Raw genomic sequence first — 72,089 nt, 5'->3', positions numbered from 1 at the left:
CATGACAAGACCTCGTAACACACCCTATCTTCAACTCTAAACCCTGAGGTACTATTCTGAAAGTGGCTAACTCTGAAGTGTAGCGTCAGAGAGCCTAACTACATTCATTCAACCTTTAACACATATTCACCATAATTTGGTCTTTTTACAGTCACACGAATAAAAAAAATTTTTTTGGCATTACTTTCACTTTTACCATATCACAGTATTTCTTAACATTTATAATAACAGTTCACATTGTATATAAGAACATATCAACATGCCGTTAATTTTACACATTTGAAAACATACATTAGTATTACATTGTTAACTTCTATTCTTTTCAAAGCAAGTGCCAATTCTTTCTACATTGAAATACTACATTTTAAAAAGTCTTTCATACTAAAACTTCTCTCTTGCTAGAATGTTTTAAATAAAATTTATACAATAACTTTTTTCAATATTTAAGTCTTTACACAACGCTATTATACATCAACTTTAGTTTTACGCGCGAGTAATTGAAAAACATACTACCAAAATCGGTAACAACTCATTTCTCGCCCTTTTGGCGATAAAGGTAGACCTCGCATGAGGTAAAACTTCTTGAAATCTGCCACTTGCAGTAAGAATGAAAGATTAACTTAAGTTTGCAAAGTAACATAAAATTTTACTTATCTTTGTGATATTCGGACATCCTTTTCTGGGCCCAGTCTTTAAAGGTATTGCAGATAGTAGTTTGATTTATCCTCCTTCTTGTACGGGCTCGCCCTTCAGTGCTTTCCTCTGGAAGCTTCCTTTTTTCACCAGTTCGGCCACCCTTGAATACCTTCTTTTTCTCCTCTGCTTGTGGTTCTGGCCGTTTGATGACAGCTGGTCTTGGCGGAACCGGGAAACTTCTGTCGTGTTCCTGCTTGGATCTCGTTGCTGGCCGTTCAAATTTTCCTTGTATTTTTTCCTCCGCCGCTGATGGCCCTTGCGCAGTTCGGCGACTTTTGCTGCGGAGAGTCCTGTCGGATGAGTAGATCTTCCGTTTTAGAGCCGGGTTATAGTTGCCGTCATTTCTCCTGGTTCTCTTCACATACGTCGTCCTTCTCCCTTCTTCATTCTGGGGGTGTCCGTGAACTCTCTTTTCTGGACGGTGGAACGGCTTCTTTTTCTTGCTACCTTCAATTTTTCAGCGGGGCAATTTTCTTTTCTCTTGCTCCTGCCTCTTATTGGCTTCCCTTGTACCTGTCGTTTTTCCACCTCTGGAGCTTGTGCCTGCGGTGTCTGCCTTGCCGGATCCTGCAAAAGATCTGAAAATATTTGCATTTTATTACGATCGAAGTAGGGCTTGATTTGATCAAAGTTTGCGGAACAGGTTTCACCATTTCTGGCTTTTAACACTACTACAGCGTGAGTTATTTTTTCTATAACATATGGTCCTTCAAATCGTGGAAAAAATTTGGCAGTTTTATCTTCTGGTGCTGAAGAAAGTGAATGCTTAATTTTTAAAACTTCATCTCCTACTTAATAAGTTACTCCCCGTCGTTTCAAATCATAATAGAGCTTCTGTTTTCTTTGTGCTACTTCCGTATTCTTTTTTGCTCCTTTTATTAGTTTTTCTATATCACCCATTTTAAATTCTGGGGCTCTTTGTTGCAGATAAAAAAATTTATCTAACGGTGTTATAATCTTTCTGCCTAGAAATAACTCAGCAGGAGTTTTGCCCGTTGTATCATGTTTTGCGGTCCTAAGGGCGAAAGCAAATTCATTGACATAGTTATCCCAGCTTTTATGAAAATTTTTAAGATAACTACGGATAATTTTCACTATATTTATATTGACCCGTTCCGCTATATTTGATTGCGGCCGATACGGGACCATTTTTAAATGACGTATGCCCAGTTTTTGGCACATGTCTTCAAATATATTACTTACAAATTGAGGACCATTATCCGATATAACTTTTAGGGGCGCCCCGTATTTTAAAATATATTTATTTAAAATAGAATCAGTAACTAATTTCGCGGAGGCTCGTTTTAAGGGAACAATTTCGGTCCATTTACTAAAATGATCAACCATAACAAGGAGATAGCGACTTTTATTTAACTGACTTCTTGGGAAAGAGCCCAATAAATCGATGTCAATTATTTCATTTGGAAATTCGGATTTAATACTATTTAGAAACCCGGCCGGGCGGAAATTAATATAATTAACTTCTTGACATGTTGGGCAGGACTGGACATACGCCCTTGTTAACTTTTGCAGTTCAGGAAAGTAGACTGCCTCGCGTACGCGTTGGATAATTTTTCGAATACCAGCATGAGAAGCTAAAGGGCTGTCATGGAGCTCCTGCAGGATATTTAATCTAAGACTAGCTGGGATAACAGGTCGAAATTCGTTGTTGGAATTCGTAGTTTTTGTATAGAATAATAGACCATCTATTAGTTCGTAATGGGCCGCCCTATTTCTTATCGCCCCAATATCTTGGTGGCTAAAATTTTCAGGAACCTTCAGATACTCATAAGTGCTTCCAAACTCAGGATCCTTACCCAGTTCGGTTATTACAGTTTCTCGGGAATTTATTGTACATGCTGTAAGCATTGCCACCTTTACGGTATTTCCTTGTTCGTCTATTTATTTCTTGATAGGGCATCTGCTACGATATTTTCCTTTCCAGGGGTATGCTTGATTACCAGATTATATTCTTGCATCTTGAGTGCCCATCTTATTAACCTGGGGGATAAATTTTTCCCTGAGTACAATCTAGTTACCGCCTCATGATCAGAGTACACTGTTATCGGCGCCTTTCCAAAATAGACTCGGAACTTTTGCACTGCTAACAGAACTGCAAGTGCCTCTCTCTCGGTCGCGGAATAGTTTCTTTGTGTTTGATTTAAAGTTCGGCTAAAAAATGCCACGGGCTGCTGATTTTGCGAAAGTACCGCTCCTACCGCATAATCCGAAGCATCCGCTGAAATTTCTAAATTCTCATCCTTTTCAGGAAATTTCAACACAGGGGCTTGCGTTAATGCTTGTTTTAATTTTTCGAAAGCACTATTGGCTTCGGCCGTCCACGAGAATCTTGCCTTTTTCCTTTTTAATTTTAATAATGGATCAGCGATAGCCGCAAAATCTTTTATAAAGGACCTACAATGTGAACAAAGTCCTAGAAAAGAAGAGAGCTTCTTTGCCGTGTTTGGAGTCGGATACTTTTGTACAGCGATTATTTTTGATTCATCTGTCTCGATCCCTTTTTGAGATATTTTGTAACCTAAATATTTTAATTCAGGGGCTGCAAATTTGCAATTTTCGACATTAACTTTTAGACCGACCTCATTTAATAAAGAAAACACCTGTCTTAAATCCTGTACATGTTGGTCGAGATTATCACTAGTAATAATGATATCGTCTAAATAGATAAATGTGGATTTTCCAAGAACAGGTCTTAACACAATGTCCATGTGTCGATGAAATGTTGCCGGGGCCCCTGAAAGGCCAAACGGCATACGCAAAAATGCATAAGTGCCAGACTTGGTTATAAAAACAGTCTTAGGCACGTCGTCAGGCCTCACCCCTGTTTGAAATTAACCAGTCAAGTCTAAAGTCGTCATAAAATTGGATGATTTTATGTTCCTTTGAATTTCTTCTATAATCGGTAACGGATATACCGGATATTTAGTTATGGAGTTCAATTTACGGTAATCAATAGCGAATCTCTATCTTTTTGGATGCGTCAAAGGATAGTCATTATTTTTCTTACATAAAACCACCGGGCTAGCATATCCTGGAATATCATTAAATAACGAAGCAAATTCACTTACCACTTGTCGATTCTTCTTGTCGTCATTAGAGAGGTGGTCAAGTTTTAACATCGGCGGTTTAGCGTTTTCTGTACGAACTGGTTTCATTGTCAGCTTAAGGGACGCTTCATTAAAATCCAGCGTAGCTTGTGCTTCTGAAAGAAAATCTATTCCTAAAATTAAATGTGATTGCAGATTGTTTACTATAAAAAACATCACCTTTACTTGTTCGTCCTTGATACGGATATACAAAGGTACTTTACCTACGCACTTACATTTTTCTCCTTGCGCCGCTAACACTGTCGTATTATCCGCATTATATATGCGGTATTTGCGAAAATACTTCCTAAAAAACTCTTCTGCCACACAGGAACACTGCGCGCCGGTATCCAGGAGTGCGGTGGGTGGGATATTATTCACCAAGTCTTCAATCTTCGGAAGAGTCAAATTTTTCACCATTACTGTATTTAACTTGAAGAGGGGTTTTCTTGGCCTTCGGATTTCCGCACCCTCTCGTCAGGAGAAATCCGTTTTAGTTTAAATTATTTTTCCTTTCCGTGCTTTCCTTCTTTTTCCACTGGCTTTGAGACTTTTTTCCTGGGTTGCTATTGAACTGTCGACGTTCGCCGGCTGTTTTTGAATGCTCGGGTTTCCTTGCCCACTGATTCGCTTTGCCTCCGTAGCCGTGTGCTTGAGTTTGCTGTAGTCTTGGCGTACCAAATTGGTTTCGCTGTTGATATTGGCGTCTTCTTTCGACGTCCGCCGTTCTTCTACTTTCAAACTGGATTGCTAGCTCAAATAACTTTTCCAGTGTAGTCGGATTTCTTAATTCAATAAAGTCTTGCACTTGGGGCAGTAACCTCGGCAAAATCACTTGAATTATTTCAGGATCCGGACGGTTTCCATACAAGAGCTTGAAGACGTGAATTTTTCTTAAAATAAAGCTTGAGAGGTTTTCGATTCTTTGTTGATATATACTGAAAAGTTCAGTTTCTAATTTCGCACGATCCCTTACAACAGGGAAGGCTTTTAGTAGGGCAGTCTTGAAATTCTCGTAAGTATAGGTGGGACTTCCTGTTTGACCCAAGAGACTTCTGCATATACATTTGAACCAGTTAAGCGCTTGGCCCCTCAAAGCGCTGGTAGCTAAGGTAACGTTTTGAAATTCGTGCACGGGGTAGAGCATGAAGTGGTCATCCAATTTTTCCAAAAAACTGGTTACCGGTGAGTTTCCATTAAATGATGCTTCTGGTTTCATCGAAGCGCGCATGGTCTGGACGATGTAACTAAATCCTTCCAGGGCGGCAGCTGGCATTTCTGGATTCTGAGCCGTTTCTGCAGGCAGCACAGGTTCTTCTTGAAACTCGGCCATGGTTATTCTTCTTCGTTGGGCGCCACTATCAGGTTCAATGTTCCTTCTTACCTTCTTCGGGAACATACAAGGACCTGACTCGGAACAGAAAGCTTACTAAAGCTATGTTCACTAATTGTGGTAAGTAGACAGGATACACAGGAAGGGTATACAAAACCCTTTATTTTTCTCTATATACAATAACTTCCGTACTTCGGAATACACTGACCCGCTACTTGGGGTCTAACGTAAAAGTATAAAAATAAAACTAAACTCTAATTTAACTTAAACTAATAAACGTGGAAGATTGGTCTTATATTAACAGGAAGCGTATGTAGTACAGAGACTGTGAACACTACAATACGTTTAAATTTATCAAGAGGATTAAAACCTCTGGCCTGGAAGGCAAACAGCAACTGCGTAACTTCTAAGGTAAGCGGCCTGCTTTGACTCAACTGCTTCCTGTCTCTCGCTTGGCAAAAAGCCACAACTTAAATACTTGGCGTTCGCCAGACAACTTTGCATAAAAACCTTAACGCTTATAATTCTGGCCGGAAGTAGAAAATAAGAAGTGATAGTAAAGATTTAAAATAAAATAAACGTTAGTAAAACTTAAGATCCTTACAAACTAACCTATGTTTTGTTTTGAAACGTGCGGTGAAAAAATTAAAATTGATTTTCAAGAATTATGAACATTTATTTGAATTTTTTAATAGCATATGGAGAGACTTGGAGACCAGTCAACGCTCCCAGCAGGAAATAGACTCAAATATCGGCAGCAAACGCAGAAATACATTTTTACCTTGGCAGTAGAATGTTTAGATGGAATGCTAAGAGATGACGCCTCAAGGTAACAACAACAATTATTGCACATACTATTAATATATTACAACTAAATGTTTACTCATACATACACATTACATGTAAACTCAGAAAATGAAATTAATCTTTGTCATTTACCATTTTGCAATGCTTTCTATTTTGTTGGTAACTATTCTACAATATCAGAAACGGATCAGCTAAATATATTGCATGTTATAGGTATTATAGCTTATGTAGTGAAAAGAGAGATGGACAGAAGACGATTTTCTTTGCATAGTGGAAATAATAAGTGAAAAGGTTTAGGGAGAAAAATTAAAACAAAAGACGACTCGATATTTTCAAAATATTTAACAATTTTTGTAAAAGGTTATGAATTTTAAGAACTTCTGAGTAAATATAAATTACAATTTAATACTATAGAAAATGGGTACTTATAGGTTAAAATAGTTTTCTACGCAAACCCTTTTTATTACGTTTTTATTTTAATATTTATAAAGTTTACATATATATATATATATATATATGTTATATAGATATTTCAAATACTCGTAAAATATGAATAATGCAGGCAATGTATAAATTTAAATAAATATTTCTAGTTTCTGCTACGTACAAACGCATCATATTTACATTTTATAAGAGACAGATAATTTATTTTTAAATATTTGACAGACAATAGCTTTGTTTACATTTTGTGCTTGACGATGTGCCTTGAACTGTATTTTTGATTTAATTCTCATAATTCAATTTTTTAGATAAGTTTTTAACTTTTTCTTTAAAACTGTCCAACTATACCTCATTTTTCAATAATTTACTTTACGATGTCAATTCAGTTTTAGATGCGTAATTCGCGTGTAGAAGTATCATGTTTTCAAGACCAATAATTGTCCAGCAGAATTTATCTATTTCCCTCGTATGACATATGTATGAAAAAATCAGTCATTTGGTTTAGTTTCTCAAGAAAATAGAACGATGCCAAAAATGAAGTATACATTATATTGAATATCATTGAATAGATACATTCTTGAGTATATTTCGGTGTGAATACAACAGTTTCCAGAAATAAATTATACCTTATTTAGATTTACATTTTCCCATTGTAGAGCAATTAAAACATAATTAACTTATAATATGCAAAATTTAAGTACGTTTTCTGTATAGAGTATAAATATTTTGAGAACAGGTAAAATTGCAGCTGCTCTGCCGGAGAGAAAAGAGCAATGTATTTAACGTATTTAATGCATTGAATATTGAATTGATTCACTTAAATGAGAGATATGATGAATGACAGATTGCTGATAATTGAAAATAGCCAATAAAGTAAATAAACACAGGAAATTGTTGGGTGTTTATTAGAATTTTTATTTGTTAAAACGATTATCCTCAGCTAAAAAAAATCGGCATGTTTGCAAATTTTAACATGGAAAATAAATTAGATATATAACTTAAGATAATTACATACGAAACTTAGAAATATTTTTAAATAATTTTTTGCAGCATAATTAATAGAGATAATAAAAATTCTACATTGTATTTACTTTCAAAGTCTCATGGAGAATATAAGCTTCCTTAAAATGTTAAAATTTGAGAAGTTGAAATTTCAGAATATCCCTCTAGGATCTTAAATTATTCATGAAACAACCGTAAGTTAATTTCGCTTACATGTATCACAAAACATAGTTACTTTTCTAAACATTTTAATCTAACTTTGCTTGAGTCTTAGATTTTCATGAGCATTAGTATAAGCCAAACAGTATGAATTAAGTATGTCAAATTTATACTCTTACAGATGGCAAAACTTAGAGTACGGCAAAACTGTAAACCGAATTTTTTCCAAACAATACGAACTGCAAACGTTTTGAGATAATGTTTGAAATACGCATATATTCAAGTAAGATTAATAGTGTGTATAGTTCCATAAAATGCGATGAAATGTTTTTTTACTAAATCAAATGCAAGAATGTTATTCTGATTTCTTTAATATGTATGCACGATATTCAGATATGTTTGCATAATTCCAATACTACTATAACTATTAACTCCTGAAACCAATCAGAGCAGTTATCATCCTGTCCTAATTTATAAGCAAATAAATAAGCAAAAGAACACCAACTCAGAAGATTTTAAATAACAGGAGGATTAAAATAAAAAGATGGCTTTTTATTTTACTCATCAGCCTGGCAGTTAAACAGCCTATTTAATAATAAATTCTTTGCAGTTGGCGAAAAATCATAACAAATGCCCAAGTGAAATTAAAATAATAAATACAAATTAAAGCGCGCCTAAGAGTTTTGGCTGAGATCCACATTCTTTCACGAAGCGTTTGCGGCTGGCCAAAGCAAAGCTGATTTAAGTAATTCAAATTCAGGGGAAGTAATAGAGTGAGTGTTAAAGATTGCTGCCAAAGGCTCTCTCTCCTGAAATCTGTGCTCAAGTACATTAGCAACGTTTGCGCCTTCGTGGGATTCGACAAAAACAGAAATAAAAGTAAAGGCAAAATAAAAAAGATGGCTCTTTAGCTAACATAAAACTTTTAGTGTTTGTCTAACTAGAGTAATGTAATATAACTAGAGTAGTAACACGTAAAGAGTTCAATTTAGTTTGGAAATAGAAAAGAGATGTATTTTAAAGAAATTCAGCATCAAATGAATAATAAATACATGTAATAAAAGAAGGATATTAACTAACTCTAATTTATCTGCAATAAAAAAGGATAGAAAATAAGGAAAGTGAAAAGAAATCTGATAAATTAATACCTTATAATAGCACTCATATTTTTATGAAATTTGTATTGTTTATTCTAATTAACACGCTATTTTTCATAATGAATTTTTTTCAGCACTTCACTATTTTCCCTTTTCTGCCAGAAAACGAAAATTAAGTAAAATTAGATTACGAACAAGAATCTAAGCTAGAGTTGTAAGATCTATCTCTACTTGTCCACATACACTAACTTAGATCCTACAAATGAACCTGGTAAATTCTCGCACAGACGTGAATTAAATACCAGCACAGAAGAAGGGTGAAAATAACCCTTTATTGATAAAACAAATTTAACAGAAAAAGCACGGACTTCGTGCGTTACAAAAACACCGTTCACTTGCGGCGGTAACTGAACGCAGACTATAATATAAATCAAATCTGAAAAATAAACGAGTGCAAGAACGCACTTCAAAAATTTCTCCTAAGAGATGGACTCACAGAAATCTAACCGGCGTGATACTAAACTGATAAGGCCAAAAGGCTTACTAGCGTGACCGCGAAATAAAAACGAAACACGCGCTAGGCTAACGAAACACGCTCTGAATAAACTGCGATAATCTCAAGTTTAAATAGCGCTTCACTTAACTTTAAATTTACATCTTGGCGAGAGAATGTGAGGGGAAGTTTGAGAAGTTGAGAACAGGAAAACTTAAAATAATTTTGTTATGCAAATTAAGAAAAACCCTACAGAGTGTCTTAGACCCGAAATGCGGTGATTTTCGTTGGAGGGATGCTGGTAGTTTGTGAGTTAGCGTTTTACTTTCAATTACGTGAGAAAGCGCGTTTGTACAAGTGCCCAAGTACTTATTTTTAATACATATTTTATGAAAAATATTACCTACTTATTTATTTGCAACCTGAAAACAGCAGATTTTCAGTTTCTGTACGCGTTCTTATTTGTAAGTATAAGCTGAAGTATCAAGGAATTTTAAGTTAACGTTTTATATGTTTCCATTAGCTATGTCTCGAATCCAATGAAATAATTTGCATAAAGTTGTGAGATAAATTTACATACTTCCCTCCTTTTGTCTGCCGTTAGCTCTGATCATGCTTTACTTATATTTATTTTCCGTAGCGTCTCTGATAATGTAGCTTTTCCCACACTCTGTTTCTCCTCAGCTGTAGCTATCATAGCTAAAGAAGATATAGATACCGCTATACCGCAGCATAGGTACTTACTTATAGAACGAGAAGCTCCCAAAAAACTAAACTATGTATCTTATCATATGAAACTCGTGAATATAAACTACATGAAAACAGACGTGATTTCTTTATAAAAGGAAAAAAACTGACACATTTGTATTAAAAACAGCATTAGCACTATTTTTTTAATTTGTTTTTATATTGATTAATTAAAATTTATCTTGTTTTGATATTTATAAACCGGACTATAATGTAACCGGAATGACAGAAGCAAAGTATTGCCAATTGTACTAAATCTGAATATTTTGCATTTAAAATTAACTCGAAGTCACAACTAGTTTGCATTTATTTTTAAAACTGGCATGCATTTCTTCAATTTGTTAATATATAGACTAGTGAGTAGTCCCAACTCCAGTAATCTGTCATCGTAGATCCTCCTTTTTTAAGCAGTATACCGTACGATCTAATGATGGAGAATCAAAAAGCATCATTAGTGGACTTTCTTCCGTAAAAATGTACTTAAGATATCTGCGTTATAAGACAGAGTAGAAGAGGAAAATAGTTGACTTGTGATCTTAACTAACGAGATATGACTTCTAGGAGACTATAAGAAGAAATCTATAAGAGGTTTTTCTGTCATTACTACCTAACCACATCTCTCCAAAAAAAGGAGCAAATTACAAGAAAGGCTCTAAAGTTCAGAGGTAAATTTAAGTAGTTTGGAAATATATTATTTGAGAAGTACATTTAAAATATATATCTTTACATGTGATTCAAACAGTCTAATACTGTTGAATTTTAAAAATACTATTTCATTATGCAGAACTAAATACCATTCTTTTGAGAATATCACTGCAGAGATATTAAAAAATACTTAGAAGTGAATAAGAATGGTAGTAAATTAATTTATTATTAAAATAAATAATTTGAAAAAGTTCAGAGAGTGAAGAGTTTCCTTTTGAAGAAGATGTTACTTCAAACTCAGGTGACTAATCTCTTTAAAAAAGTGCTCAGTATGACTATTCATCATGCTTTTTTTATGAAGCGAGCGCATTTAACATTTCTGCAGGCTAAGTGTCTGAAATCTAGCTAACAAGCTGGAAGCTAACATCAAAATAGATCATGCTGAATACCAAGGCTAGCAGACAAACAGAATTAATATGTTTCCAACACTGACGTCACTTACTTAAACAAGTGGAAAACATAAAGGAAGTAGATGCTTTTGAGCAGATTAAAAGTCAATGACGTCACACAAGAGCAAACCTTGTAGTATATGAAACTTAGTAAATATTATGACCCATCGTCAGCACGAAACTATTAAATTCAGAAATCATAGTGGATGTGAGAGGATTTGGGAACTTACAACATTTCCTTTTCCCCTTATCTGTTACTCATATTTTAAAGAATCTGCAAACAAATAAAATCTGTTCATCAGTTTGAAGCGTTTTTTATCATAAATTTCATGGAATAATCATTCAAAAAAACGGAATAAAAATGCATATCTGAATATTCAGGTATTAGCTGTAAAATGACATAATAAATGTCTGCGACGTGTCATAATGCTTACCCTTAGCGTAAGAATTTTTAATGCCTTTCAATGAAGAGACACTTCAAGGTTAGTTTAGTCAATAATTCAATAAATGTGTACAAAGGCATAGATGACCAATGAATTTGCATAATGTTAATTGATATTCTCTACAAAAAGAAACATTCTTAAAAAGTTTTATAATATCCTAATAATAATTACTGTATATGATAATTTTTAATTCTTAATAATAATAATGAATTAAAAATACCTATAAAAATATATAAATTTTTGAAGGAAATATTACAAGAAACTCTGTAATGTGATAAGTGGGAATAATTTCTTAAAGCACCGCCAATTAAGGAAAGTAAGGATAAGAATGAAGTAAGGATAACAATTTAAAATAAACAAGTTCACTTTCAAGAAACTAATTCGAAAAGTGTTTATTAAAAAACATGTGTAACATAAATGTTCATACGATGATTGCTTAAGATATCAGTTACAGTTGCAGATAAATAAAACATAATTATGACTACAGATCAATCAAACAAATATATGAGATTGTGACCACGTGCACAAAACCATACTTTTGAGAAAATTAAATTTATGAATTAAGACCATAATTGTTATTCAACGGATGCTTGTAGTTTTAAATATTTTTAAAATTTTTAAATGCATAAGTGATTAAATGGCATAAGGACTGCTGCCTTTCATAATTATACTTCCAAAGCTGTTTCGAATATTTGTATGCAAGTCTATTGAAATTTACATAAAAATTTAATATTTCTAAAATGATGACAGGTTAGGTTATTTTAAACTATTTTGAATACGGGAAAGCCATGATGATATATGCTTAAGAAGAGGAATGCTTTTGTGGAGAACTTTCTGAGGGAGACTGTTTCCTATTCACGATACACATTGGGAAAATTGCGAAAGCCAGACATGCAGCCAGCCTATTCGTTTAGTTCGAACCTAAGCCAGGTCTAACTACCAGTATTTAACGGTCTTAACCGCTCGAACACTTATAATAAAATGTAAAATCATGAAGGAATCTAGTTTCGTAAGACTAAGTCTACAAGAACTTGGCAGGTGGGTTTCTTGTACAGCTTTTCAAAAATGAGACGGATGCGTTGGAATTTTTTCCTCATGTAATACGAACATAATATTATTAAGATTTGCCTTCAAGTGCAAGTTTTTCTTCGAGGAAGTGAACGAATCCGAAATGGAAATTCGTAAAATCGGAATTTCTTAAACAGGAATAGTATAAATAAAACCATATTTTTTTGTGACTTTCATATGTATAATCTTAAATACTTTGCGTATTGCTTTCATAACAAGATTCCTCACAAATGCATTCTTTCTTAACATGATAATTAAGTGATTTTACATAATTAATTAACTTTTTGTTCTGAAAATTTGGATTCTGTACCGTACTACTTAAGCATATTATTAAAAGATGTCTAACGTAATAATTAGAAAATTTTGTAAAAAATGCTATTAAGGAATTCAACAAATGAAATGGTAAATCTATAAGCAATTTTAAAATCTTAAATAATAATAAAGGCAAATAAAGTATTGTGCTTTATGTAATATTTGTGGTGTCTATTTCTTTTAATGTAATGACGACAGTGTACCCGATTCTTATAATAATACAGTTCTATATAATGAAGCAAGAAAACCGGGTCTGGAAGCTTCCTAGCAGAAATCCCGCACTAATTCCCTTGAATAAATTAGATGCGTAATGATTATCTTTAGATGTTTAGTTCTTTTGAAATTTAGCGAGGAAACATGTATGAAGAAAAAGACACACAGTTTAAGCGGTGTTATTAAATGCCGCACAAATAATTATCCTCAAACCGAAGCACAGAATATATTATGTTAAAATACATGTCGCATTAACCTGCCTAGTTACTCAAATTTTATAATATTATCAATAGTACATTATTAATTGTATCAGTTAAACTGTATAATGTTTTTATTGCTAAGATTAAATAAGTTAGATATACTCGTATTGTTATATTACGCTTTGGCAGCGCGCAAGTCATTCTTCAGTATTAAGATAATGATAAATTTATCGTTTGCTGATTACTATAATGGTGCAAATATCTAGAAAATATGCTATTTAAATATATAATAAACCACATGAAGTAGATGTATTTATTATAAGGTTTTGATAGATATTACTTTAATTTGAGATATTATTAAAACCAAAATTGAGACATACATTTTTTAATTTTTATTTTAATAGCTTGGTTTAATAAGTCGTGTACTACTTTAATTTGGAATATAATGATAAGATAATATGGTTAAAAGAGAATCAGCGTGTGTTAATCTTCGGGCTTTGTAAATGCATTAGTGTTGTAAGGTAAAGGACGAAAAATCGAAAGCGGTAAATGTTTCATTTGTCAAAAATAAGAATGATAAAAATATGAAATTGCAAAGAAGTTTGGCTATTGCTTTTAAATTGCTCATTAGTTTAAGCAAGACTGTATTTCAGTTTCAAATATAAATTTAAGTATTTTTTTCTAAGGATTGGTAAGACCTTTAAGAAACAGTACATTGGCAGGATGACTGGTTCATAAAAGAATCGTTTTCCACATATACCCGCAACATAGATAATTGATTTCTAGTTAGTGTTACATACCAAAATGTTTGCGAAAATTCGAAAAATGAAACTACAGGTGTTTCTAAGAAAACGATAAGAGATTGTTTCCCTTAGAAAGTCCTTCACGTAGGTTCCCTTCCCTTAGGAACATAGCTGTCGACGCTTTGTTGTAATCACATAAACTAAACTAAACACATAAACTAACATCAGGATAAAACAAGTAACGCAGCACTTGTTTCTAAAAATAAGATACACATAAAATAACTCTTAAAGCTTTTAGATTGTTAATTATCAAGTTAAATATTAATTATCTAAATATAACCCTACTGTAAGCACACTAAGTGTAATTTGTTTCACATAGATTTAACACACGAGTTAACTTAAATTCATAATTATCAAATATATACTCTTGCACGAATACCTGCATCGACATGCATAGACTGGGAATTATTTTCAATTTTTCTTTTGGGGAAATCTTAAACATAACGTGAAAATAATATTAAAGAAATTTCTCCACTACTTTCTAACATTAAGTACAAAAAAATACCAAACCAATTTATACCGGATCTTTAACGATCTCACATTCCATTAGTATACACGCGTTTCAGAAAGTAATGAAACCGAATAAAAAAAGAAACGCTCGGATGCTTACAATAGGATATCTTGAGGAAAAAGCTTATAATAAGATTTTTGATTATTTTTATTCATGGAAGGAGAACCAAAAGAACGTTTCTTCGTTTTCAATAAAAAGTAAAATTTAGCCTCAATGTACATAATGAATTAGCAATCTCATTTTGCAGATATTAGATGAAATCGAAAAATTTCAATAATAATAACTCGAATGAATGCTGGATTAGATAAGCCTGAATTTATACGCGTGTGTGGCAACAAAAAAGAGAAAATTTTTCCTCTTTACAGAAATTCTAAGAGGTTGTGTGAGGAGGTAGGGAAAGGACAGCATATATTACATAATTCTGACGGCGTTTCATTCTTCTCTTTTATCGTAATATATAGAGAGCACTTTTTAAATGTAAATTTTTATGCTCTTTTTTCGGTTTTTCTTGTAAGGAAGTAAATCATTTTTCGAGCTCGGGATACTTTTCCTAACAAAAAATATAGAAGGTTTGTGAATGTTTCAGTTTCGCATTATAATACATCGGAGTAAAGGTTCAAGAGTTTTATTCCTCCTTGCCTGTAGCAGAAGGAAGCTTGTAGCCATAAAAAATTCCCGGTTTGACAGAAATGGGAATTTTGCCCATCTCTGAAAGCTATTTGACCATTTTTAGCTTCTTTTCTCTGAGTCCATTATGCATCTGCATATAAATATCTGCTTTTTTTTCTTCTCCATTTTCTTTCTTTAGGCATACTTTGCTAAAAAGGCCTATTCTTCATTTGTTTATTTATTCGATTTTTCTGCGGAGATCAGCATACGCATAGCATACAGGAAAAAGTAGTGCATTAATAGAAAAGAATTGCAGTCAAACGCACTTCCACCGAACTCGCTCATATTGAAATATGAGAGAATTCGATGCAAACAAGTATGTATTTCATAGAATTTCATATGTATTTCATATTTTAATGTATTTACAATACAAACAGTAATGTAAGGGTTAGAAGTATAAAATTTAAAAATAGAAATGTTATAATAAATAAAAACTGAGCATATGTAAACAATATTATTTGATGCTGAGTTTCATATTGAAGAAGATTGGTCATCCTCACTTTATTCAGGAATTTTCGTCTACTGATAACTGTCATTTTCCTCAGCTGTAAATTAATAAAAGAAAGTGCGACAAATAGAGAAAGAAATCAAAGAACGTTCAAGAAATTACTTAAAGCTGCGAGAGCGCAGCCTATAACGAAGAGGAACAGAAACTGAAAGAAACAAAGTTATTGGCGCCATTCCACCAAAATTTTCTACAAAGGAGATCGACGTTTTTCGTTACTATTTACTTACTTTTCATCTCTAAAGAGCACCGTGCTATGTTTTTTCTCGTTATTTTACTCTTTCCTATTATTACAAAAGATGTAATTGGTAATTAATAGAAAATATTTGAAAAATTCTTTGATCTTTCTTTCTCTTTGCGGTATTTTTCTTTCATTTACTTATAGCTGAAAAAAAACAATAGTGCTCAAATCCTGAAAGTGTTTCTGCTAAAGTATAATCAAAAGTCTAATAACATCGCTTTATCTGAACTCAAAGAAGATTTCTTATTTGACTCCTGATAGCTTAATCGTAACTTATACCCTGTACACCTCACATTAATGGTAATAAAGACACATGACATAAATAACGCTTTGAGTGAAGTTTGTAAAGTTCCACGTAATGAAATCTCCTAAAATAACAAACGAAAAATACTAAATATATGCACTTAGAAGAATTATAAATAAGCAGTCATATTGGACTCTTATGAATGTATATGTCATCTTTATGCATGTATCGTCTTTGATATTAAAGAAATTTGTAATGGGAAAGAAAGACGAATAAAAGAGAAATAGGAAATTAATACTGACAGGTGAAACAAGAGCGAATATTTTTCATTTCCACTGTTCAGATATGATAGAAAATTAGTATAATTTTTTTCATAAAAGACAGATTAAAAATAAAAATGGTGGTGTGCCTAAAAATAAAGATGGTGAATTGGTTTTGTCAATGTCTTATTCCTGCCTTATTAACCCAGCCATGTCTACAGCCAGAAGTTAAAAATACTGGATTCATGACTGCGCACTTAATATATTACATATATATCAATAAATTTTGAAACAAAGAAATATTTCATTTTCATACCGTTTTATAAGCCGATGTTCGTCCATTATTCATGCAAAAGAGTTTTGCGTCTGCACAAATCAGTACCCAAATCATTGTAGAAATTCACATTCAATTATACATGCAATTCACATGCGAATTACTATCTTTACTTTTAGACACATCAAAAATGATTTCTTCGGCAGACAAATTACTTTTTAACATAGTTGATTACAAATGATTCTTATATACACATATAAAAAGCTAGGACGTCATTTCAGATAAGGAAGCATAAGCGGCGCGGAGTTGTTTGCATGACAGAAGTCAGGAAAAAAAGAAGCTTAGTGCTCGTGACTCAGTATTTATACTTCTTAGGTGCAGAGAGTAATCTAAGTTATGATTACTCAGTATTAGTTTTAGTTACATTTTTCAAGCGGTGTTATGTAATTTGGAATGATCTCGAATTTGGGAGAACAGATTTAATTTAGGAGGAGGGCACCAAATTTAGAATGTTAATTTTGAGGTTGCCAATTAATTTTTTCAAAGCAGCCATCGTATTTTGTTATATCTTACACACACACACACACACTATGATGTATATATATGTAATATTTTGGCAGTCGGGCACATAAGTGAAGCATGGGAATCTGGTCCCATCAGAATTCTGGACGTTTTTGTGGCTAAGTGTAAGGCGGCATCCAATGATGTCACAGAGGGATTTAAGTTTATAGCTCCATATTTTTATTCAATTCAAACGGCAGATCAGTATTCTTTACTAAGATAGGATTACCTTTAAGATAATTACGTCATATTATTCGAACAAAGGGATGCAGATGAGAAGAGCAGCAGCATAGGTCTTAACAGCAGAAGGAGAAAGCAGTCTCTCTCTCTGACGCAAAATGGCGCGAATTCTCTATTTGTAGGAGAGGTTACGTAATATGCTCGAATGTTCTCGAAAGTACTGGTCTAGGGGGAAGATCCTGAAATTGCGGAAAGTTAATTAGAGGTTTCTTGTTTGCGTAGAGCAAAGCCATCGTGTTTTTTATATTTAAAATATATATTCCAGATTTTTTCCATTTAAATATAAGTTATGCCGTCCGTATAAAAATAAGTTTATAACGGAACCAATTTAATTCTAGATTATCGTATATAATAAAAGCCAGTGAACGAAAACGAGGAAATGACTGTTGTGGAAGATCGGCAAGGCAGACTATAACATAGATTAACAGGAAATCAGTCACAACGATAAAGAACTTCTTGAACATGGTTCTTGGTTTAATAGTCTGTTATATTAAAATTTTATTTTCAGTCACACAGTTTGCCTCGTAACCATGGGAACGACAGATGCAGCAGACGCTTTGAGCCACCTAATTTTTTTTTCACTAAATTTCCATTTGGCTAATTTCGCCTTATGAAAAGTGCTTGAAGGATGGCTGACTTGAGCTACATTCTCAGATGAAATGGGCAAAATAAGTGCTGTGCGGTGATGATGGAACGCGTTAAGATCGTACGTGGGAATGTCTAGCAATAGCTTTGAATTGTCTATTTTAAAGCAACAATATGATGATGAACCTATAGATGATGTAGGTATTGTATGACGTAATCGAAAAGTATTTAACATCTCACACCCCTCATTCAAGACGATTTTGACAATGGTATAATGAAAGAGGATCAACGAATTGTACTTCACCATTTTGCGTTTATAGATCTAAATACATAACTACCTCAAACGTTTTCCACCTTTCTGCTCTTTCCATTTCAAGAGGAGAAAAATTTTCTGAACTTAGTAAAGCCCTCAACGGTAAGGGAGTTCTGTCCTCAAATATCACATTACTGCTTGATGTCCGCTCAATTGTTAATTGCTCAATTATTTGCCACCTCCTGCATGTAATGCAGCATATACGATGCACAACTGAAATATCTTCCTTATCTATTTCTATGAATAAATGCTTATGCTCGTCAGTTTACTTACTACTGCATCACATTTTTGGATTTATATTTTATATTTGTATTATGCACTAGTAAGTACGCGTGTATTATGCACGATGGGTTCCTAAAAAACGCTGCGTTTTTTAGGAAGCAGCTTCAGCTTCCTAAAAAACGCAGTGCAATTAATAACTTCAGGGGCCTTAAACTGCTGAGTTGGTAACCAATTGTTTATGAATTATGTAATACTCTGGGACGGAAGCCAACTCAGCGCATTTCAGTTTACTTACTACTGTGAATGCTTTTCGCCCACTGAAGGTTGGTGGTCGCGTATGTTTCATAAATACACATCTGCTTATTTTACTTTTCTCGAGCATTATGAGTAATATTATTTTAAAGAAAGAGCGTCCCCAACTAACGCATAACTTCACAAACCTTTTCTAACTTTCTGTTGCTATTTTCCCTTTCAAGATATGCATTATACAAAAATATTAAAAATTGCGACCGTGATATGTCTTTGAACTTTGGGATTTATAAAGCTTTAACACTTGTTGATTAAGGTTGGTTTATATTATAGATGCACAGAAATGATTTCCAATAAACTCTACTTAATTTTAATTAACTTAGAGCCAAATATCCAGTGCAGTAGAGAGCATAAATAAAACACCTACAACAAAAGAGTACTTAAAATCCTCTCGAACAAAAGGTGGGTAATAAACTCCCTCCGGAGCTAGGAGAGAAATAATGAAAAGCGAAGAAACAGCAGGAGGAGCTCCAGCATGGTCTAAAAAACTAGGGATTATTTAAGGCTGCATAATACCATGATATGCTTAAACTAAATTCTACTCTACCATTAAGACTGGATTTCCTCGTGGTGAAGGTTTTGGCTTTTGTTCTCGCTGCCAATGATAACAGTTTCATAGGCGACTGGAAAAGTCTGATTAAAGAAGATTTAGGTTTAAAGGGTATGTCTAATTTTTTTCTTTTTTTATGCAATTTTTGTGTACAGACGGAAAACTTGCAAGGATGAATTGTTGCACACGCCTTTATTAGTACTTTTAGATATTCAGCATCTGCTGAGATCTAATATTAGCGAGACTCGTAATTACATGAAGAAGAAAATAGAGACATTGGCTGTCTCTAGTTTGTAAAAGAAGGATCTGAAAGCAAATTAAAAATAGAGGCGTAAGTCGTAGCGCAGAATTTTAGCGAAAGAAAAATGCGTTTATCATTCGTTCATTCTAATCACCTTGCGGCATTTTGCAAAACATCAAACAATTTCTACATGATTATATGTAATATGTAGCATCAAAAATATTTTTTGTGAAATGCAGTAATAGACATTCATGAAATTTATATCTTGGAAGCTGTACTATATCAAATAGAAATTTTAAGCAATATTATTTTGATATATTATTTTTATATATATAAAGAAGAAGGTTTGTGTTTGTTTGCATTTAACTAAGTCACTGCTATAGCTATCGTCACCAAACTTTCTACAATTCCTTTCTGGGTCCTCGGAAAGGTCGATATCCACTTTTTTCAAAACAAAAACAGCTAAAAATCAGAGATATTAATTACAATCTCTGAAAACACTAATTTTCGCCCTCATTTTCGCAAGTGGCAACAATCTCGCACGCTGGAGATAAAATATGCTTTATTTCGAGAAGTGTTCACTGCTCGCATTCAAATCGTAGATTTTTAATAAACATTTCTAAGTTTTATAATGAAATAAAAATATTATTGCCAATCATCAAATACATTATTCCCGATTCCAAAATGTCGAGAGATGCCATTTTGACTAGTCTCCTCTTCGTATGAATTTAATCAATGAAACAAAACAGCCCCCAAAATTGAAATACTTTGCAACATACTTCTCTAACTTCAAAACTGGTTGTTAAAACTGATGGAATTTTACTAGTTGCTGATAATTAAAATTTTAGCTATGCTAAATTTAGCCTTTTTAGTCTTATAATACATATTTTATGGAAAATTCTTTAAACTACATACATATTCATGACAAAATTGATAATAAAATTTCACCTTCAAAGAAATTTATATAAAGTCAGAAAAAACTATTATTATTACTGCCATCAACATCATCAGTTTTTTTTTTTTTTTTTTCATTTGAGAAACTGAATGACAAGTGCGTATGTTTTAACTGTAAGTTTATAATTATCGTAATTACATGGCTAAATTCATCAAGTAATCATAAAAACATTGATAATTCAATTCGGATTCGACTTCTAGTGCAGAAAGCTGCACTACATATATTGAGATTTCAAAGTTTTTAAAATGAAACTTGAGTAATATAAAGTTTCTTTCTGAAATTATTTAAAACCTTCAAGACCTATAGTCCTCGAATTCTTTGGCTTAATAGACCCCTAATTTAACTCTTCTGCATAAAATTTCAACCATTTGAACAATTTTACATTAGAGGCCAATTACGCTTAAGAAGTAAGAAGCGTTGAAAACTCGACTCTGTTGTCGGAATTCGAACCACAGATCTTCCAATGCTAACGAAACATGTTAATCACTTATAAAGAAGAGAATATGTACGAGGAATGGATAGTTTCTTAGCAAATGATGAAACTATCAGGTTATAAAAATTAATTTAATGAATTATTTAACAGTTCTCGTATACTGAATTATGTCTTTTTTCCAAACAGTATAGAGAAAAATGGTTATTTTACATACTGAAGTGGATTTACTTATGTAATCATTAGTATGCTTGGTTATAAACATTAAATCTAATCTATCCTAAAATCATAACTCACCATCTCATTAATTATTTAACAAGTCTCAAGCACTTTATTATATCTTTTTTCCAAACCTTACAGAGCTATGTGGTAATTTTACATATTTAACTTCAGTTACTTATGCAATCATTTGCATGTTTAGTTATAAGCATTAAATCTAATCTATTAACTGAACCTAAAATCAAAACTCATCATTTTTCCGACTTACTCAAAAATATAAAAACAAACTCAAAAATCATTTCTGTTCTGAATATATATTGTACTACGCTAAAATGTGGTAGAATAATTTATTATATTCCTATGTATGAGAATAGAAAAATATAAAATTAAGATAAAACTATTCTTGTATAAACTATCTTCCTTTTATTCTGCTAAAGCAGCATTCGGAGACGTTTCACTAGCTCTAAAATCCTCTTATCACAGTCTACAAGTTTCAATATTGTCCAAGATAAGATTCGGACGTGATGCCTTGCAACCGAATGCAAATCTTACGGATTTCGTTATTTTTTAGAGACACAGCATGTAGTGATTTTAGGTAGAAACTTCTTCAGCGGCTTCAATTTGGAGAGTGTTTGCGGCGTACCAAGACGCGCAGTTGCTATGGTTTCAGGTACACTGCAACACGTGCTTTTGCCGATTATCGCTTAAAACTAGTCTTACGATCTATGTTAAGTAGTTAGTTCCAGCAGATAAAAGTAATACTTTAATATTTGAAGAAAATAATGATTTGTTTTTGTATTGCAATTTTAGGAATTTGTTTCTACACAAAACTGCTACCGAGTTTGTGTTTCCGAGTTCCGAGATTAAAAAATTCCTTTTTCTAGAATTCTTAAAGTTCTTGAAGGAAATCGTTTCTTAAGAGATGAAGAATTTTGCAAATGGTTGAGCCCTCAAAATTTTGACGAGATTCTTAAACGGGTCTCAGGTTTGCAATTTTCATGACAGTAATTTTATTAATTATCATACAGCTTATTATCAGCTTATCATGAGTGAAATTATTATCATACAATAATAAACTTACATGTAAATATTATACACGATTATTTTTATTTTCAAAGACGCATACATTCCGTTAAAAAGGAAACTTGAATTCACCTTTCACATGCTAAGTATGTGTGTTTGTTTGGATACATGAATATAGAAAATCGTGCGAAGGATATATAGCTCAAGAGCGTAATGCCTTCGTGGGGGGTTTACAAAAAGATTTGAGCGCAGATTTACGTTAGGTAGAAAACACGAATATGTTCCTGTAGGAAGTTTGTACAAGTGTTTGGAGATCTTATCGACTCGGTCAATGATGGGTCACCCTTTTAGTTGTAATTTGCGTTTTGCTCTCATAAATTTTGGTGGAAATTTATGAATTTTTATTTTGAAGAATTTACTTCTAATTATTTTGTTAAATATAATAATGATAACAATAATAATAATTATAAAAAGAAGAATATTGAAATGCTCATATAAAAATCATAAATCAGAAACTAAATTTCAGGACCTTCTTCCAAAATATATTATTATCTTGATTATTTTTACCGAAACCATACAAAGAAATTTCTAGAAATCATCCCAAGCTCCTTTCTCGGTTTAATATAATTTCAAGTGCTCATTTCCTTTTCCGTGAATAACTCCTCAATTTTGACTTAAATAATACATGGAAAATTTTAAAAATCTGAGTGCAATTATTTTCAGTCCGTATCGTCTTTCTAGGGGAATTCCAACATTACTACCATAATACGTTTGGCCGACATAATATAAAGAAAGTTCTAGAAGACAATAACTACATTTTTATATGGTAGACGATACGCTTATTCTTTTGAAACTGCAGATTGGTGTATTAAAATATTTAAACTCATGAATGGATTTTCTCATAAATGGGACAAATTTTCCTCAAGAAAGAAGCATAAAAATGAGCGTTATTCCTCCCTTTCAGTCTGTTCCCGACGCGCGGAATGTTTGTATCACAGCGGATTGATAAAATCTGACGCTTTACAGAATTTGGAGATTGCAAATATTGGCAGGCTCTCACTTCGACCAAGTCCACCGCTGCTGATACTCGACATCGGTGTCTGAATAGCTAACTGAATAATTGTACGAAGTAAAGAGAAAGACCACCCTCGTTTCAGAAACTCAAGCTACCTTCCGTTGAATGTATAGTGGATTGGATTTGGATTATTTAATTATGGCAAAGCACACGAGGGTTATCTGCCTAAAGCAAGGGATGCCTTCGTGGAGGACTTTCTAAGAGAAACTGGCTCGTATGCACGTTACACGTGGGGAAAACCACGAAAACGCCCATGTAGCTTGCCTGTTCGTGGGATTCGAACTTCGGACCGAACTACCAGTGTTCAGCGTCTTTACCGCTCGACCGCTGGTGGGCCGAATGTACAGTGAGTCAAATGGAAATGGGACAGTTTTGTATCTCTCCATCTGTTCGTCCGGCTTGGCGAAATTCAACTTGCATATTTCATATCTCCGTACCGCAAGTTAGAATACATATTACGTCTGTATACAGTACTGTTTCAACGTATGTGTTTTGACAAGAAATAGGACTCTTTCTGAAAGAACATGTATGTTATTTTCTATGGTTCGATACGAAGTCTCGTATTATGTCAAGGTTTTGCAAAAGTTGCGCCGACGAACGTTTTATTTATTTTTTTTCTTCAATTAGCACTCAAGGATTTAGCTCCGCAGCTTTATTTGTATTTTGAATTTATTTAACAATATTCTGTCATAATTCGGAATTTCGCTTAATCCAAATAAAAGCTTCTTCAGATTTCTTTTAATGTTCGATTTTTAAATATTTTTTATAATTTTTTTGTAAAAAGACTTTTTTACCATATTTTTAAATTAAATCATTCATAAAGTTCAAAGCAATAACGAGAGGCAAATCTGAGCGTTATTTCTATTTGATCTTTTTATGTGTCTTTTTACCTGGATTTATTGTCCGATCTACTTTATTTTTAACGAAATTTAACCAATTGAAATCAATTTGAGTATAGTATTTTAAATTGAAAAAAGTCAGAATTTTGCAAATACAATTTTTGCAATATAGTGACGGTATTAAAAACTTAAAGAAGGTTATTTAAGGGAAAATATTAATTATTAAATAAATAAAAAATTGTAATAAAATAACAAAATTAATAATTAAAAATAATAATGAATTTGAAAACAGAATTTTTTTTATTTCCTTTAACATATATCTGCATTCTGTCTACGATAAGTAAACGATATTTTTACGTTGCCCTATTTTCAGTTAAATACTTTTAACATTTATCTTAATATATAGTTGAATATTATATGCTTACTAAAAAGATAAAATAGAAACTGTTGCGGAATTTACAAAAGAGAAAAAGAAAACTGCTATCGAAATTTACAATGAATTCGTAATGATCGAATTTATGAAATTCATAATGATCTGCAACATGAAAAGATTTTAATTCCCACAGTCGTATTTTTAATAAGTTCAGTTTTTAAATTAGTTAGACTCAACATTGTATTTATTAAATTTCCTTTACAGTGTTTTTTTATAAATTTTAGTTATTATTTCATTTTGCAAATAAATAATGCGACATAAAATGTCCCTAATGATTAACTAAAAACTTTAGGTTTAATCGCTGCTGTAAAAATTCCCATGTAGATGCTATGATCGGGTTCTATAAATACGTAAATAAAATTATAATTTTGGAGAATAATTTTTAAATACATAGTTATTTACAAACAGAAAAGATAACTATTAATATTTTTATTTTTATTAATTTCTTTAATTATTAATTTGATTTCAGAATTAATTACACTAATAATTTATTTTAAAAATACTGAACATACACTGAAGTGACAAAAGTCATGGGATAGCAATATGCAAATATACAAATGGCAGTAGTATCGCGTAGAAAATGTATAAATGCGAAGTGCTTTGGCAGGGCTTTCATTTGTGTTCAAGTTATTCATGAGAAGAGGCTTTGACGTGGCCGCACGACGAGAATTAACATACTTTGAACGCGGAATGGTAGTTGGAGCTAGACGCATGGTCATTCCATTTCGGATATCGTTAGGGAATTCAACATTCCGAGATCCACAGTGTCAAGAGTGTGCCGAGAGTATCTAATTTCAGGCATAACATCCCACCATGGACAGCGCAGTGGCCGACAACCTGCACTTAACGACCGAGACCAGCGACGTCTGCGTAGAGTTTTCAATGTTCACAGACAAGCAACACTGCGTCAAATAACTGCAGAAATCAATGTGGGACGTACGAGGGACCAGTCCGATAGTACAGTGTGGAGAAATTTGTCTTCCTTGGGCTATGCCAGCAGAAGACCGACTCGAGTGCCTTTACTGACAGCACGACATCGCCTGCAGCGACTCTCGTGGGCTCGTGAGCATATCGTTTGGTCCCTAAACGAATGAAAAACCGTGGCTTGGTCAGATGAGTCACGATTTCAGTTGGTAAGAGCTAATGGTAGGGTTCGAGTGTGGCGCAGACCCCACGAAGCCACTGACCCAAGTTGTTAACAAGGCACTGTTCAAGCTGGTGGTAGTTCCATAATGGTCTGGGCTGTTTTTACATGGCATGGACTCGGTCTTCTGGTGCAACTGAACCGATCATTGACTGGAAATGAATACCTTCAGCTACTTGGAGATCACTTACAGCCATTCATGGACTTCACGTACTCAAACAACGATGGGATTTTTATGGATGACAATGCGCCATGTCACCGGGCCACAATTGTTCGCGATTGGTTAGAAGAACATTCTGGACAATTCCAGCGAATTATCTGGCCACCTAGATCGCCCTACATGAATCCCATCGAACATTTATGGGACATCATTGAGAGGTCAATTCGTGCCCAAACTCCGGAACCGTCAACACTTTCACAATTATGGACGTCTTTAGAGGCTGCATGGCTCAATATTCCTGCAGGGGACTTCCAACGACTTGTTGAGTCCATGCCACGTCGAGTTGCTGCACTTCGCCAGGCAAAAGGAGGACCGACAAAATATTAAGAGGTTTCCCATGACTTTTGCCACTTCAGTGTATAATGCGCTTAATAGTTTCATTGAAAATAATTATTACCAAGTATGTAAAAGCTATTTATAAAGGGTTATTACTGTTATTATTTATAAAGGATTATTAGTGTTCTCGGAATATATGTTGTTATAACAGTTAAAGAGAAAATATCCTATACATTTTGAATTACATGAGGGAATTATAAATAGCAACTATAGCATATCTGAAGGAACAATTAGCAATATTCTTTTAGCTTCATTTTAATATAATATCTTTAACCTGAACGCTGAGTTTAACGATTTTCTGTGCTGTTAGTTAGAGAACATGATTATCAGTGATATGTATTGCAATTACAAAGTGTTAATAATAAATAAGAATAAATGAAAGTGTTAGACGAAAATTCCTAACAGTATTGAACATATTATAGGAAAATGAAAATATCATATAAATTAATAAGGAATTAATACATGACAATAAGCAAGAGCTCGAAGTAGAATTCCACTTTTAAGCCAGAAACATGCAAAATTTTTGTAGAAAGAACATTATAAAAATGATGTATTCTTTACATTGTTCTACCAGACAGTCAAAATAAAATTTTGCATATACAATAACATAATGAAGCAATTATTTTTAATTAAAAAATCCACTAAATGATATTCTAGTTCATTCCACTGAGAAATTGGGAGGAAAAGAAAACAAGCAAACAAGTAATATAATTCTGCCACTTACGCAGTTAAAACATTACAGATTGATGTGTTTTGCCTTCAAATCTGTTCGTAATCCTACATAATCTCTATAGCATAGACAAGGAAAACAATTCAATTCGTCTTTACGAAAATTTTAATTTAGTATACAGTGCGATCATTATTCTTATATGATATTTGGTGAAACGCTCTTTATATAGATAAAACTTATCAAATTTATAGAATTCTCATTACACGTTTATATTGTACTGAATTACATATTCTGAATGGATAATTTAATTTCTAACATCGCAAATTAAAATATGCATTTAAGAAGGTAGAACATATAAGGGCATGTTTCGTCATATTTTTATTTTCTTCACTCATGAGAATGTTTTCTCGTTTACTGCAACCTATAAGTATGTATAAATAACGCAACATTATCGGCTAATATTGATAATAATAATTAATTGATAAATAAATAATACATCTTAAAAATATATTTCAGCTATTTATAAAAATAGAAAGAGATCTTGTCACCGGTCTTGAATATGTATCTCAGTGAAACAATCGAAATCAGCGAAAATCTTCTAGAGTTTTGCAGGCTTTACATTTTATGGGCCCCAAAATGACCTTAAAACTCCTAGTGACCCAGTTGAAATCACACGAAAACAAGGAAATTGGACATAAAAGGCACAAGAAGGAAAGCTCCGCATGCTGACTCAGAATGCCTTAATCGAGCTTAACTGTCTCTCATTGCAAGTTGACTGTCTTCAGGTTGTTATTTTATATAAAACGATCATAAACAACTGGAAAAATTTTATATTCTTTTCCTGCATTAAGTGATCAAAGATACAAAATCGGAGCAAAATTTTCACAGAAATACATATTTTGATGCTATTTCATTTTACGGGTTGTTCATATTCTAATGTAAGAAATCATGAAACAAAAGTCAATAGAAATATTATTATTCTTTGCTTCAACAATGCCTTAAGCAATTCTTTTGAATTCTATATCTGATTTAAAACTGCAGAACCACTGCATTTGGAAAAGAAATTGTGAAGCCGTTTTAAACTGTATAACGTCTTATATTCTTAACGAGCATAAACTAACTAGGCGTTAAGAGATTGTACAAGAGTGTGTTAATCTTATCCATTAGTACAAGAAAGTCTAGAGAAAGGGTATAAAGAACCCTTTATTAACTTAATGTTATACGCAAATGGCACAGATTCGTACTTACAATAGCCCACACCTTTTGCTTAATTCAAAAGGTAACAAGTAATTTAAAATAGAATAGATTTAAGTTAGCCTAACGGCTTTTCACAAGTTACGTAAAGCGCAGGCAGGATCTGACTCATAAATGTCGGCCTAAATAAGCTTAATTTTAATTAAATGTGATTCCAGCAATGTAGTTCTAATAAAGTGCTCAACGCCACAGAAATCTAATCACTATTAAATCAAAGATAACAACGTAGCTTTCAGGCAGGCAGAAGTGGCTGTCTAAAATCACTTTCCAAAACTTTCTCTTAATACTGAGTTTTCTCTACCTCATTTGTATACACGCGTGTTTAACTCATCCTCACAACTATTATAATATCAGCTAAGAAAAATAAATATCTCTTTGCATTAAATTATAATGTCGGTTTAATTTACATAAAAAGTATTTGATGACGGAAAAAATGAGTTAATATTAGAAATTTTATATTTGAGTTTCGTTTGATAATTTGGCACTATATTCTTATCAGAATAAATATTGTCAGCGTCATAAAATCACAATGACAGATTACAACGGCATCATAAAATACGAATAAAAACTTCTTTTACAGTCCATTGAAACATTTAAACACTTTAACAGATCACAGAACAGACTGAAAATTATAAAGTGTTATTTAAGTTTCTAACCCGTTATTTTATGCTAATTTCTTTTTCTGTCAGCCTCGTTTCCGCTTCCCTGCCAAAATATAAATTTCCAGCTCGGACGATATTCAAATTATGTTAAAATATGTTTAAAGGAAGGCTTTGTGTGTGAAATCAGAAAGTGGTCTGCCTGCTTGAAAGCCACGTCGCTAACTTTCGTTCTCTAGTGGTCAGTATTCTAGTTATTACACTTGTTTACGCAGATACCAATCGGAGCCAACTTGCGAACTATTTATACTGTGTAACCTTTAGTCTATATTTAAATTCGATTAGTTTTAGGACATCCATTACCTCGATTTAAGTCGAAACTATTGGCTTCTGTAAGCACGAGTTGACGCCGTCTGTTAAATTTTACTTATATTATAAAGGATACTTTAGACTCTTTCCCTGTCTTTGTGATACTTACAAAACATAGTGAAATTTCACCAATATCCTTTTAGAGTTCTGGTCTAAATTTATGTTACCTAAGAAGGCCAAATTCTACAAATTGCTAGAATATTTTTGAAAACGGGAAAAATACATATTATAGTAATGAAGGACATAGTTGAAAACTCAGAATTTATTCTTCTCACTGAAACTGAACAAAGACAAGAGACACGCCAATTACAGTGCAAGCATCATTATATATCATCATGAATAAGCTTAAAATTATAGCTAGTTATTTCTAGGAAATTAACTTCAAGAGTGGTGGTGGTACTTTGTAGTGGTTGTACTAAAGGTTTTCAATTTTTGTTTAGATGGTACGCGTTCGTCAAAAGGTTGAGAACAGTTGGCCTATACGATAATTATGAGGAACAATATTTATAATTGGGAGCTTTTATTAAATGCTTTTATTTTAAATGAAAATTGATCGATCATCAGCCAGCATATAACAGTTCTAAACACTTTTGTAATCCTCCGTATAATAATTTTGGTCAGTACATAATGCATACATGAATGGATAAATGGTTTTCATTGGTAAATAATAATCAACTAGTTCAGCACTTAAAAATTTCTTACGTTTTAGAATGGCACGTTAGAACGGAATAATTTAATTCGCAAACCTCTTAACACGACAGGACTAAAATGCAGTAAATATGATTTTTAGATGATCAAGTTGTTAAATAATTCATTCTTGCATTTTATGGCTCTCTCTCTTTTCATGATTACATTACGAAATCCGAAATTCGGAGGGCCAATATCTGAAATGATATAAATTGATATAAACTCCGGACTTCCTTATTACCAGAACGAGCCCTTTTTTTGTGTGCTTTATATATGCGCGTTTCATATTTTTTCATAATAAAATGTGTAGAGAGCAGCGATTTTCAATTTCAATTTTGGCACTAATAAAATTCCTCCATACTAAAGAAAGCAGTCTTTATTAGTATACATCTGTATGATGCATAATTTGGAACTGTATTCGCCTTTTTACTTGGCATATATCTCAAAACGAAACATTCTACATCGAAACAACCTTGAACTAAATACCTACTGAATAATTTATAATCCTGACGCACCCCAAGGAACTATTATATATTATTCTTTGCTTACATCATTGCCTATCTATTAGCACAGAGTATTTGAAATATGACTCACGAAGCGATGTTTAGACATCGCAAAGAATCTGGAGATTCTTTGGTCTAAACCTTTGTTTTAGCCCAAAGGAGCAATTTGCCAGGAAGGGCTATTAATTTCGCTTTGGCATTTTGCGTTTGTTCACTATAAAATCCTGAATCACTTTTCAAATTGTTGCCGTCAAATATTAGAGCCCTGCATTATATTTAAAGAAATTAAATAATGATGCATCTGCATGAATGTATGTAAGTTTCTTGCACTGTGAAACACAACGGTACCTAGAGACATCAAATTTTGAATAACGTAGATCTTCACTCGAATATAAGCACCTGGAAGACCAAATTTGAAATTTTTTATTACCTATTTCATAGTCTGTAAAATTTTAACGAATTTTTTTATTAACAAACTCAAGACTTCAAAGCGTATTATTGACATTAACATCACGAACGGTATATTGCGTCGAATAAATTTAAATGACTGTATCACTTTTCAAACCCCGTTTTGAATTCTCTGTGAAACGGCCCTGTTTGGTAATAAATGCGAGCGATGAATTACGAGAGATATTGTCGCTGGTTCCGAAATAAAAATTCCAAAATAAAACAAAATAAAACTAAGTTAGGCCACAGAAATAGTTAACTATTTACATAATGTACAAACTTACAAGTGCTCTATTAGCACAAAGTGAAATGAGCGAACGCACCATAGGTCCACTGCGTACATTCTTCAACAACCAACTAAACTAAATTTAGCTCCTCTCACAAGAAGGCTCTATAAAAAACCGAACAGGCCCTTTGGGGTTAATATAAAATCTGAAAGATTTTATGTTAAGGGGATATATATTTTATTATTAATATTAGGGGATATATATTTTATATTTAGGGAATATATAGTGAAAGATTTTATATTAAGAAAGGGCGTTTTTTTCACGGGTATGCAATAACTAACATTTAAGGACTTTTTCTTAAATATTAGTTGTTGCATACCAAATTTAGTAAAATTGTATTTTTTCAAGTTGATATTAAGATTGCCGATGATAACAGATTTCAGATAACTGCGCAGGGAAGTGTTGAACGTGTTGACAAGGAGATATTTAACAGAAACACCTTTCCATGTGTAAAAAGTAGATTTGTTAATGATACTTATAAGCCAAAGGATTACATTTATTGTTGTTACAATTAAGATAAACTTATTTGTTATTCAGATAAGAGCAGAACAGACGCCAGAGCTGTTGTCGCCGCACTGGGCGACAGAATTTAGAAGATGCAAAATGAGCAATAAATCTAAGCGAAGGCAAACTTTGGACCATAAAGACTGTACCGGGCCGCAAAATGTGTACCGCCGTGCCTGGATAAGCCTTAAGTATATGTGGAAATTTATTTATTCGGAGCTCAGGTAAGCCCTAAACATATTCGGGATATAAGAGTAACCTAAATAATAAATAACATTATATAATAGATAACTAATATAATGCAGGATTATCTTTCTGAGTTGGCTATAGAAAAGAGAAAAAGCTTAGCAAAGCATATCTTTAGATAATGTCATGAGGATGTCAGTAACAGCAATCTCATGATATATCGCCAATAATTTATAGTAGACACCAGATAAACTTTATGATGATAGCCGTGAATCTAAATGGTTTCAGAATTCCTAAAATGTACCACGGGATTTTCTAATTACTGAAATTTGTGGAGAGGTAATGAATGAAATTGTTATAACAAAGGATTTCATTGCGATGACATCATTGCCCCAATTTTCAATTAACTAATGGCCCACGAAACCTTTTTTATGGTTTAAAAGCCAGAAAACATCGCTACCGATAGTAAAGAAAAGTGACTGAAAGCTTGCTGAGAACGAAAGAATTTCGGTTGACAGTTTATTGGAAATTCACAACAATTAACTGGCTTCGTAACTGAACAAGAATTTATGTCTATCTGTAGAATTAAAGCAAAATTATTAGGCTAAGAAACGAAGCAACTTAAACTGAAAAAGCTGCCCAACAGGTATAGTGGATAGCGTAGCTGACGGCCATGCCTAACAACCCAAGTTCGAATCTCGGCGAAAGCATGGATGTTTGCAAATGTACAGTGTCGGTGCGGCATGGCGACACTCTAAAAATGCATTGAGCCGAAAGTCCTCTCGTGTGGTTTGACCGTATAGGTAAGAAAGGAAATGTTTAAAAATGTATTCTTTTTCATACACTTAGGACTCTGAAATTTTGTAGAAAAAAATATATATAAATTTACGATGTATATTTATGTATATTTACGACGCAATTACAAAATATTACGCAATTACATCCGATTGTGTCAAAACCCATTGAACTTAAATTACCCAATGTTTTAATCACCACGAAAGGATCACTAGTGTTTCGAAGTAGTGTATGGGGGGAAATCGGTTAGGGCCCCTCCTTTGACTTCCTACGTCTATGTGTTTGGTGTAAGGGGAGAGGGGTGGGAAACCCTCGGACCAGTCCCATGAAAATTGTGGGGCGGAACCAAAAAATCTCTAAGCATCCTTAGAGATTCTTAGAGATTCTTTGGTGGAACTGAGCTAAATCGCACTGTCTCCTGTGGTGCTCAAGGCTGTTGCCAATGACAGGCGTATCTTGCGCTATTTCCACGAGGAATTTCGTGGGCTTGAGCTGATGCTACTGTCAAACAAGTAAGCTTAAGCAACAACAACAACATTGAAAAAATGCTTCAAAAACAAACAAAATAATATTGAGCTTTTTTTTTGTAAATATTTATTCCCCTAAAGTCATAAATGCTTTATTATTTCATAATCCACTATTTCATATTTCTAATTTTATAATTTTTACATGCCATCAGATACTCTATTATAAAGTACTCTAATATCCGGAAAAATCCCAAATTTGGCATCGTTGAATTCCGGTCGAGTCTGGATATTGGACTTCGTACTGAATTATTTTCCTCCGTCACTCTTAAATGGTTTGCTGATCGATTAATAGGCATAAAGTTTTATGAATAAATGTTTTAGCCTTATTCTTTAAGAAACATCACTTTCGAATTCATATTCAAGTGAAAAATACCGAATGCGATTTTCTGTCATCTTAAATCTCAAAGGCATACAGACTACGTAAACTTTCTTCAATAGGAAGTTCGAGAATACTTAAACACTAAAACATCTCTTTGGTGAAAGACAAATGCCGGTTTCTAAAAAAAAAAGCTGAAGTCCTAAAGGGATACGTGACTTTCAGAAAGTGTATTAATCCGATTCGTTGTGTATAGTAATTAATTAACTGACTGAATGTATTGAAGAGCTGCTTGTTATCTCAAATGTAAATGGAGAGTTTTAAAAACAAATCTATAAACTTTATCTTTTAGTGAAATTACAAGATGATCCATATCAATACAAATACACATAGAACAATCATAATAACTGTTCCACTTTCGTCCAAGTTTCTTTTCTCAGCAAATAATATGCTGAAACAAGACCTTGAATTAAAATTTAAATTCTCAGCGATATTATTTCCTTCCTAGTGACACTTAATCTAGCACTGAGAGGAACAACAATGAATGATCCTTTACGAGTTCTTAAAAATATGTTTTAATTACGTTCATCAACGGATACAATGTAAATGTAATATTAGCACTGTCATTAGGTTATTTTGAAACAGAAGATGTGAAAATTGTGCAATGCCCTCGCCAGGACTCGAACCCCGGACCTCTCAAATGCGCGTTGTGTATACTTCCAGCTACACGACCAAGACGTGCGGAAAGGAGGGAGAAAATATATTACAGCGTAACACAGATATCTGAAATAACCTTACAACTATGCAAATGTAAAACAATATGAATAGTCATAAATAATATGAAAAGATAATATAAAATGTACATGTGTGGTTATTTATTAATCATTCATATTTTTTATTCCGTAAAAGCACTTTTGCAAGCTTTTGTAAATATCGTTTAATACTGAGTGTACCACATACTTCATTATATTTTGTAATATTATGATATAGAGCATGTTTGCTAGTATGAGAGTATGAATTTCTATGTGTTATTTTATACTTTTGTTATTCCAACTTCGTAGATAATTTTCATGCATAATTATTTAATGCTTTTCTGAAGCATAACATTATGTGTAAATAATGGCTGAAAAATTTCAGTCATCTGTGATAGAAGTAGAATTGTTAATTGTTCAGGAATAACATCGAATTCTTTGACCAGCTGATTATAACTGGCGACATAGGGTGCCACAGAACCGTTCGGTGTTTTTGTTAAAAATCTGCATCATTAACAGGATGAAAGTTATCGGAAAATTTCGCACATTCTCTTATACCTTTCTCCGTCTGAACTATGACAGCTTCGTCTCCGATAGCCGCAGGCTCTTAATCTCAGACATTCTAGTGCGTAGCCAAGTGAGGAGGTTCTACACATTAATGTGACTTTTGAAATCTACTCTTTTGTACTTCATCGTAAACTTGCAAGAGCTGTCGGAATACTTGTATTTAATTTAAAGAATGGAGGAATTCCATTCCATAAATTAAATCCAAGAATTTGTTTCTTTTGGTAGAAGAATTTATCGAATGTTTTCCTGATTGTCGATGAATTTTCGTGGTATCTGAAATATAGTGCTTGTGAAATGTTTCATTCTTTTATCTGTAGCTACAGAAACTGCATCCAAAATGTGTCTAATGTTGTCTAATGTCCTGTCTAATGTTGTCAAGTGATGCTCGCTTAGAGTACATAAAAAATGACTAAATAACCATGCTTCTATGACTTATGGTTTTCTAAAAAATTGCGAAAGAATAAGAATGATGTTTAATCTGATAATCATCAAATAGGCTTATATATAGTTTATAATTTATCGTGTCTACAAAAGTCTTTATTCGACCTTTGACGCAACCGTGTACCGTAAATATGTACTTCCAATTTAAAAAAAAAATGTTTTACAGAACGTAAATATTAATATTTTGGTATTTTTAAATTCAAAGAAATCAATTTTGCAAAAATAAGGAAATCTGATATTTCACATATTCCTCATAACCCCATCTATATTTAGAAAAATTTGTGTTTAGAAAATTTAGCATAAAAATGAAACACATAAAAGTATAACTCTTGACAAAATTGAGGTAATTGATATAAAAATCGCGAACAATTTAGGAGTAGTACACAAACTGAATATCGATATGTTTACATTTGTACGTGACTAAAAATAACATATTGGTTTCAAAAAAAAGGTTTTTGATTACAGACGAATACGAGACAAGTACTTCTATGCAGATTACAATGAAACCTATCTTTGAATACTATTTGTTATTTTCCCAAATGGCAATTTTATTCACAAAATATTAAAGAATTCTTTTTGTAGGAAGCATTGCCAAGTCTTTGTGTTGGCATGTAGCCAACACATAACATTTTCTGAAGAAATTAAAAATGAGAAATGTATGCATTTTAAAGATTTTTTACGATTATCAGGTTCTAATTCTAAAGTAATAAAACTTCACGAGAATATTAAGAATGTAACCTTAGACTTTGAAAACTTCTACTTTCTTTGTGAAAATGTATAAATAAATTAATTCTTTCGGCATACCAAATGCAACATAATTAACAATAAAGGCACTAAATAAATCAGAGTAGAATATTATGGACTAGCATTTAATGGGAAAAATTAACATTTGATTATCCAAAATTATTTAGTAATTTACCCCTTAATGAAAATTGGAAATGACGTCAGAAATAGCGAATTTTGGAATTAAATACCTCAGTCAATTTTAGTTGCACGCTAATCAAACTTTTTGTGTTTTACGTTTTATAAAAACTATAATATTTTTCTAAATATAAACTTATAAACCGCAAGAAGTATAAAATGTGAATATGTGCATCAAAACACTTTGTTTTCACTTTTCACTGATTTTCATGTAGAAAATAGCCAAACCGAACAAAATCTCTGAGATATTCAATTGTGTTTTTAATTTTGTTTTATTACAGTTTGAAACTATTCTAGATTGCATTCTGTTTCACCGTTTGATTTTCTTTCGGTATTTGATGCAATTTTAATTCGTCAGAAAAATCAGAAAGATTCAAGATCAGATAGAATGTTTTGTGGGCAGCAAAACTAGTATATTTTCTAAAATTCGAATCTGTCTTTTGATTTTGTAATTGACAGCAATAAAAAAAAATTTTGCTAATAAGAACTGGATTTATTGTAAAGCATTAGATTTCAGTTTGAAGCTTAATACCATGCGAAACCACGATATAATCAGCTTTTAAATGTTTAAGTTTACAGAAAAATATAAGGAACTGAAAAGTCCTGATGACTTTCGTCTAAAAATAATTTTATGAGACATTAATAAGTAATATGGTTTTTAATTGCATGTCCACTGATATTTATTATACAGGTATTTACTTTCTCTGTACTGTCTAATGTTTCAGACGTTCGTACTACTTACATAATTTCTCATATATTCTGCATTAAAAATGGATTTTCAATTCCATGATTTCCTACGACTATTCTACTTTAGCGGGGATTCTTCATTTTAGTTTAGAATAGTAAGTTGTGGCTCCTTGTACTTGGATCAAACATGGTCAACGGATTCCTGGTACTCGTAATTTGGCAAACTTTAGTTCGACCTGTGCGATGTTGCAAGTCGGTGGAATGCTTGAAAGCCCACGGTAGGTTTTTGATATATTGTGGATAGTATGTGTACATTCGTGAAGCTTTAATGGGAGAAGTTCAGTTTTGATCTCTGTGGAAGTCTTAAACATTTTCTCTTACATACAGTGAACAAGCAGCAAAGGTTCGTCAAAGCAGAGTCTATTCAGAAAGCACTAACTTTGAATTGGTTTAAAGGCATCATAAAGAATATATTAGGCGAACTCGGCAATGAATGTTATACATTTCATGTAAGTGACACCGCTTAGGTGAAAGCTTTCTGCGAAGTAAAGGGACGGGAAGAGTCAGATTTGTACTAAACGTATCATATGTGAAGGGAAGAATTAGCAGCTTTTATTTGAAGAAAAGTTAAAATTGTCAAGTAGACGAAAACTGGAACAGGCCTCAATGATCATCTATATATGTATCACTACGACCGCTAGATGGGCTCACAAATTATAGAAACGTAACTTAAAAATTACGAGCAGCTCCTAAAGAAAATATTAGGGCGGACAAATTTGAATATTTAACTGAAGGCCGAGGGGGGAAAATAAGATGCGCCATCTTAATGTCGAAATCTTTGGTTTCGCTAGAAACAATAATCAAGAACGTGCAGGCGTAGCGCGAGTTTAAAAATTCTTACGCATGTTTAAAGGATCCTGATAAATTTGAACATTTTGATATCATTGGTATCATAAACAGGGCCTCGAATTATGAGATTGTCCATAACGTTTTGTTTTGTGCGAAGATCACAAGGAAAGGCTTGGAATTATGACCGGCTATCACAAGTTTAAAATTAAGCATTTTACTTGAATTGCATGATGCACAATTTTCTAGCGTTTCTAATCTTGACCGCAGTCTAATCTTGACGTATGGAAGGCAGTGGAGAGTGTGAAAGAATCAGTTTATTTCCCTCAGTAGCATATATATTTTAATTCAGTTTGTCATGTTCTGTAGTGCTTTCATTCAATCAATGATATTAAATATAGACCCACAGACCAGTTTCCCAAAGGAAATTTTGGAATCGATTTGTTAAAAATTTGGCTTGAAGTAAAAAAAAAAAAAAAAAAAATTCGAATTTTGCTATCGATAGTGGATTATTCCTCAAAATTGGTAGATTTATTTCCCCTCAGGAGGACATCTGCGATCACTGTCGCAAATTCGTTTCTAAATATGTATAGCTTAAAGTATCAGGTCCCAATAAAAGTAATAGTCAATAATAGATTAAAATCCATGTTTTAAGTCAAATGTTTGAGATAAGACTGACATGAAACATGTTGAAATGATCTCTTATGGTCCACAGTCGAAAATTGCAGAACAAGTGAATATAAACATAACAAAAACTGTCCGCATCTATGCAACAAATTATGATTTACCCAGTGCACTCAGTGAATCCGAAAAGCACGACACAACAGGAAAAGCATTAGGCGTTAGGTTTAGGCAGGAAATGGAAAATTTAGCATTCGTTTGAAGGCTCTTTTGTATGAGAGCGTGTCAGAGAGATAATGCTGTGTTTAATTAGGAACGATGCTAGGCAAATGATGGAGAATGCTGTTATGAACGGGAAGAGTTGTAGTTAATTAGAAAAGTTTTAGGAATAGTCCCTGAAGTTGGCAATGCAGAACTGCCTCATGTGTAAATCAGGCTAAGCAGAATTCACTGGAAGCTGCAGTTGGGTTTAAATCTGAGATTGACGCCCAGAAAAAAAAGAAAGAGGATGACTAAACAAGGAAGGCAAGAAAGACCCCGGATAAAAGAATCCTCTAAAAGGAAGACTACATAGAAAAAAAGTGTCAAGATTACTAGGCAGTCAATAAAGGTCCAAAGCTCAGGGCAACCCAAGCACCAGGAAAGATACTGCAACCAGATATGAGCAAAAAGACCAGGCCAGGTGAGAGACGAAGGAGCGGAGTACATTAGCAATCCAAGACACCATCTGAACAACCTTGTTAGGAGTAAGTAGCAGAGTGGAGTTAGGAGTAAGTGGGAAAAGGAATGCGACGAGGTTTGCGACGAAGTTAAATCTGAAAGTTCTTGGGTTCATAGATAATGAAAACAGCTGAAAAAAGTGAACCAGATTCTATTAACGACAGGGTCTCGCCAATCATTTTGTCGTAAACTGGACAACTACGAATGAGGATCGTTATTTGGCACTTTCAGCGCAGCGGCACAGGACTTCTGTAGTTTTTTAAGCTGTTATGTGACCTGTATGCTATTACTGGAACCTGAGTTCTACAGTCAATAGTTTCCCGAAGGCTACATGAGATAGAAAAACTGTTTGCATCCCGCACACTGCAGCACATAAGAAAGAGCGTTTAGCATCGTGCAGATATAACATGCGCCTTGGACTAGACATCAGTGGAGCACCAATGTAACTTGGTTTTATCGATGCTCCACTGAAGTATGGTTAGGAGCGTTTTACAGATTAGTTTCAACCTGGATACTAAATCGCGATATACCTGTACCCAGAAATGTCCTGTAATACGATAACATACCTACCTCATTAAAAAAAAAAAAAAAAAAGGAACATTAGGGTGGTGAAAATGTAATGGTTTGAGCAGGCATTATGTTGGACCGCCGTATATCCTTCTACGTGTTTGACAAACACTCTCTAACTGGTCTGAGGTAGAGGAAGGATATTTTAGAATCCTATGTTCGACATTTTAGTGCCACAGTTGGTCTTGCGTTCCTGGACGACAATGAGCATCTACATAGGGCTCATTTGTTCGACGATTGCCTGGAAAGTGCACAGATCTATCCGGACGTTTGATAAGCCTACACTTATAACTATTTGCTTAGAATAATGTTCCACTCTGTAAGAATGCGTTTCTGTAGCGAAGCAAAGAATAATGACATCTCGAGGATCGGTTTCTTAGTTTATATTCATAAACAGAAATGACGAAATGCATGTATATTAAACAATTATGTGCCTCCCAACCGGGATAGTGGTTAATGACTCTGACTTCCGTACCAAAGGCCCCAAGTCCCAATCCTGGAGAAGCCATGTGTTTTTCTAAATGTATAGAGCCTGTGTGGCAGGGGGACACTCAAAATATGCGACGAGCCGAAAGTCCTCTCGAGAGGCTGATGTTAGAGGAAGAGGAGTAGAGGAAGAGGAGGCTGGTGTTAGAGGAGACCCTCGAACCCGTCCCCCCTGGTGTGTTCTCCTTCAAATATGGCAGCTGAACTCAGCAAAGTAGCACTGTCACCTGTATGTTGCGAACATGAGGCGCAATCTTACCTCCTCGCCAAGATGAATTTTGTTTGCTTGTTCTGAAGTTAGACAAGCAAGATTAGTCACAATAACAACCAACATTAGTGTTTTACAAACTTTAAATAATTGTTCTTACATATTTTTGATAGATAATTATTAAATTATTGAAATGTTCTCGAGAATAGTATGAATATTTTATGGTTTATGTAATGAAGTATGTGCGATAATTGAAAATTTGAAATATTTACTGCTTTTGCATAATTACCTGTTATATGCAATGAACATTAGTCTTGCATTTGTTATATAGCGTAAAGATTTTAGATTTGAATTTATAAAAAATATCACCTGCATTGATATTTGTACCAGTTTAAAAATATAAAAAATACAACTGTAAAAAACTTTCTCAATAATCTGAACTGTTATTTTAATATAAAAATTTTATGAGGAAGTGCCGTAACGAAGCAGATTTTAATTGAATTTTAACATGTCTGGAATATTACATTCTTTAAACTGGAGAAAGAATTTTTTTTTTCTTTTCGCAAAGCATATGAGTTATGTACTACCTTATTTATCCTAACGCAGTATTCTATCAAGAAACACCTTACGCACAACTGCATGATTTATAAGTTAATTTACTTTTCTGTGATAAAAGTATTTAGCTACAGCTAGAATATCTGGTGATAGTTGAATACTTTTTCTTCGCCAAAATATATTGGCTTTTCTGTGTTCGGAAGTTACTCGTTCATCTTATTTACACACATGTGATTTATTTTAATAATATTTATTGTGGAAGCGTTTTAGTTTATAAGGTTTCAGAAAAGATTCTTAAAATTCAAACTTGGTAATGAAAATAAATAACTCTTTTTCGGAACCCTTATACATAGAATGTAGAATTTTTGCATTCATTTTATTGGTTATAAAGACATACAGTTATAAAGACATTTTTCGAAAAATGTTTTGTTATATTGCATCAATCAGCTCAACAAGCAATGACTCAACATAAAATAACTTACAATAATCTTCGTAAAAGTATGAGAAATAGCAAGGTAATTAGCATCTTTCTGCTTTTTAATTTGAAGGTAAATAATTCATATAAGTTTTAAACAAAATGTATTTTATATAACAAATGAATTTGGCAACTTCATATCATTTATTCACGTACCTCTCTTCTACTGTTTACACGTATAATGAGCGATAGTTTAAGGTGGAACATTTACTATGTTTTCTATTTTAAATCAGCTTATGGAAGCGGAAAAATTTAACTCACACATTCACCTTACCTTTTGAACTGATATATGATAATAGTCAATAAGGTATTTAAAATTATTGCATACTAATTGTATAAAATTTTAGTTTAATAAATAAACTCACTTTTTTTAATTAATTTTATAATTTTTATTATTTTTTCAAAATTAAACCCTGTAAGAAGTATGCATATATAAGTTAATAATGTTCGTGAACATGAACATGAAACACTTGTATGAAATTAATTCGCTAGCAGAAGAGGTGTTTAGAATAAATAATTTTAGCTGAATGAAAATGGGAATTTGTGATCAAATGAAAATGGGAATTTGTGATCAGAGAATAGAATAGTTCAGAATTTCTCTTTCCATAATGTACTTCTCATGCTCCTTCGTGCGAACTTTATTAATACCCATTGCTAAATTGTTAAGGATTGCTGTAGGAAAGTATATCTGGAATGGGATCCTTAAGTAAGGAATGAAGAATTTTATTGGTAGAATAAAAAATCATACAAATGTTAAAATTCTGTAAAATGCCTTCAAATTTAAAACTAATTGATGATAAGAAATGAATTACTACTGCATTCTTGTAATCGCTCAAAATGACAAAGGTGTTTTATTGTGTTGAGAAAAGCATTTTTATCCGCTTGGGTGAAAGCTCGATGCGGAAATATTCTTCGCATTGCAACTGTTGTTGAATAACTGAGTTTTTGATCAAATGATGACTTGCATGAGCAAACATGGAGTACAAGCAAAATGACAGAATAAATTAACTTCACGTCTCTTTAGTGGAATGGAAGTATATGAAATATAATGGAAGGTACACCTGTATGAATTATTATGAATCAAACTTGTTTTAAATATTAAATATTCTTGTTTGCTTTTCTTTTCCTACGTTAAAAATGCTGTTATTGGTTTTGACGGTAATAAAAATACTTACGTTTTCTTAATTATTAATTCCATTGACCCTGATATTCAATTCGTACAAGATTTCTAATTCCTTTTTATCATTGTCATATACAGTAAAGTTGTTCATTATTGAAAAAAATATTCTGCATTGAATGAACTATCGTAACACTTCATCTCTTTGCCTTCAAACACCAGTCATCCTGTCATTCTACTGAACATATGTCAGCTTCATTTTATTCTTTTACTTCAAGTGCACTCTAAGCTTAATTTTTCGAGTTAGCTATTGATGAAGATAAACTATTTAAGTTTAAAAACAAGATCAACAGTTCTAAATATAATTCTTTTAAAGAAATTATCTTTGAAATGCTTTCACTTTTTGTCAAAAATGATGTCAGTTTTTATATTTTCTTCCTTATGTGACCACGTGTTTCCACTTATAAGTTTCACTCCAGTAATTTAAAAAAAAATAATGTTTTACTTAATCTTCGAAACTAAAGTCCTGCAATGTTAAGCAACTTATGCCTGCAGATTCTTCTTATTACAGTAAGTTTAATTTATATTCTTTAATATATTTTATAAGAATTTTCAATTCATTCAGACGGCATCGTAAATGTATATTAAGAAACATATTTTCATCAAATTATATTGTTAAATTTAAAATAGAAACAAACCTTCACGAAATCGTTTTATTTGTGGCTTTGCATTTGGACTGCGCCATGCTATCTAATATCCCCTCTTTTATTACTGAGCAGAAGCAATCAACTGAACGTTGCTTCTTAAGCAAAATCTGGTTCGATCCATATATATTATTAATCTCTTGTTTGTTTGAGAAGACATAAGTTTAAAACGGGAAAATTTTAAGGGTACTTGGAGAGTATTTAGATTGTGCAAATATAAAATTTTAAAAGTTTATATTACAAATGAACGACGTACATTTTTCAGCGTCAGTAATAAAGAATAACTTGATATACAGTTTTATGTGCCGATAGAAATGTGCATAATTTAGGAGACACATGTTACTTAATTCCAAGATAATAGATTATGATTATTTCAAAAACTAATGCATGATTGATATTTTAATAATAGTTTACTTATATTCATTAATTAACATTCTTATTCATTGCAATAATACGATTTGATATTTCACAATTTTCATCGTTGAAATCCTTCACTGCATAGCGTAAAGAAAGAATATATTTGAGAATAAATTATGCATAGACGTTTATTATTATCTTTCTTATCATGACAATTGGAAATATAAAATATGCAAGCTCATATTCAGCTCTCTTATTCAGGAAGTTCAACGCATTATGTTTCTGTATTTTTATCATTACAATACTATTTTATTAAAAATAATACTTAAGTATTCATAAAAATGCTTTTAGACTGATGTGATTCATTATGAAACGCTTTTATTACAAATAATTAGTTAAATATTCGAGCTTTAAGAATTATATTTCCGGTTCAGTACTTGAGAAAAGCTTTATGGAAATATAAGTTAAATCATTAATGGCATACATTATTCAAAATTAGTTATGATAATGTTCAGCATGCTTGCAAGTACAATTTTAATTATACAGAAATAGTAGCATTTATATGTTATGAATATTCTTTTTCACATCTAAAATTTTCAGATTAACTTTACATGACATATATACACAACTATTCACGTTGCCAAAAGAAAATGAGAGAATACGTAATAAAAATACTTTACCAGATTCTCCAGACCAACTGAAATGGTTAAAATTATTTATTTAACAAATAACATAAAAATGGGCGAAAACTGCATGTTTAATTTGCTGTTTTAACTTTCACTTCCGTTGTGGCAAACAGTAACTTCCGGTTTGTCGCCTTTAAAAAAAAACTGGTATATTTCCACTTCTAATAGTCGTATCAAGGAAAGAAAAGTTCTTTTTGATACCTAACTGTGTGGCCTCTAAAACTATGTGCAGAGTCATTAAGTTATTCTTATGCTAAAGCCCTGAACGGGTGCCACTGTAGAGTCATTAGTATTATTAATGTCAGAAACTGCAAAAATGCGCAGTGCTCTCGACGGCACTCGAACCTGAACTTATCGAATACGCGCCGAATGTGCTACCGTGACACCACGAAGGCTTACTGAAAAAAGGGAGAAAATACCTTCTATATGAAACAAAAGATACTAAGATTTTTAGCCTTTTGAACGAGGTCGGTTAAAAGATCAAAATTAGGTGAGTTATTATAAGCTTTTATTTAGTTTCACCGTACTTGGAACTACATTATTGATTTTTAGCGTACTTCTTGATAGGCCTGATAGTTTCAGTTTCATACATACACTGTTGATAGATAAAAAGCAGTGTGGTGAAGGAAGGTTTTCAAATTTTCTTTGATTTTTTTAATTAATGTTTAAACAATTTTTTACATATCTTTATTAACCGAAAAAAACTAAACATACCAGAATAATAAAAACGAATAATAAAATCGTGGGACACATAAGAAGCGAAATTTATTAATTTAATTGCATTCTCAAATGCATAAACCATTATATTTTTAAATTATCTAGTAATTCATTTGTATTTTTAAATGTGGAAGCATTATATGTCTTACTTTATTATAAGCATTCTACTCTTTTGTAATTCTTGACGTTAAATTGTAGATAAATTCTGCAAATAAAATTTTCAATCTATTATTCCTATTAAATAATATGATAAGCTAATTCTCTCCTTTTTAGAACATTAAATATCATACCCATTTTACTAAAAACATACTAAATATAAACAATTTTTAAACTGTGTTTTACGATTATGTAGATTTCGCTGAATTAGAACTTTCTAAATCTCATTTGTGGAGATTAATGACTAAAAATTGTGATGTGTTCGGTAACATGTTTGTAAATTTGTAAAGAAAATTACATAGATGAATATGTTGAAGAAAAGTAAACAATGCTAAATATGTTTGGCAATTTTTTATTATGCTAATCTGAATTAGTATTCTTTTTATGTTAAAAATGGGAGTGTAGAGTATATATGTTATGAAACGACAAACATTCGCTTACATAAAACTAACTATTTCTGTACTTTATTTGTAATAGTGAAGAATGGTTATCATTATTAATTTGTTTCAAACAGTGATAATAAAGAATAATAAATTAATGAAGCGCAGACGCTGCAATTCTTAAAGTTTTCATTAAAAGGAGATGGGATAACATCTTTAATTATTTAATATTTGTGATAGAAATTTTGAAATTGCTTTTTATTAATTTTCTTAGAGATTTCCATGTAAAAACTGTTGATTTCAGCATTATTAAAGATAATTTTAAATTTGTCGAATTTACAAGCATAAAATGCCGCTCAACTATTTTCATTCATGAATAATATTTTGAAAGAATATAGTTTTTCATTTGTAGCTTTGGTTTTAAAACGGAATGATTTGTGAACAATTTGTGAATTATCTTAATGTTCTTAGAATAATTTGAATTTTTCAATATAAGGTTAGTGAGAAAAATTTAAGCGAGGGAAAATTTCAACCTTTAACGGTTTACTGGAATTTCTGAAATCTCATGCAAGAACTTTTTAGCGAGTAAATATTCATGGGTTAAAAAAGAAAAAATGTGAGACATGATGATATTTTGTTTTTATTGTTCCATACTACTTTAACTGCAAATTCTATAAACACCCACACATTGCCTTCAAAGATGCCTGTATTTAAAAGCTATTCATTCACTATTAATGTGTAATAGGTCTCTAAATCTGAATGTTCAAAACAGTGTTAATTTTGTCAAGAAAGATAATGTATTATTTGATTGTTCATATTTAAATCATGGAGCTTCAGAATACAAATATGCATAAGCATAAAAAATGCTTCAGAACTCATCACATTCCTTCATTCTGATAGCACTGAGAAAGAACCAGAAATACGTAACAGAACTCAGAAGGAGCCAGAAATACATATCAGATTTACGAGTAGTTCAAATGAATTATTTATGATAGCTAAACCATTTTTCCAAAAAAAAACGTCAGTTGGTGGAAACAACGCTCAACCAGATAGATCAAGTGAAAATCCCAATAATTCGAATCCTCATTAAATCCTCAAGTTTAAATTTCAACTTTCAGCATGAGATATTATTATGTAGAGCTATTATTAAGGTACTAACTTCATCTGGTGTTGTGTATAGCATTACGTAATAATAGAAGTAAAACCCGTTTCATTACAGAAGAGTGTATAAAAAGATAAGTTTGCCAGGGACACAAAAAAGTAATGGAATTCATACACTCTTCTACATTTTTCTACAAGGGTGTCGTTCGCAACGTGTTTAGAGTTAATTGAAGTGTAGGAGAGTAACAGTATTTTGAATTAAGTGAGGAGTTTACTGAATAATACAATGATTTGTCCTTCACAGGTCAAGTATTCTACCGAAGTATACCCTATTTGTAACAAATACATATTTAAATTCTGTACGCAAGCCGCATAAAATTGCTTCAGGGCCCACTTGTGAACGCGAGTTTGTGAGAATTATATTAAAGCACAGCGAACTTTTTTATTTTTAATTTTTGCCGTTTTCCTAAATTTACGCTCTCTAATTTCTGTAAAGTACCTAATAAAAAATTTAATTATAAATATAAAATCATTTCTTCCGCCAAATTTAAACATGTTTTCTTCAAATAGCATACTTAACATGAGAAAATTAACCGTTGGAAATACACGCTTAGAAACGATATTTGAAAATATAACGACTGTAACGGAATTTATGTTCATTAGCCATTAAATAGTTATTTTTCTCTCTGTATGAGCTTAGAATATACAATGGTTCAGAAAATATTCATCATTATCTGCAAATTTTAAAAATTTAAACACTGATTTTTAAAGATGTTTCTAGAGAACGGTACAAAATACGAAGATTACTTCAATGTTTTTGAAAAAATTCTCTGTTTATTTATTCTAATTATTTCTCGTACATTATTTCGAATATCATTCAATAATTTGTATTCCGGTAAAGAGGATTTTAAACATTTCTCAGTTTTAGAAAAATAACAATATTTATGTACTTTACATATTTCGAATAACTGCACAACCTCATTAGGAAGTTCCATCGTAAGAAATAAAACACGGTTTTATGATATACATTAATAAATTCCGTAATTCCTTTTGAACAAACATTAAGTTGCGTTTATTTATTTATACTAAATTATTCATAATTTTCGTAAGATTCGATATTATTTTGCATTTAAATAACTGTAAACTTATTTTCTTCATATTTACTTTGTACTTAATTCAACTGTATGCAACGAATATATGTAACAATTATGCAAACTTTCTCGACGCCTTATTATTTATTAAATGAATTGTTTAAGCTCTTGTATCGTAAAATTATTTGCTGAGCAATATTCTGGATTATTTTTCTATAGAATTAGACTTAAACTTTCCAAGAGACAGAGAAGTTTGACGTCATTGGAATTTTGACACATTTAACTACACTTATCATATAAAGCACAGAAAAAATTTATGTGTCATTTCTTTCTCCCATTTATTATTTTAGGAAAAGCCAAAGCTGATTTTAAATATCGATTTTCACAAAAGTATTTAACGATGATATTAGCTCGATATCAATATTATTATCTCCACATTTTAATACGCATCAGTTGCAGCTGCATTGCATTTGCTTATTTTGTTATTTCCTTGAGCATCAGATGTGTTTTGTTTGCCGAAAAGAAATTATTTCAAAAAAATGTTTTACAGGATTTTAGTTAACATAAGAGTTTTATTTTAAAAATGCATCCGCAATTATAAAATGAAAAATCGAAGAAAATCAAATATTAGAAATGCCATGTTCCAATTAAATATCCAAATGTTCGTTTCATAATACGTATTTGACCCGTTTTGAGTACTCTTTTAGCATCTGCCTTCAAACTTCTGTTAAGCATAATAATTGCACATGTGTTATCAAGAACATGCAGACAGAAAACCGTAACTTTTTTTACACCCATATATACCTCAAACTAGAGCAAATATGTTAAGCACATATAGATTTCTTGGACGGCAACTTGACTCTGGTGTTAATGAATAAAGTGCAATAGCTTAATTTGTAATGCCCCAACGGTTTTCAACGGTAGCGCAGAATTCAAAGGCTATGTTTATAGGTGAATGATCAAGTTATGGCAGCTATAGTACCAACAATGTCCTTTTTCAGAGATATGGGGAGAGGGTTGCGGAATGTTATTCCATATTTCTTCGACGGAATTACGCTCAATAGATTATATATGATGATGTAAAATTCTAAATGCTACCATAGAGTTCCATATAATATTTTAAGATTTTTTTTACACTACATATAAAATGACAGCAACGTATTTGCTTAGAACCCCTCCAGTTTATTTATTAGTCTAAAGGGGCTTTGTCCCTGAAGGACTATTGTTTTCATTTTGCGATTTTGCGCTGAAAACTTTAAAAGGCTATATCACTTTCAAACCGTTGCTACCAATTGCTATCGCCCTGTTATATCTTTGAAGGAATTAAATAATGAAGAATCTGCATAAATGTATGTATGTTTCTCGGATTGTGATAAAACAACGGTACTTAGAGCCATCTAGTTTTGAATGACGTAATCCTACTGCAAATATGGACATCTGAAAGCCCAAATTTGAAATTTGGAATTTGTTTTATTATCGATTTCATATTTTGTAAACCTTTAACGAATTTTTGCTTAACAAACTCGATGATTTAAAAGCAAGCAATGGCAACACTCTACAGGGAAGAAAAGAATCTTTTTATATCCAGCGCACGGAGCTTTTATATCGGAAATTCTAAAGATATGCTCACTTTAAAATTCTTTTGCGACATTGCTGTTGAACTGAATTTTATGGTTTAAGTGCAAGATCATAATATTTAATAAATAAAGGTAACACACAAAACGTTAAAAAAACTACCCTTTGGACGTAATTTAAAATCTGAAACCTTTCAGATTCATTTATTTATTGGTATCCATGAATGGTCAGCGAGTAAAACATCATTCTGCAAGTGCAAATCGAGGAAATCCTGCACATTATTTGTTTCCAACATGGTGGAGTGCTTGCTTACCTAGCATATCTTTTCCCATCCAGCTGTCTGAACGAAGTCTCTTCGACTCGCTAACTCAGATAGAAGTAAAACAACTGTTCAGCTCTGCATCGATGAGACTGTGATATAATTAAGCCGGATAGCTCATTTTGGGGTTTCAACCAATAATTTGCGCTATAATGCCTTTATGTATTAAATAATGGTGAACTCAATAAGAATGTATGTGAAACTACATCAAATTTTCAAAAAATTATTCCGCGAATGATAGGTAATATGTATTCAAGATAGCTAAATTTCCCTATGTCGTACTGATCTATATGTATCTGTAGAATGTACAGAGTTTATATGAATTCTGCAGATTGCTTTAATGTATACTATTCTGTCAAGAAAACAAAAATCACAGACTGCAACCGAAATTAATGCATGGGAAAATACTAGACTTCATTTAATGTTACTAAATAATCACGTATGATATTTTCTGTTCATTTTAACTGTTAATTTTGGTGGTTGAGTTCATCTACAGAATTTTGGGACAGATAAAATTCTAGATTTTATTTATTTTATTTACAACACAGAATTAATAATTTGCTTTAGAATACCTTTTGAAATTCTGATATGTCTCTGAAAAACTTCCTTGAGCAGATTTGAGATTTTTATTTTATGATTAATATTTTTCTGCTTTAAATAGTTCGTAAGATTTTCAAATTTTATAATTTAACATTTTTAATGTAAGTGGGGTTTTCAGTGTTGTGGAGAATAAATTACTTATCCTGGAAAATATAACAGACTTGTTTTATCAAGAAAAAAAAATTTCAAGCAAATTATATTCTAAGTTTTGGTAAAACCTAAAAAATAGAAAATAGATTTGAAAAACCCCTGTACAATCCTTTGTATTTCATATTTAAAATAAATCTTTAGGTTATTGATAATTTATCTGAATAAATCATCAACAGAGCATTATTTGTGTTATCGATCGAGAAAAACGCTTTTATTTCATGATTCTAAAATAGGTTATGAGAGAAATATACAGCTGCTCTTATTTGAATGAGAGTAAAAAACCAAACAACCAATAGGACTATAACAAATATGTTGTTCATTTGATTAATACGTTTTTTTCTTAATAGCAATTGTATTATCACATGGACAATCAAGGAAGAGCTGTGCATATAGCATATCTACGGATAAGAGTCAAAAAACGTTCATGCAAATTGCTTCTCCGTGTTTAAACCGAACGAGCATATGAATTCATACCGCAAATGAAGTAATAATGCCAGAACTCTCCATGGGTTCATATCACTCAGAGAATGATTTTCTGGAACTTACTTAAGGATTCATAACGGTAATGGGATTAAAGTAATATTTTTAGCTGAATTATATAAGCTGAATTTTATATTATACTTCTTATGAAAAAATAAAATGCAGGATTTATAGCATTCTAGCTTAAAATTAGATATTCTTCTAAAAATAATGAAGGACTTTCACATAGGAGAAGACATTTTAGAAAGAAAATGAAACAAAAGACAGAAAAGGAACACTTCAAAGTAAGACATAAATTTAACTTAAAAGGGAAAGCCTTTTTGGGGGTAGATTTTATAAAAGATTCTATCGAATTTGAAGAACAAGCAATTACATGTCCGTTTTCGTCAGCAAAGAAATCTATAACGGAGGGAAAACCACAGCTGTATTCATACCCAAAGTGAGTAGAGCAAACGAGAAGGTATCGCTATCTGTCCCCAGAAATAATAACGAAAATTGAAAAATTAAGTTAATGTAATTTTTAAAAACATTAGGAAGGTTTGGATTGGAAACAAAGTCATTAACTAAACAATATAAATCTTGGTGAATGCAAAAAGCTCCAAGAAAATCCAATTCACCAATGGAAGAAGCTTTTTGGATTATTTTCCAGAAACGAGGTTAGTATCGTGATTAAATTTCCAACTATGATAAGCTATCGAAGCATTTCGCCTTTCCGGGCATAAGATTTGTTTTACTTGATGAGAAACTTTAACTTGGTTTTAATTAATTTGGCAAGTATTTCTTAAACCACACTGACAAGATGTGCTATAAGTTATGAATATTAAAGAATCAAATTCAAAAATGAAATCTTTAACAACTGAACTGCGGATTTTCTCTAAGGCGAGAAAATGAAATTTTATAACTGGCAGAAGGATGAAATAGAAGCGTTGTTATTTCTAACAGCTGTATGTCTTCTTTCATAGCAACAGAAATTTTTTAAAGATGATGATAATTTTTATCAATGATTACAGGAGAAAATCCTTGGTCAGGTCCAACTGTTTTCAAATAATTGAGTTCATTAGCAAACAAAGATTCTAAGGAGAAAATTTTGAGAGCACGAACTACGTAATAGTAAAAGGAAGCTATTTTTTATTTAGCCGAGTGACAAGACTTAGCTTAGGGAGACAAACGAACAAAAAACGGTTTACAGCAGCAGTGCTTAAATCAGATTTATTGCCGATTATAAGTAAGTATATAAAGGAAGGGAAGGGCAATGCCAAATTCAGTTTCAAATGTGTATCGGCGTGCTAGATCATTCAACATTGTAACAGATAAAATATGTAATAAATGTGTTTTATTACTATAAAAAGGTCCGAGAATATTGTCTAAGTAACGAATTCAGAGACTAAAAGAGATTTTCAGAGACTCTTAAATAATTTGTCCTCAAAACGATATAGACTCTTGACTAAATTCTACGCCAAACGGTAAGATTTTTTGGGTTGCTAATTTTATAAACGAAACACATCAAAACTAATATTTAAGTCTTTAACGTTCCTTCTATTTTTAACGGAAATGTTTTCCATCTCTTTTGCTCATAATTTAAGATCTCGAGGCAGTTATAGATTAGCAAATCCCTTCAGAAATGAAAATGAAAGAAAATCGAAAAAAAAATGCCATAAATCATATACTCGCGTTAGTAACAAAATAACATCTTCCTTACATTGACTTTCAAAATGTATGCAGAAGCATTTAATCATGAAACTCTAAGTCTCAATTAACTTTTGGTTTTCAATGTTAGCCACTAAAAAGAAACGCCACTAAAAGAACGAGAAAAACACATATTCCCTTTTTATCGCCAAAAGCGCAAGCTCCGTGAAAGAGTCTCGATTTTTAAATGATTGGCGGTGTTTTAATGGGAAAGCCTTCCTCCTAACGAGCATCTAATTGAGATTGATTAGAGACCGACTGCGCGGCATCGATTTTGCCAGATGAAGAGAATGAAGAGCTTTTATTGGCAACCCTTCTCTACAAATGGACGATGTGATTTCTTGAAGAAGTCCACTGGCTCTCATTAAATTCAATTATCAATTAGGGCCCTAATGTTGCTGGTGGTAAATTAATTCTTTATTGAACGGACTTTTCGTTGGTGTTTCTATTTTCATCTGTGGCAACACTTGGAAAGTTCCGAAGTTAGTGGGCTTGTAAGGCTGGAGAAATTTTAACAAAGAAAAAAAGGTGATTATTTTCTAACAAGGGTTATTTATTATATTATTTATTCTCTATTTAAGATTACTCCATGTAAATTAAGATTTTAGATTACTCTCAAAAGAATAAACATGAATTAAATCTAATTTTGGTGGATCGTATTTTGCCCAATTAATGACTATTAGAGCTATCTGTGTAGATAACTTAATTGAATAAAGTAATTAGTGACAATGTGATTGATTAGCTGCAGTAAAATGCAAAAAATGCAGTAGATGAAAAACTATAGGTATTGCAAATGAATTCAATCGTTTTAAGGTATCTCATACACCTTATATTCTCAAAAAATGATTTATAATAAATTGGCTCACTTTAAAATTACTTTTTTCTGCTTATGTAGCAACCGTTCTAAACGGTATAATTGCCGTAGCTTCTTTTCTATGAACAAATATAAGCAGTCAGTCAGAAGTCATTTTTTTGGTTAAAAGGTCTGACGTTAGCGATGAGTTGTCAGTGTATTTCTCGTTTGGGCTTCAATTGCTATCAACGCTGCCTTTTTTATTTTCCGGGTGTAAACATTTTTGCACATAACTCCTTTTATAATCTGTAGATATGCTGGAGATTTTTCTATTAATTTGCCCCCCCCCCTTTTTTTTTTTTTTTTTTTTTTTTTTTTTTCGGCTCAGAAGCATGTTTGTTTTCAAACTCTTTTATGATTTAAGTAATTTCTTTTGACTTCTTTGGAAGGCGATTTTATTACAATATTTTATATATATTCATAATTGAGATGAAAGTGATATATTTCACAGCAGTTTTCTTATGTGTAGTACTGAAGCAAACTTTAAAGAATTTTCTTAATTTATCCTTGTTTAACGATCAAACTAATTATCGCGAAATCTTCAGTAGCTAAGAGATCAACATAAAAGTCGCTGAACTGATGTTTATTTGGAGTCTGTAAATTCAATGACTCGTGTGTGGCGATTTGCCCATACCGATTAGTGGTTTACTAACGGTCAGGACTGTAATTAATCATTAAAGAGCTGCTAGCAATGATGAATTTTTAAATTGATCTACCGAAATTCAACTAAACTGAATGCAATCTTACGCAATCTGATATCTCGGAAGAATGTGATTATACATGCTTTGCTGTTTTTGCATGTATCAAAAGATATACATAAAAGAAAGATTGCGTTCCATTTATTTAAACTTCTATTCAACGATTGTGATTTAAAATCTGTCAATGTTAGCAGCCTCGAAATTTTATTTTTAGTTATATATGAATTTCACATGCTAAAATTGAAATTTTTAAGTGCTATTATTAAGACAATAACTAAACAATTCCTGCTGAACTGAGTTATAAAATCACATAAACTATTACAATTATAACCCAAATTTAATGTAATGAAACTGATTTTAACAATTATAAGAATTTATTCGATTTGAGGAATTTCATGTTTGAATATTCATGAAAATTAAAATTCTAATTATTTTTTCTTTTCGTGGGATTTGTAATCTGAGGAATACAAGAAAATGTTTTAATGAATGAAAATATTTTTTATATATATATATATTTTTTTTGAAAAAAATGTAATGATTATTAAAGTAATTCAATTTTAACTACTAATTTTATTCTGTATGTTTCGAAAAGATATGAAATGACAATTTATATCTGATAGAAAGAAACTATTATTTTCACTATCTCTTAAAGTCTTTAACGAAATGCAGGAAGGAAAAAAAAGCATTGTTAGGCAATTTAAAAAAATATATATATTTTTGGGGATTTTTGAAAAAACTTCTGTAGTGACGGTTTTTGCAAAGCCAAATTTCTTAATAATGTACTAAAATTTGAAGTACTATTTTTATGCCGTACTATACTTTATATAGTATAGCTATAAAGTATACTATAGTATAGCTATTACTATACTATTTAGTATAGCAAAGCAAATAATTTTAAAATAAAGAAACTGAAAATTAATGCTCAGAAGAAAATGAAAGCTAAACTAAAATGTGTTAACTATTAGTATTCTGCAGAGTGGACAATCAACAGGGTTCTTTTTTTCATTTCTCTGAATTACGAATTTTGTATACCAGAAATAAAAAAAGCTGCGGTGGATTTGGAGGAAACAAGTAATATTACATTTAATAAGAACATATGTAATTGAATATTTTTATCCACAAATCAAGCGTAAAAACTTTTCAGTTTGAGTTTTCATGCAATTTTTTTTTCAGTTCCATGATTATCGGAACATTATTTTTAGCTTTGAAATGGCATTTTTAAGCACTAAATGTATGAAGTGGAAGTGCAAAATGCCATTGTGTGCCTTCTTAGAAATGCAATAGTTTCATTTTAACCTTTCTTTGTTTACTTTGGATTGTGGCCAAGTAACTTTAGCGCAAACCTAATCTATTCGGAAGAAAAAAAAAAAAAAAAAAAAAAAAAAAAACACTAGTTCTTAGGGCTATTATTCACTCACTTACCGTTGTTAGCAAGTTTAGAAAACAAGTTGTTTGATAAATGAGATAAAACTTAGCTCAAAGTTAACTCTTTTCAAAGTCTTTAACGAAATGCAGGAAGAAAAAAAGCATTGTTAGGCAATTAAAAAAAAGTATCTATAGAGATTTTGGACAACTTCTGTAGCGACGGATTTTGCAAAATCAAATTTGTTAATAATGTACTAAAATTTATAAATATATTTGAAGTACTATTTTTATTTCATTAGTTCCTTTGAAAAGAATGCAAAGGAAAAAAAGCAAAAGCCTGCTTCTGATCGATGGATTATTGAACTGGATCTGTTAATTAACTCTCCAGCTGCAGAGTAGTTAAATCTTTGAACATTGGAACTCACACTCACTGGGTCCGGGTTCAAATGCAAGCAAACGAAATAGCTGCATAGTTGTGATATAACTTAGTTTCTCTCTTAAAATCTGCCCATCAGCGGCCGAGCGGTAAAGACGCTGAACACTGGTGGTTCGGTCCGAGGTTCGAATCCCGCGAACGGGCTGGCTGCATGGACGTTTTCGTGGTTTTCCCCATGTGTAACGTGTATACGAGCCAGTTTTTCTTAGAAAGTCCTCCACGAATGGCATCCCTCCCCTTAGGCAGATAGCCCTAGTATGCTTTGCCATAAGTAAATACACCACACCACACCTCTCTTAAAATCTACCACTTAAGCATTCCTCCCTTAGGAAGATTCCCTTTGCTTGCTTGCCATAATCAAACAAACAAAACTAAGATAAACCAAAATTAATTGGTAACTGTACCGTGCAACACAGTTCCGAAGAAAGTGCACTCTTCGGTATATAAATTATCTTCACTATAATATATTATTATGAAATTTGCACATATATAAATAATTTTAGTGAAATTATATGTAAAACTGTTGTATTTTTTGGTATAATGTAACACGAAAATCGAAAGAAGCGATGCTTGCCGATATACTAGCAAGAATACTGGAGCAAGTCTATAGCTATCTCGCTAAACTGGCGAGATAACTCCAAGCTGGCGATAATTTTATTGACTAATTTTTGCCGCCAAATTTGATACGAAATCGCCAAAAGTCGCCAGATTTGGCGATTATTTGGAGTTTTTGGTTCTGACCCTATATAACTGTTATGGGTATTGGAACTCAATAACTGTAATGGATGCTTATATGTAACTGTAGCGTATCCAATGCTCATATACCTTCCAGTAATTTACGTAAGTACTAGAGATTTCTCGGCGGCCGGGAGAAAACTATATATGACCAAAGAGAATATCAATTTAGAGTAGTAGTTGTATAGTTCAGCATGATTTGGAGGGTTGAGATGTCTCCATGTTAACTTCGCTCTTTAGATGCGCTTTCCATTGCGTTGAGTTTAACGTTTTCAGTAGTTTGATATCTAATTACTGATTGACGTCTGTGATAACGTCAAGATCTGTAAGAGTATTTCTGTGGAAAGTTCTAAAACTTTGTAATACTCCTTTAGGCAAAATAAATTTTATCAAGCTGTCATTAATTCTGTGAGCATTCCATCTATTATGAATCTGTAAGCACGTAACATTAGGTATATTTTCGGCATTTATTATGGACTGAATATCATGATGCCATTTGAAAACACTGACTCATCAGAAGACTTAATTCTTTAATTCTCCCATATAAGAACCTGTTGAATTCCAACTGGAAAGATCCCCAACTGTCTAATTAAAATGCCAACAAGTTACATTCCGTCAAATGTGAATTAAGTGCCACTATCGCGTGATTAGGATTCTTGAGGGTAGGAATCTCGAAACATCAACCAGAATCCACTGTTTGAACATGAATTAAGTTCTTCCACTTTTAGCTGAATGTACTGATCACCACAGTATATTAATTGCGTTTAACTCTTTACACTCTGACCTCATATAACAAGAAAAAGAAAGAAAGATGCAAGAGCCTATGAAGTATTCCTCCTTCCTTTCTAGCGTACCTTCGTGGTGTAGTGGTCAGCACACTGGGCCGTTATTCCAGAGGTCCGTGGTTCGATTCGTGGCGAAGGCGTTGTTAATTTTCATCTCTTCGGCTTTTCCAATTAACCAAATGACTCTACATTGGCGCCCGAACTAAAATGGTGATGGATGAGGATTTCTCCCACCCAGGATTTGGCGATAGCGTCCCCTAAAAATCCCAGTTGCCCTTTAAAAGGGGAAGTATATAAGGTATTTCTCTCGCCTTCCCTAGCGTGTCTTCGTGGTGTAGTGGTTCTGCACGCTGGGCTGGTATTCCAGAGGTCCGTGGTTCGATTCCTGGCGAAGGCGATTGCTCATTTTTCGTCTTTCCTGCTTCCAATTAACCTAATGTACTGTCTTCTAACAGAGCTTTTTAGAAACGACGGCTCACTTGTTTGAAGTTCACTAACTTTCGGAAAGACTCCTTAAAGTTGCAGGGAATGCAAGACAAAATTTTTGTTCGGGTAATACAATGATGCACATCTGCGGCATAAATAAATTCTTGCATATATTACATAATGAAAAATACTCGTTAATTTTTTCACACTTTTGTAGTTATACAATTTTTACAGAAAATGGAACCTCTGTGGGATTGTTTTTTTATGTGCATGTCCCTTAAAGTAGTGCAGTGTTGAAATTAATCCGATCAAAACGGAGAGAGAAAGATAAATTTCTGGCCTAGATGCTTGAATCAGCTTTTATTTGCGACCACAAAATAGCTTAACACTGGTGTGCAAAAATTAAGGACGAAGTCGAAAAATTAGTATATCAGCTGAACGAAGAGGCAGAGCGGACAGAAAGACCAATCAGGAGATTAAGTAAGGTGATGTACGGTAGCACATGCGCAGATATGCAGGTAGACGTAATGGGGGAGTGTCTGAGTAGTATAAAGCATGTTGTCGGTTCTAAGATCAGTATTTCTGGCAAAGAGATTGCACGCCGTATAGCAGTTAAAATCACACCGAGTTGCTGCCTCAGCGAGAAATGGCGAATAATCATTCTGTTAGACGACATCTGGATGCTCTTACCCGAGGTCGAATCATTGGGAAGTTGGAGGAAGGCCGCAGTGTGACTGTGACTGCAGAGTTCGGAATTGCTCACAGCATCGTTTCACGACTTTGGAGACAATTTCAAACTACAGGAACAGCTATCCGGGGGTTTAGTAGTGGTCGACCACGAGGAACCACACCCGCAGATGACCGGTACATTGCCTTACAGGCCAGAAGAAACAAGCGGCAGACGGCGGGAGAAATCGCTAGACACACGACACAGGCGATTGGACGACCGATATCGCGTTTTACCGTGGCCAGAAGATTCCACGGTGGTGGTCTGTTTGCACGACGCCCTGTACGGTGTGTACCTCTAACGCTTGCCCATCGGAGAAGGCGTTCTCTGTGGTGCCGGGAACACCGGAATTGGAGAGACAATGAATGGGGACGAGTACTCTTTACAGATGAGAGCAGATTCAGTCTGAGTAGCGATTCTCATCGCATACCCATCTGTCTGAAGAGAGCGGGGAAGCCGCAATCATCCCTCGAACACCATTGAAAGGGACAGGTATGGAGGTGGCGGTGTTCTCGTTTGGGGAGGCATCATGCTTGGTAGTCGTACAGACCTTCACATCTTCGACGCAGGTTCAGTCAACGGGACCCGTTATTGTAACGAGATTCTTCTTCCATATGTGCGTCTTTTTAGAGGCGCTATGGGTCCGCAGTTCCATTTCATGGACGACAATGCACCATGTCATCGCACAGTAGCTGCCGAACAGCTCTTAGAGAGTGAGGATATTGGCATTGGCCGGCACGATCTCCGGATCTCAATCCCATCGAGCATGTATGGGATTTCCTAGGCAGACGCTTGGCAGCTCGTACCTTACCACCAGTAACGATTCCGAAGCTTCGATTGGCGCTGCAAGACGAATGGGCAGCAATGCCTCAACAACTCATTGACACCCTCATTCTCAGCATGCGCAGACGCTATGAAACCTGCCTAGCAGTCAGAGGAGATCATATCCCCTATTAAAGACCGGATGTTTCTTGCTGGACACCCATCACAGGGATTTTCGGCCTTCAGTCGCATTGCGCTTCATGCTACTTTTTCAATAAAGCTTCTTTTTATCCCTCTGGTTTCTCTTTTAGTAAGTGTTGCTTAATTAAGACACAATAACACGCCGAATAAATAGTAATTCAGAAGTCAAACAACAAAAATCAGCGTTATACCTACAAAATTTTCACAGGACTAGTTTCGATGGTTTTACCGAACCATCATCTTCAGCTGCAAAACCGCAAATGAACAAGATAGGAAATTATGATTAGATAAGATAAGAAAGCCTGGACAAGAATAAGCAAGTGGCGCCATCTGTTGGCGAAACCAGAACTGAAACATAATTTCTCTAAAAGCCGAAGGCAAATTTGGATTGGAATTAGGATCGTTAACTAGAACAGAAAGATTTTTTTTGAATGTGAAATGCCTCTAGAAAATCCAGTTCTCCAATGGAAGATGTTTTTTGAATAATTTTGGCAGCAGAAAAATTGAAAGTGTGATTTTCGGACCAACAATGTTGAGCAACAGAAGACTTCTGTGTTTCCTTTTTTCTAACATATGCCTCATGTTCTTTGACGCGAAATTTTAAGGCTCTGTTAGTTTGGCCAATGTAAATTAAACCACACTGGCAAGGAATCCTATAAATACCCCTAGAATTCATATCCGGAATGGGGTCCTTGAGTATAGAAGTTGGAATTTTATTGATGGGAGAATAAACAACAATATGTGCAACTTTATAGCTAATTGATGGAAAGAAGGGAATGACAACAGAATTTTTATAATCCCCTAAAATAATAGTGTGGCTTTTAGTGTGTTCAGATGAGAATTTTTTAACTGCTTGATTAAAAATGTTGGGTGAAAAGCCCCTCTCAAGAGCTATTGCTTTTAAATAATTTAGTTCTTCATCAAGGGCTAATTTGGAGGAGCAAACTTGAAGAGCACGGAAAACATAGGAATAAAATTAAGCTAACTTTTGTTTAGTCGGATGACATGATTGAAAGTGTGGTGGAAGGCAAACCGATGAAGGTTTACGGTAAGCTGTAGTACTGAAGTTGGATGTGTTACGTGTGACCAGAATGTCGAGAAACGGAAGAGAATTGCAAGTCTCAAGTTCAAAAGTGAACTGAATAGCAGGATCAATAGAATTCATTGTTGAAAGAACTTTATTTAAATCATCTTTATTACCTTCAAACAGAGTAAAAGTATCGTCTACGTAGCGGAACCATGCCGGGAAGTTTAAAGCTTCAAACAATTTTGATTCATAGTAATGCATGTAGATATCAGCCAGGATGGGACTGAGGGGGCTTCCCATGGCTAATCCCTCAGTTTGCTTGTAATATTTATTTTGGAAAACAAAATGTGTTTGTTTCAAACAGAGTTGAGTGAGAGAAATTAGCTCATCAATTTCGATGCAAGAGAAATGAAATTCGCGAAGTCTGGTTTCTAGACATCTTAATGCACCCTCCACTGGGACATTGGTGAATAATGATTTTACATCAAAAGAAACCATGAGTAAATTACTAGGAGAAATTACTAGGAGAAATCGAGGCTTTACAGGTTTGTGAAACCCTCGATTCCAAAGATTTTGGCTCCTATCGAAAAAGCTTTCAAGTTCAGTAAAGTTTCAGATTCACAGAAAGAAATGTTTAGGCATCTTATCGCTCATAATGTGAAATTCAATAATAAACCTTTGAAACCAAATCTAACTGCGAGAGAAAGAGCTACAATGCGCGAAATTCATTCTAACCCGGATATTATCATTTCAAAGGCCGACAAAGGTGGCTAGATAGACGTCATGGATAAGAACACTTACATCGATGGTGTCACTAAACTCTTAATCGAAGGACCATATAATCCGATCCCTAAAGATCCTTCACCTTCGGACTTATCCAAAATAAAAACTACGATCAAATCTTCGCAAATCATTTCAAGCAACTTAAAACATTCGCTTATCCCATCTGTTGCGAATTGTGCCAGATTATTTGCTCTTCCCAAAATTCATAAAAGTGGTATGCTTTCGGCCCTATTGTATCAAATTTAGGTACTGCCTCGTATCCTTTAGCTAAATATTTAGTGTCTAGATTTTCCACTCTATTAGACAATAACATTTACACCATAAGAAATTCAATAGAGTTTGTAAAAAATGTTAAAAACATTTCTCCTAGTAATTTACTCATGGTTTCTTTTGATGTAAAATCATTATTCACCAATGTCCCAGTGGAGGGTGCATTAAGATGTCTAGAAACCAGACTTCGCGAATTTCATTTCTCTTGCATCGGAATTGATGAGCTAATTTCTCTCACTCAACTCTGTTTGAAACAAACACATTTTGTTTTCCAAAATAAATATTACAAGCAAACTGAGGGATTAGCCATGGGAAGCCCCCTCAGTCCCATCCTGGCTGATATCTACATGCATTACTATGAATCAAAATTGTTTGAAACTTTAAACTTCCCGGCATGGTTCCGCTACGTAGACGATACTTTTACGCTGTTTGAAAGTAATAAAGATGATTTAAATAAAGTTCTTTCAACAATGAATTCTATTGATCCTGCTATTCAGTTCACTTTTGAACTTGAGACTTGCAATTCTCTTCCGTTTCTCGACATTCTGGTCACACGTAACACATCCAACTTCAGTACTACAGTTTACCGTAAACCTTCATCGGTTTGCCTTCCACCACACTTTAAATCATGTCATCCGACTAAACAAAAGTTAGCTTCCTTTTATTCCTATGTTTTCCGTGCTCTTCAAGTTTGCTCCTCCAAACTAGCCCTTGATGAAGAACTAAATTATTTAAAAGCAATAGCTATTGACAGGGGCTTTTCACCCAACATTATTAATCAAGCAGTTAAAAAATTCTCATCTCAACACACTAAAAGGCACACTCTTATTTTAGGAGATTATAAAAATTCTGTTGTCATTCCCTTCTTTCCATCAATTAGCTATAAAGTTGCACATATTTTGCAGAAATTTAACTTTCGGGTTGTTTATTCCCCCATCAATAAAATTCCAACTTCTATACTCAAGGACCCCATTCCGGATATGAATTCCTGGGGTATTTATAGGATTCCTTGCCAGTGTGGTTTAATTTACATTGGCCAAACTAAGAGAGCCTTAAAATTTCGCGTCAAAGAACATGAGGCATATGTTAGAAAAAAGGAAACACAGAAGTCTTCTGTTGCTCAACATTGTTGGTCCGAAAATCACACTTTCAATTTTTCTGCTGCCAAAATTATTCAAAAAACATCTTCCATTGGAGAACTGGATTTTCTAGAGGCATTTCACATTCAAAAAAAAATCTTTTTGTTCTAGTTAACGATCCTAATTCCAATCCAAATTTGCCTTCGGCTTTTAGAGAAATTATGTTTTAGTTCTGGTTTCGCCAACAGATGGCGCCACTTGCTTATTCTTGTCCAGGCTTTCTTATCTTATCTAATCATTATTTCCTATCTTGTTCATTTGCGGTTTTGCAGCTGAAGATGATGGTTCGGTAAAACCATCGAAACTAGTCCTGTGAAAATTTTGTAGGTATAACGCTGATTTTTGTTGTTTGACTTCTGAATTAGGAAAGTGTTGCTTACATTACTCATGTCCTTACGTATTGGGGATCTTCCGGTATTAAATGTGTTGATTTGGAAAGCTTTTGTACAATGTTATATTGAAAAAGCCGTCTCGTCCTTAATTTTTGCACACCAGTGTAACAGTATAAAGCCTGAAAATACATTGACTGAGAAATAAAAACTAAGTACAAATAAACCCGCAAGTCCCACTTTTCAATTATCTTTACAGTGGAAGAAAGCAGAGAGATCAAGAAAAATAAAGCTGTAAAATTTTGGAAGCCGGGTGGTTTTCACGCATACTTAAACACACAATATGTTAATCAGTTACATAAAAATTTTCAACAATTTTGCGAAATTGCAAAATTTTCTGTATTCAGGAAATATTAATTTACAACATATTTTGGATGCAAGTAACTGCAGTTTATGCATTTAGAAGCACATTAAACTCGAAATGAAAGACGATACCAGCTAAAAATATTTTCACCAATATGAATAAATCTCACAGAAATTTTGCCCTTTCTCGAAGAACGCTCACACAAATACAATGTCTTCGTTTTTCTCGAATCATCGTGGAAATTTAATTTACGATTGCTTTTTGAATCAAATCAACTCTTATTCTACAAGTTAACGAGTTGCAGACATAATATATCTATACTACAGCAATATCTTCTTTATTGTTATAATTATTTATTCAAATATTATGTCCTTTTTTTTACTCTTCGCATACAAATATGCTCATTAATTTAACGTTGATTCAAAATAAATACAAATTATTTTCCTGGATTAAAAACCCCTGAGTATTCTAAAATTAATGCTCATTAATTTAACGTTGATTCAAAATAAATACAAATTATTTTCCTGGATTAAAAACCCCTGAGTATTCTAAAACGAAATCAACAGCTCAATGATATCCTTTAATCTGTGGAGAAATTCGTGAAACATGTACGATTATCATCATTTGATTTTTCCTTCTCAAGTTCTTTCTAACTAAATTGGCTTTACATCAGAAATACTCGACGAGAGTGGAAGATATCAGATTCTTTGATGGGACAGTCTTTCTCTTTTAACTTTTTTTTTTTTTTTTTTTACTTTCAGCATTAATATCTGCGTAAGTTTTTACTTGCCACTACTTTAACAGAAAGTGGCAAAGAATTTCATGACGATTAAGCCTTCCGAAACGCATTTCGGTGTCGGAAGGCTAGAGTATAAACCTGGTTTTATAGCTCATTTCACACGGAGAAAGTTTAAAAGCTCTTCTTCTTGCGCCACAGCTTCAAAATACAAAAAGGCATACAAAAGAAAACGAAAAAAGGAGCCACAAGACAGCCCCATCTATCTTGTCCTTGTTAAAAGGCAAATGATCTATGGCTAAGGAAGACTAAGGATCTTACAGTATTTTTTCTATTTCTGGCGAAGAGATGATCTTTTCCTGAGTTACGAAAATAAAGAGAGAAATGGGAAATGTTATTGAGGGAGAAACTGTCTTACAACCGTATTTTATAAATGTACGTTTACATATATATTTTTTGGTCTCAAGCAACTAACATAAGTACTTGTAGCTGCAATTTAACATTTATTATTTCATGTAAACATGTCCGAATGCCTCAATGTTGCTTCGCTTAGATCTTTTAAATTTTTAACAGATATTGATAAGGAAAATATTAATTTTTATGAAGTAAACTTTTCAAACTTATTTTACATGCATTTATTGCATCATATCAGTGCTTATATTGCCGCATGATTAAAAATTGTTTAATTTATAAGAATGCATTGTATGATTCACACAGTAAAAAACAATATTTCTTTCATCTGAATTCACATCGCTTATGAAGTTGTAATTCAAATGCTTATTAGAGAGAATCTTTCAAGAAATATTTATTCTCATCAAGTCTTAAATACAGTATTCCTTGAAACGCCGAAACGTTACTATCATAGCATAACATGCTACGAAATTGCTAATTATTTTCTGACGAAAAAAACTGCAAAACATCACAGTTTCATTACTTTTTTTCTTTTTAATAATATTTTATTTTCAATGAATACTTAGAATTATTTTATTAAAAAGTAAAAGGCTAGAAAATAGATTAGAGCAAGTAAATTAATACAGAGTGTATAAGGTATTTCTCCCACCTTCTTAGCATGCCTTCGTGGTGTGGTGATCTGCACGCTGGGCGCATATTCCAGAGGTCAGCGGTTCGATTCCCGGCGAAGGCGTTGCTAATTTTTCAATCTTGCCATCTTCCAAAAATACCTAATATCTCTACAAGTGTGTAATGAATCTTTACTCAATACCAATAAACGTCAGGGGATTTATTGCCTAAATCTTGTGACTGAACTAAAGTAACTTTTAAAGTTGATGTATTGTGCCTTCTTAATGTTTAATTACTTTTCGAAGTATTTTTAAAATTCTTTGTAACTGACCAATATTTTTCATTACCTGAAAATTTGTGGCTCCAATTTAATAATATCCATAAATTCTATACATATCCGTACATAATTTAATTTTGAAAAATTGAAAATTTACCCCGTTTAGTGTTGTTATCTTTAACTTTCTTATTATTTTAACTAAAACAGCTATCGATATTTAGGATTAAATTACGGTGCGATGGACTGAAAGTTGCGTAAGTGCATTTTTCATCAAACTTTATTATATAGTGAACTCACGATTATCTGGAATAATTTTGGGGACGACATGCACAGTTATTTCAAAATCATGATTCATCCTAAAGCTGTTAAAAATGTAAAAATGATTAATAACCTATTATAATTAATAGAAAAATACTGTGAAAAGTACACTTGTAATTTCAATCAGAGTAATCTGGAGAATAACATTATTTGGTTTCGTAAATTAAAATAAGGAATTAGGAGATATTTTAAATTTTAATTATAATTTTGATTTCCATATGTTTTATCTTATAAACACACAGATGTATATATATCATTATATATACTTCAAATCCATAACATGTTAACTTAATGAAAGGTGTAAAAATAATATATTGTTTCAAAACTAAACTGTTTTCTTGGATTTTCTTTTCGCTAATATTTTATCATCCCCTACTTTAGAGCAAAACTTAATGTGAAAAAGAACGATCGTCTTTCGTCTAAGCCAAATTTCTTTCTGCATATTAGAAGTTTCTACTGTCTACTATTATGGCATTGCTTTTCAAACGACTTTAAAAGCGAGTCTCAAATCTCATTTCAAATTTCGAACCGTACCTATCATTCTTCATTCTCTTCTATGCTATCTTCGTGATTAAGTTGGCTCCAGAGAACTCGGCTATGTTTCTTTTCAACGTTTTATTGAGAGGTTTCCTTTTTGTTTGTCTTTTTACATTGAATCTCGTAAAATCTGTTGTCGAATATTCTTCACAATAAAGGAAAATGCATTTTGGTCTGTATCTTTCTCCTTTTACAAAATGCCATTTTTTCTTCAGTTTTTCTTCACCATTTTTAAGCTGATAAGGAAAATAAGGTGAATTTTCTATATTATAATGCTGCATATCTAACGTATATTTAGTTTTATCTGTATTGCTAATAGCCCAATATCCCAAATAATGTTAAATATATATTTGTTTTTTTGTTGTCGGAAAAGTAAATTTTTTGGATTGAGAAGATATTTTTGGAAGCTAGGCTCAGTTGAAGACTATGGAACTACATTTTCAATCGTAACTATTCAATAAAATTTATGATTAGCTTGGACATCTTAACTGTTACTGAAATTTAAACTGACTTTTAGACAAAGATGTATTTTATTTATTTTCCATTTCCTCATTAATAAGCTTTAACGTTTCATTATTCAGCTTAGATTCACTGTAATGGTATGTACATCACTTTCAACTATTTTAAATAGCCTTTGTATTATTCAGCGTTGTAAAAGAAAAACTAACTGCTAGGCGAAATTTTACATTGCTGTATAGATTAATTGTAACACGTAATATTACTCGTTCATACTGCATATATGGAAACAATTTCTCAGCTTAGTTAAGGCCAAAATATATAATAATCATTGATTTTTATTGCAAAACATAAATGGCTGTGGATGATGACAAAGGATCTTACATAGCTTGAGGCATACCAGAAGCCTTTAGAGGGGGTCAATAACATGGACAACTTTATGCACATGTTATTTAAATTGATTTATTATTTGTTTCATCAATTACTTTGTCTAATTTGGAAAGAAGTACATAAATACGGTTATGATAAACACAGAGATTGTAATGGATTTTTCTCTATCCTTTCTACGTAGCTTCGTATTTCGTTACTTCAGTTGGAATCATGCTCGGCCATTTAGCATTCGAGAGGTCTGGAACTGGAACCCCTGCGAGGACACTGCACATGTTACATGTTTTTTACCCTCGATGAAAGGTTCGATATATATATTTTATCGCTGCCGAAGTTTTAAAAATTCTTTGTTATGTTGTTTCACAAATTTATTAGAACTTCAGTAATTTCGAGGTAATATGCAATCGATGAAGTGAATTCGATTACAAAATGTCGCTGACTCTTTATTAGTACAGGCCTAACATTAGCACTTCATCTTCTTATTAACCGAAGTTCGAGGAGGGATAATCCGCAGTTCAAAAAAGTGTACTAGAACTAGTAAAAATGGATAGTAAAATAGGATAGTAGAGAGTAAGACATATATCGACTAATCTGGTGAATCATGTTGCAATTCCAGTAAGTTGGCAAGACAGGGATAAGAAGATCGCGTGAGGGGTCATAGATTCGCGTTTCCAAGTGCAAATAGTGCAAACAATTGAAAAATCGATTATGAGAACATATGCACGAAATTCTTAAAGTAACAGGCACCTATGAAGAATTCTCTCATTGTCCCAAGCTATGTGAGCCCATTGAATCCATCTACAGCGTACTAGCAGTCTACTAGGTGAAGCAGTCTTCCATTATTTGATAGTATTAACCTGAGAAATTAATCGAGCTGAAAAAATTATCTTGAGGCTTTTGAAATTTAGCTGGTTCTTATACTTTTTCTTTTAATCTTTAACCTTTGGAATATGAGCTATTCAAAGCCTCCGTAAAAATACCGTAAGATGTCTTCTAATGCAAAGTTAAAATACGATTTATTAAAATTGTTTTTATAACTCATTGAATTTACTACATTAGATATTTAATATTCAGTTTGGCAAAGATCACTGACAGAGAATATTTCACTTCTGCTCAAAACTGAAATAACATTTTTTGACGCAAATGCTTTTCATTTCATACTTCCAAAGGACAAAGAAATCATTCCATTACATTTCATTATTCCACAAATAGTACAGTACAAATAGCTGCACTCAAACAATTTTTAAAGTATTGATAATTCTAAAACTATTGCATGCAAATTAATATAAAAGTTATAAAAACCTTAACCAGAAGAAAAGAACAACATAATTCAATCATTTTTAAAGCAAAAATTACGTAATTTACCTATATAAAAGAATAAAAAAAATGAGCTCACTGAGCCGAGTAATAGAGTAATAGACTGGGTGTGTGTATATATATATATATATATATATATATATATATATATATACTTTTGGTGCAACCAAAAAGATTGCAAGCCAAAAGGGGGGCGCAACTACATATTATAGCAGTCCTATATGCAAAATTTCAAAATTCTGAGACTACTCGTTTTTGAGTTGTGCGAGATGTATACAGACAGACGCCATGGAAACAACTCTTCTAAATCCATTTTAAATCAATTTTAGAGTTCGTTTGAGGGAAAAGAGTTCTTTATTCTGTCCTTACGTACAGATGTTACGCCAAAACATCTTTAAATTCCATTCGATAGCGTTTAAAATGGATATTTTCGTTGAAATATGATACCCGAAATTTTTCGTTATTACAATACTACCTTTACTTCGTACGAGGAAGTAAAAACCGCATTACAAGTGGCGTAAGTCTCTATTTAAAATGCAACTCATGTGATTGGCAAAATAACCAAAACTTAAACAATTGATTTTTCAAGAAACAAAAGAATTTGTATTTTTAGATAAGGAAAGAGAAGAGATATATTTTAAAAACAGCTTTACTAAATAATTTTTAATCGTACTAATTCCAGTTAATAAAGATCTAAATTCAGAGAAATGTTGTTATTATCTTTCATAGAAATATGAATTTTATTTCAAGTTTCCTAGAAGCATAAAATAAATTTAACCTTTCAAAATTCATAGAAAATGCGTTGTTTTTAAACAAAAATTCATATCAATCCCTGAGATCAAATTAATATATTTTTCACATGGTTTGACTTAAGAATTAATCGAAACTTAAAGCGGTAGATTATTAGGGTTGTAAAAGCATCAAAACAGAATATCACTTTAGTTAATAACACAGGACCTAATTTCTCTCTATCCCTTCTGCGAAAGAAAGAGTTTCAATCTTTGCGCTTTATGGATTATAACATACTTCCGATATTTAAAATATAATATATTATTCTTTTAGGCTAATAGTGTGATTCTATGTAGATAAAATTCCGCATATTGAAGTTTTTTAGCTGAAGATAACAATACACTTTGTATTCTCAAATATTGTTCCCACTTATATAATATTTCCAGTCATACAGTTTCTTAACATAAGATACAGAAATTTACAAAAGTGATTTCAGCATTCAAGGTGAGAGATTTTTCTCGGAATGAAAGGTTTATATGATTCTAGTTGAGTAAAATATCTGGTTAAAAGATTCGTTAATTCATTATGGTTAAGGTATACATTGTATTAATAAACTGACACAGGCAAATTTTCTATAAATTTGCATATAAAATAAATGAATAATATTACTAGTGTACTGCCTTATATCTAACACTAACTGTTTGCTAAATTTGAAAATAGCTGAAGATATTTTACTCGCATTTAGAGATAAACAGCATTATAAAAATTCTTTTGCGGCGTAGGAGACTGTAAAAATTTTGCTTTTTTATTCTTGTTGTTTTTAATCCTCCTGAACATGAATCATATTTTAGATCTGTTCCATGATCTTTATGACAGCCGAGAATCAGAAGGTAGCGTCCCCTCGGGCACTTTGCAGTAACAGTCGGATCTCAGATTGGGTTAAATGCTTTTTACATTTTTTTAAAAATGTGCTTAACCCGGCCTGTAGGGTATCAAAATTTACATTACTTGTATTTTCAGGTTTTGGTTTTTGGACTACGTCTGCTCAATAATATTTTTATTTTTTTTAAATTTGCTTATTTTTCTTGATGCTATAACTTTGCAATTGTTTGGATTGCTTATTTCAGACTTCGGTCTATAGGTGTGGAACGGATAAATACATAGGATACTTTGCTTATTTTTTAGAGATTATTTTTAATTTTAAAGTTTAAACTTTAATTTGTGTCCTAATTCGTTCATAAAAAGGCTGATTTATTTATTTCGTTGCTTCAACTACTTATTAACGATGCAGCAATGGATATAAATTTCTTATTTCATTTTTGGTTTCTGGCACGTTTTTTCTTCTTTTTTCTTATAGTTTGCCATTGTGCTTGTAGTTTTTGCTTTTACATATGCGTATTACGAATTGAATATGGGATAAATTTTAAGCGTATTATTTTTATTTATTTATTTTGCATTATGTAGGCATAAATGTATTATGAACATTGAAGTTTGACCTTTCATTTCACACCCAAACCTAAAACAAAGTATTCAATATTAAATAATGGGAACTTCTTCAACCCAGATCTAGTTGAAGAGCTACAGAACAGAATAAACACAAATATATAACATTAAAAATATGTAAACATGAGAATGAAAAGTAAGATTCAAGATAAGATGAAACTATTTTAGAAATAAAATGCAGTGGAAAATACGATATTTAAAATTAAAACTGCATATATGGAAATGCTAAAATAAATCAGTATTTCACAGCAATAAACGAAAATGTCTAAAACATTCCTTTGTTTAAAAATGGAAGAAAACGGGATAAGGAATTAAAAATGAAGATCAATAAAATCAATGGACGTTAAAACAACACGTATGTCTAATTTCATTAGCTGTGTTATCAACCTTAACAGTTCGCTCAGGAAAAAATCCAGATTTAAAATAAAATTTCATCAGGATTAATAGGTAGATTTTAAGAAAAATATTGAATTAATTAAATTAAACTATATCGGTAATTCGGGTGAAACGACAATGAAATGTGAAGCTTTTTAAACTTTTAATATCGTATTGGAAACAGGAACAGGCAAAATTATCATAGGTTTGTTATTTTTTAGGTTATTTCCCTGCTTTTTCTCTAAAGCCATAAAACCTCGCAGGCAATATTTATATGTGCAATAAATTTAACGAAAATGTTTCTTTGTTGGTACATCCATATAGGCTTTTAAGATAAAGAATTCTTTTTTGTTTCCTTTTATAAGGAGAAAATGAAATAATAATCGGTTGCAATTCATTTTAACGATATCCCTGTATTAATTAGAGTAAATGTTCATTCTATTTAAAATTACTCTAACGTCAACCTCGGATTGGTCTTTCTAATAATAACCTTTGGGAATGTTTATGTGAAACTTTAAAAAAAACGTTTACTATCTTAAAGTTAATTTTTAATGGCAATGCATTGAACAATTTGATATTAGATAAGATGCCTAGGTGGGTTATTTTGTATGGAAAACTGGTTTATTTTCTTGATATCAAAAAGAAACCACGAACTATACACTAAACCAGAAATTGAGCTTAGAACGATTTATTGAATGAACTGTCTCATGAGCTGCGAAGCATATACTAAACTCATTTTGTCTAATTTTAAAAACTTTTTAAATTTCATTAGTTATGTCAGGTATTGATTTGAAAAAGAAATCAATACATATTCCTGCTCGTGTTTTCGACTGCTAATTTTTACTTGTTTGATTTTCAGTTCATATTCTGTTGGAGAACACTGACAAAAGTTGTTGTAACAAATGAGATGATCCCGAGAATAAATCTACGAATAAGCCGTAAAACAAATTCCTCAATGTGACTTTAAAAAGAAAGATTAATATTTGCTTTCCGCCTGAGTGTAAAAATGTC

Source organism: Stegodyphus dumicola, chromosome 1, assembly GCF_044657685.1.
Source record: "Stegodyphus dumicola isolate Sdum_Otavi_A_Nest chromosome 1, ASM4465768v1".
NCBI classification, from domain to species: domain Eukaryota; kingdom Metazoa; phylum Arthropoda; class Arachnida; order Araneae; family Eresidae; genus Stegodyphus; species Stegodyphus dumicola.
This window is presented reverse-complemented; position numbering follows the sequence as displayed.